Below are 72,089 nucleotides of genomic sequence, written 5' to 3' on the forward strand. Positions count from 1 at the left end.
TTGCAATAACTATAGTTTGTTAACAAGAAATTTGTGGAGAGGTTGAAAAATGAGTTTTATATCGACATAACCTAAGTGTATGTAAACTTCCGACTTCAACTGTATATATGTGTATATATATGCACACACACACACACCACAACAAGAGAGACAACACAACACTACATAAAGAGAGACCTAAGACAACAATATAGGCTACTGGTAAATTTACCAGGGTCACGTTCAGTTGAAAAACGTTCTTGAACGTTGCAGATAGAAATTCTATGAATATTACCACCGTTATTCCTTTTTTAGACAGTCAGATAGGCATGTTTATTCTTGATCCTGCTGAACGCACCCCTAGGTAGTTAACTATAGCTAGCTAATGAGGTAACATGACTGATCAAGGTGTAGCCTAAACAAATGGTTAACGGTCCGGTCCACAAGTAGCCTAGTTTTAGAACGGCCCGCGATATGCTTTATGAATGTAAAATGCGGCCTGCCAAATCATGATAAAAATAAAAAACCGTAGCATCGGTGTTATGGGTCATGTCTTTTGAACAGTAGAACCAAGCCATTTTCTCTGAGGAAAAGAGGGAGACTTGGCTACAGAAACTGTATATGAAATGCAGTGGTAAAAGTGGGAGGTTTGAGTGAGACTACAAATTCAAAGACTACCTACTTTTCTATAGTTTACGGGACAGATCTAAATTTACAGGTTGGGAGGGGGGGTCCAAAATAGGGCAGGGTTGTAAATGTTTTTTGGCTTTGGGGAGGGTTGTATGGTATTTTATTGGGCACAGGGGAGGGAAGTGCATTTTTTCCCTGGTTTACATTCACTCTTCTGCTTGTATTTTCCCTATAAACAATGGCTTGATTTACTTGAGATATTACCTTAATAAAGTTAATGAAGGTTTGGTTTGGTATGTTGTGGCTATTATTAAGCTTTAGCTACTGCGTAATATACTGTATATTAAGATATATTATCGTAAAATATATATTAAGAAATATTATCTTAAATTGCATATTAAGATATATTATCTTAAATTGTATATTAAGATATATTATCTTAAATTATATATTAAGGGTGATTGTTATAACAGCTTCTTACCAGGTGTTGTGGAGTTTGGTTCTGGGCCTCCTTCAGAGACTCCTGGTAGCGTTGATGTGTTCTCTGGAGAAACTGCATGATGTCTGGTGGACCCTGGACTGTTCTGATCAGCACCTGGCTCATACACACATTTACACACACAGAGCAACTTATCTTCAGATAGCTAGGGATGACAACCACGTATCACAGTCATAGTAAGTAAAACGTTACGGTATTTGTTTTATTTAATGTATTTTCTTTTCACCTGCAGCATGGTGATGACTCTGTCCAGGTATAGCATCTCCTGGTGGCAGAAGTCAGCATAGCAGTGGGCAGGCAGACGTCTGGAATACATCCCTCTGAGGAAGGCTGAGTAGAGGGTCTCATCTGCTACTCTCTCACTGGTCTCCCACAGGACGTCATAAATACTCACCTCTTCAACCAGCTCTGGGGGAGGGAGGAGAGAGAGAGAAAGATATATATATATATATATATATTTTTTTTCATTGCTTTGGTGCAGTTTTCATAAGTATGTGGTACATTTTAGCAACGCTTTGTACGAAACTCAAAACAGTTAATCAAAAAGACAGTTGGGATAAGATCCTCAACAGGTTAAAAACTCTGAGAATATTTTTTATTTCAGTATTACAACACATACAATCATACAGTCACTTATTCACCAAACCTAATCAGTGTTTCATCTAGAAATACATGTTTCACATTGCTAGTTATATGGCAGTTAATTCAACAGTGGGAAGTTAGCTACATTAAACTAGTTATATAGCAGTTAATTCAACAGTGGGAAGTTAGCTACATTAAACTAGTTATATAGCAGTTAATTCAACAGTGGGAAGTTAGCTACATTAAACTAGTTGATGCAGTTACATAAACAGCTGTATAGTTTGATTGGTAGAAGTTATTTATGTTGTAATTTTAGATTTGAATAGCAGAGTAGACTAATAATATGCTAAACCTTTTTGTCGAAGCTACTGGGAAAGAAGGTCAAAATAAACGTATTGTCTAGCCTAGGCAATGGGCCAAGACAATCCTACCTCTCTCGTGTGCTTCCTTCTGACTTGGCAATGCTGCTAAACTAGATCTAAAAGAAAAAATACATGAATGTAATTTAGTGTTAATATGGTCTCTGTAAGAACATGTCCAGATACAAGACAGTGTTATCCTGCTACCTTGTCTCCATAGAACACACATAGAACCTCAGCTCTCCACAGGACACGTCATTCCAGCCCTGCCCACCTGTTGTCAAGGCAACATCAAATCCCACTTCAGTTATTTCAATGTGCTCTGAGTGAGTGAGTGAGTGAGTGAGTGAGTGAGTGTGTGTACCTCCAGTGTGTAGCTCCATACAGTTCTCCCCCTGTCCAGAGTTACTGGGCTCATCCTCCTCCCAGTAAACATCGTCAACAGCAGAGCCGTCACTCCACAGCCACATCCCCTCCTTATCACAGAAAAACATTGATTGGTTGATTGATTAATAGATTGAAACCACTTATTTTTGTTTTTAAACGAAAAGTACATTGAGCTTTTGCCTGTGTAACCTGTAGACATTTGACAGATTGATTGACAGACTGACTGACTGATGAATTATTGACCCAGTTTACCTGAGCTGCGTCGTAGCCTCCTATCCAGACCGGCTGGTATGTGTGTCTCCTGACCAGATCCTGGACAAACATCTGTTGACCAGGGCTGTGAACCGACACCAGGTTCCCTCTGTGCTGGGAGCAGTACAACTAGAGGGACAGCCAGAGAACACTGTGTTAGCCCGCTGAGCTAAAGCCCAGGCAGTACCTCAGGGAGCAAAGATCAATGCAGGCTAGAAATGGACATTTCCTGAAGTAAATGTGTGCTTGCTAGTCTTGAAGTATCAATGGTTGTGAAATAGTAGTAGTAATTAGTAATTGTCTCTCCCTGTTACAAGTGTTACCTCTGCAGTGGCCCAGGTGGCCCAGACGGGGTAGAAGGAGAAGCAGCGATGCTCATTCTGATGCCACCCGGCTGGGCATGGTGACTGGGAGTCCACCCCTTCCACCTCCTCCTCTGTAGTGTTCACCACCCCCGAGGCAGCATCCACCCCTGGAAGAACAACAACACACACCAACAGTATGTACTGTTCAAGAGCTGTGGTTGACTTAGTTTACCTGGTACATTGAAGCAATTAATGGAATAATCCCAAAAGTGCAAACTAAGCTAGCCTCTACGGGCCACGGTGGCAGTATTGAGAATTTTGAAAAAAATATGTGCCCATTTTTAACTGCCTCCTACACCAACTCAGAAGCTAGGATATGCATATTATTAACACATTCGGATAGAAAACACTCTGAATTTTCTAAAACAGTTTGAATGGTGTCTGTAAGTATAACAAAACTCATATTGCAGGCAAAAACCTGAGAAAAATAGATTAAAAAATTTAGTGGCTGTACTATTTAGTGTCATTGTTTATTAGATACCATAGTGAGAAAGGATTCAGTTCGCAACTCCTACGGCTTCCACTAGATGTCAGCGATCTTTATAAAGTTGTTTGAAGCTTCTATGATTAACAGGGAGCAAATTAGAATTCATTGAAGTTGACGTCCGTGGGATGTCGTCACTTCCATTATGGCCTGCACCTGCGCAATCATGAGACACGAGACATTTTAAAAAAACGTTTTTCTAGACACAGGTGAAGTCGGGTTGAAACATTACTGATGTTTCACGTTAAAAATGGCTCTAAAGATTGATGCTAAACAACGTTTGACATGTTTGAACAAACGTAAATAGATTATTTTTGTAACTTTTTTAACTTTTTGCCGTGACTTCACACACCCCCCCCGCGCTACTTTTTAGTAGCCACCGAAGCGCTAACAACATGGAACAACTTGGAGTTATTTGGACATCAATTATGAACTTTGTCAAAAGAAACCACATTTGTTGTGGACCTGGAATTCCTGGAACTGCCAATGGATGAAGATAATCAAAGGTAATGGATTATTGACAATAGTATTATTGATATTACATGGTTACAAGATGATGCTAAGCTAATTAGGCTAGCTTATTGTTCTTAGCACAGCACCCGGTTTATTGCAACTTGTGATTTCCCAGTAAATTTATTTTGAAATCTGGCAAGACAGTATCATTTACGAAATGTTAAACTATAATTATTTGAATGACAATATTATAATTTACCAATGTTTTCGAATAGTAATTTTGAAAATTGTAACGTTGTTCACCGGAAGCATTTCAGAGAAGAAAAAAATCTGAATTTCACCGCTACTGTAAAATGCGGTTTTTGGATATAAATATGAACTTGATGGAGCAAAAAATGCATGTATTGTATAACATAATGTCCTAGGAGTGTCATCTGATGGAGATTGTCAAAGGTTGGTGCATAATTTTAGCTGGTTTCTGCTTTTGGTGACGCCTGTCTTTGAATTGAAAATGGATGTTTGTACTTTTGTGGCTATGTACTGTCCTAACATAATCTAACTTTATGCTTTTGCCGTAAAGCCTCTTTGAAAATCGAACAATGTGGTTAGATTAAGGAGATGTTTATCTTTTAAATGGTGTAAAATAGTTGATTGTTTGAGAAATTGAAATTATTAGATTTTTGATGTTTTGAATTTCCAGCCTTGCTAGCAATCCCGTCTCAGGGTTCATTGCTAACCCGTGGCCTCAACAGGCTAGACCAAGTAGCACCTCAAATACTTTATAGAATTTAGAGTTGTGTTTGACCAGATACCATGCAATTTTACAGTTAACAAATTGACAACAGACTTTCAGCATGCTTATAGAGATAGACATTCAACATGTACGGCGCTTACAAAAATGGTTGATGATTGGCTGAGTGAAATTGATGACAAAAAGATTGTGGGAGCTGTTTTGTTAGACTTCAGTGTGGCCTTTGACGTTATCAATCAAAGTCTGATGCTGGAAAAACGTACGTTTTATGGCTTTATACCTCCTGCTATATTGTGGATAAAGAGTTACCTGACCTTCCTACTTAAATAAAGGTTACATGGTTTTTTAATTACAGAACACAGAAGGTGTTCTTTATCATTGAATTAAACTATTTACACACACACTGTTTAATTTCAAGTTTCAACTTTTATATTTACCTGTTGCGAGGTGCAGAGCCATCACTGCCCAACAAAGCAGCAGAGACATTCTACCAACCGATCTACAGAGGAAACAATGATATTATATTACATAACATAACTTAACTTTACATTTAATAGCCTTTAGTGTTAAAGGGATCATGAATACCATGATAATGTATCTGTGTGCATTATGAAGGAAGGTAATGGTTGTTTCACGAGCAAATGCTATCTAGCATTAGCACAATGACTGGAAGTCTCCAGGTACGGTAGCATTGCTAATGTACCTGTACACTTCCAGTCATTGCGCTAGAATCGTACGTTATGCCTTTAACACAACTTAATTTAAAATGACATTGCGTAACATAACATGACAAAACATAACACAACTTTTAAGTGACATAAGTTAACATGACATAACAGAGCAGCTCCATCTGTAACGTAGTACATTACCTGTACATAGATCAGAGAATGTTGAAAGTACCTGAGCTAGCTAGTAACACAGTGACAGTAGTAGTAGTAGTAGCTTGGTCCTGGTAGGATAGCTCAGAACATCTGCTCTTTTCTACCTGCTTCTGGCTTGGATTAGTCACTGTTGAGGAGGAGGAGGAGTGAAATGAGATGATGTGAGGAGAAGAGATGAGGAAATGATAAGCTACTGCAGAACAGCAACCAGCCCGTACCGTCCTCTCTACACTAGTGGGTGTGTCCTAAAAGCCTCAGCCCTGCCCACTCTCATTATCAGTCAGACTAGAATCACATCAACATCCTGCTAGTTCTAACAACACATCTCCTGTTCTGACAGACTAGAATCACATCAACATCCTGCTAGTTCTAACAACACATCTCCTGTTCTGACAGACTAGAATCACATCAACATCCTGCTAGTTCTAACAACACATCTCCTGTTCTGACAGACTAGAATCACATCAACATCCTGCTAGTTCTAACAACACATCTCCTGCTCTGACAGACTAGAATCACATCAACATCCTGCTAGTTCTAACAACACATCTCCTGTTCTGACAGACTAGAATCACATCAACATCCTGCTAGTTCTAACAACACATCTCCTGTTCTGACAGATGAGAATCACAGCAACAACCTGCTAGTTCTAACAACACATCTCCTGTTCTGACTGACTAGAATCACATCAACATCCTGCTAGTTCTAACACCACATCTCCTGTTCTGACAGACTAGAATCACATCAACAACATGCTAGTTCTAACAACACATCTACTGTTCCGACAGACTAGAATCACATCAACATCCTGCTAGTTTTAACAACACATCTCCTGTTCTGACAGACTAGAATCACATCAACATCCTGCTAGTTTTAACACCACATCTCCTGTTCTGACAGACTAGAATCACATCAACATCCTGCTAGTTCTAACAACACATCTCCTGTTCTGACAGACTAGAATCACATCAACATCCTGCTAGTTTTAACAACACATCTCCTGTTCTGACAGACTAGAATCACATCAACATCCTGCTAGTTTTAACAACACATCTCCTGTTCTGACAGACTAGAATCACATCAACAGCCTGCTAGTTCTAACAACACATCTCCTGCTCTAACAGACTATAATAAGTAAGGTCACACACACTCGCTCCCTCTCTGTATTACACTTAAACATTTTAGTGCATGTAAATGAACAAAGAAACTTGTTGCTTCAATATATCCATATAATTTTCTTGCCTCATGATGCCATCTATTTTGTGAAGTGCACCACTCCCACCTGCAGCAATGCACCCCCACAACATCATGCTGCCACCCCCGTGCTTCACGGTTAGGATGGTGTTCTTTGGCTTGCAAGCCTCCCTCTTTTTCCTCCGAACATAACGATGGTCATTATGGCCAAACAGTTCTATTTTTGTTTCATCAGACCAGAGGACATTTCTCCAAAAAGTACAATCTTTGTCCCCATGTGCAGTTGCAAACCATAGTCTGGCTTTTTTATGGTGGTTTTGGAGCAGGGGCTTCTTCCTTGCTGAGCGGCCTTTCAGGTTATGTCGATATAGGACTCGTTTTACTGTGGATATAGATACTTTTGTACCTGTTTCCTCCAGCATCTTCACAAGGTCCTTTGCTGTTGTTCTGGGATTGATTTGCACTTTTTGCACCAAAGTACATTCATCTCTAGGAGACAGAACACGTCTCCTTCCTGAGCGGTATGACGGCTTTGTGGTCCCATGGTGTTTATACTTGTGGACTATTGTTTGTACAGATGAACATGGTACCTTCAGCCATTTGGAAATTGTTCCCAAGGATGAACCAGACTTGTGGAGGTCTACAAATGCTTTTTCAGATGTCTTGGCTGATTTCTTTTGATTTTCCCATGATGTCAAGCAAAGAAGCACTGAGTTTGAAGGTAGGCCTTGAAATACATCCACAGGTACACCTCCAATTGACTGAAATTATGTCAATTAGCCTATCAGAAGCTTCTAAAGCCATTACATCATTTTCTGGAATTTTACAAGCTGTTTAACCTGTTGGGGATAGGGGGCAGTATTTGCACGGCCGGATAAAAAACGTACCCGATTTAATCTGGTTACTACTCCTGCCCAGTAACTAGAATATGCATATAGTTGATTGATTTGGATAGAAACACCCTAAAGTTTCTAAAACTGTTTGAATGGTGTCTGTGAGTATAACAGAACTCATTTGGCAGTCCAAAACCTGAGAAGATTCCAAACAGGAAGCGCTCTCTCTGACCATTTCATGTCCTTGTTGATCATCTCTAACCAAAACAGGTGATCTCTGGCATAACATGACATTTTCTAACGCTCCCATAGGCTCTCAGAAGGCGCCAGAACGATGAATGGTGGCTTTGCAGGCCATGGCTGAAAAACATTAGCGCATTTGGATAGTGGTCGATCTGAGGACAATGAGACTGGAGGTGCGTGCATGAGCTGACACCATGTTTACTTTCTCTCTCTTTGAACGAAAACAACGACTCCCGGTCAGAATATTATCGCTTTTTTTACGAGAAAAATCGCATAAAAATTGATTTTAAACAGCGTTTGACATGCTTCGAAGTACGGTAATGGAATATTTAGACATTTTTTGTCACGAAACGCGTCGGGCGCGTCACCCTCTTTACCCTTCGGATAGTGTCTTGAACGCACGAACAAAACGCCTCTATTTGGATATAACTATGGATTATTTTGAACCAAACCAACATTTGTTATTGAAGTAGAAGTCCTGGGAGTGCATTCTGACGAAGAACAGCAAAGATAATCCAATTTTTCTTATAGTAAATCTTAGTTTGGTGAGTGACACACTTGGTGGGTGTCAAAATAGCTAGCCTGTGATGCCGGGCTATCTACTCAGAATATTGCAAAATGTGCTTTCACCGAAAAGCTATTTTAAAATCGGACATGGCGATTGCATAAAGGAGTTCTTTATCTATAATTCTTAAAATAATTGTTATGTTTTTTGTGAACGTTTATCGTGAGTAATTTAGTAAATTCTAATGTAAAAAGCTGGTTTTTGATATAAATATGAACTTGATTGAACAAAACATGCATGTATTGTGTAACATAATTTCCTAGGTGTGTCATCTGATGAAGATCATCAAAGGTTAGTGCTGCATTTAGCTGTGGTTTTGGTTTTTGTGACATTATATGCTAGCTTGAAAAATGGGTGTCTGATTATTTCTGGCTGGGTACTCTGCTGACATAATCTAAATGTTTTGCTTTCGTTGTAAAGCCTTTTTGAAATCGTACAGTGTGGTTAGATTAATGAGAGTCTTGTCTTTAAAATGGTGTAAAATAGTCATATGTTTGAGAAATTGAAGTAATAGCATTTCTAAGGTATTTGAAAATCACGCCACGGGATTCCACTGGCTGTTGAGTAGCCCATAGAGGTTAAAGGTGGTCAATTTAGTGTCTGTAAACTTCTGACCCACTGGAATTGTGATACAGTGAATAATATGTGAAATAATCTGAAACTGTTATGAGAAATAAGTTATCAATATTCTTAAACCGAACTTCAATTTAAACTACTCAGCTTGTATACCAGAAGGTGTAAGGTTCCAGTTGAAATAAACAGACTGAGGCCCAGCTAACAATGGTCAGAACGTTTATTTATGAGAGCTCTGATATTCTTACAATGTACAAAGCCTTTTATATTAACACACACACAAACTTACATCAGTAGAGAACTCCACCCCGCTTTAGGCAGCTGTATTTTTTCCACAGTACACATACATTCCTTATCATCCTTGCCACCTGTCTTCTAATCTCCTGCCAACTAGCCGTTCCCAGGCCGTTGTTTCTCCCCCTAACTTAGGGAGGCATCTTCTCCTGTTCCTTTCCCAAGGTCGTCTTATCAACTCTGCCCTGCTCATTTTGAAGTGGTAACAGTGTCTTACTCACACACAGTATTGGAATGTAGTTTTTAACCCATTATTATAGCCTTATTTCCAATACATTTCAACAGGTTATAGGGTTTCTGAGTGAAATCATTTAGTCAAACCTTTAATCATATAATTTCCATTACAATCCACCCAATTGGCTAAATATTTCACATACACTATAACACATCTATTTTTATTGGATTCAGAAATTTCACACAAAATCAAACTAATTCAGAAATGTCACACAAAATCAAACTAATTCGGTAATGTTACACAAACTCAAACTAATTCAGGACATCAAAGAAAACAAATGCATATACTGTCAACACATACTTATCGATTACTTATCGAAGCCTTATCTCCAATCATAACACTTCGGATCAGGATTTTTTGTTATGACCTTTACTTAAAGAAACAGTCTTCCTAAACTCTAAAGATGGTCTCATCTACCATGGGCTCCTCATAATTGAATGAATCCTCCACCAGGCTCGGCGGTAGATATTTGTCATCCCACTGGTCTGAACTTGGAATTGGTCCATATCTCACCATCTGCTCCGTTATCGATCTCTCCAGAACCCTGGAAATGAGACCTCTCGCACACGGGACCAAACAACAACCACACAACACAAACACACTCATACAGGTGAAAGCAGCCCACCATACCGTACTTACAACACTTTTCCATTTCTCGAACATGTTATCAAACCATCCTGTCAGGAAAGTATCCACCCTCGAATTCTCTGCTAAGTCATTAGCTAATGTGGTTAACCTCTTGAGCGTCTCATCCCGTTAGCGGGATCATTTTCCAGCAAAAACTCCTAGCGACATTAGCATAACAAAATTCAATATTTATTTTTTTTCAAATATAGGACTGTCTCATTTCGTTTTATAGATACACCTCTCTTGAATCGACCCTCGTCGTCCGATTTCAAAAAGGTTTTACAGGAAAAGCACAATATTAGATTATGTTAGAGGAGTACATGGTAAAAGTAGCATCATATGAATTTTCCGACCAAGCACATGCATCACATATAACCAAAAAACAGCTAAATGCAGCACTAACCTTTTACAAACTTCATCAGATGACACACCTAGGACATCATGTTACACACAGCATGCAATCTTTTGTTCAATAAAAGGTCATATTTCTATATAAAAACAGCATTTTACATCGGCACCTGACGTTGACTAACTATTTTCCCATAAAATGCATCCCGGGAAACAGTGCTACAATTTCATAAATTACTATTCGAAAAGATTTTTTTATATTATATTGTCAATCTAAGATTTATAGATGAATATCTCTTGAAAACACCCGTCATAACAGATTTTAAATTAACTTTACAGGGTAATCACACTTTGAGATAAAAGGGGATGCGATACTCAGAAAATAAGCTAGAAAACCTAGCTCGGCGCCATTTTGGATCAATCGCAATTCACATCTAATCTTGTATAATATTGTCAGTAATCCCTCACCTTTAGTTGTCTTCATCAGAAAGCACTTCCCAGGTCCACGACAAATGTATTTTCGGTCGAAAAAGTCCATCCTTTATGTTCCATTAGCTTACTGTTAGCGCGTCCGAAGGCTGTAACCAAATGTTGATACGGCTTGGCTAACGAAAAATGACTTTTTTCCCTCCTTTAGGTTCGTTCAAACATGTCAAACGTTGTATAACATTAATCTTCAGGGCCTGTTTCAACAAGAGAGCCAATAAGATTCGAGTGGGACGATTTCATTGTGTTTCAAAACGTTTCCAAAGGTGGGGGCAGACACGGCCGCCGACGTCACAATGCTGATGGCCCTCCTACTGTGACCAATTGCCACATCGTCTCCTTCACTGAGTTTCGACAGCAGAAGCCTCAAAACACTTTGTAAAGACTGAGGACATCTAGTGGAAGCACTGGAAAGTGCTCAATTATCATTTTTTCACGTTGTGAATTACAGGGAAGGCTGTGAAGTCGAGTCCACAATTCAGAATCCCACTTCCTGGTTCAATCGGTCTCGGGGTTTTGACTGCCATACGAGTTCTGTTATACTCACAGACACCATTCAAACAGTTTTAGAAACTTTAGGGTGTTTTCTATCCATATAAAAGTATAAAAGTATATGCATGTCCTAGCTTCTGAGTTTGATTAGTAGGCCGTTGAAAATGGGAACAAATTTTTTCCAAAATGCGCTGTGGCGCCCCCAGTGGTAGGGTGGCGCCCCCAGTGGTAGGATATACGCAAGAGGTTAAACCTGCCAGGGCCTTAGTCACTGATCCAGCTGAAGCTGTGTTATCAGGAATGTACGTGCAGCAATGAAACCCCATCATTCTACCTACACCGCCCTTTTCTGCCAATAACATATCGAGAGTCAGTCTATTTTACCAGGTCATGAGGGAGGTGGCGGATAATTGGTCAGAGAACCCCTTTACTGCATCCCCGGTTTCATTCCTGAATCTCTGTTGCATTAACCTCTTATGGCTAGGGGGCAGTATTTTCACGGCTGGATAAAAAACGTACCCGATTTAATCTGATTATTAGTCCTGCCCAGAAACTAGAATATGCATATAATTATTAGCTTTAGAGAGAAAACACTCCAAAGTTTCTAAAACTGTTTGAATGGTGTCTGTGAGTATAACAGAACTCCTATGGCAGGCAAAAACCTGAGAAGGTTCTGTTCAGGAAGTACCCTGTCTGACCATGTATTTGCTTTCTTTGACATCTCTTCCAAAAACTAAGGATCTCTGCTGTTACGTGACAATACCCACGTCTCCAATGGGCTCTCAGAGCCCGGGAAAAACAGGAATGACGTAATTCAAAGCCCTGGCTGAAACAAAGGAGAGCAAAAGCTAAGTGGTCAATCAGTGGAGTAAGCCTTACGCTCGCGACCTGCCCCGCCCCCGGCTTTCGGTTTTTCCCTCAGTTTACAGACAGGCAGATTCCCGGTCGGAATATTATCGCTTTTCTACGAGATAAATTGCATAAAAATTGGTTTTAAACAGCGGTTGACACGCTTCGAAGTACGGTAATGGAATATTTAGAAATGTTTTGTCACTTTCTGCGCCATGCTCGTGACCGTGATTTACCATAGGGATAGTGTCTAGAACGCACAAACAAAACGTCGTTGATGGAACATAACGATGGATTATTTGGGACCAAACCAACATTTGTTATTGAAGTAGAAGTCCTGGGAGTGCATTCTGACGAAGAACAGGAAAGGTAATAACATTTTTCTTATAGGAAATGTGATTTTGGTGAAGGCTAAACTCTTTGGGTATCTAAATAGCTAGCCCTGTGATGCCGGGCTATGTACTTAGAATATTGCAAAATGTGTTTCATCCGAAAAGCTATTTTAAAAATCGGACATATCGAGTGCATAGAGGAGTTCTGTATCTATAATTCTTAAAATAATTGTTATGCTTTTTGTGAACGTTTATCGTGAGTAATTTAGTAAATTCACCGGAAGTGTTCGGTGGGAATGCTAATTCTGAACGTCACATGCTAATGTAAAAAGCTGGTTTTTGATATAAATATGAACTTGATTGAACAGACATGCATGTATTGTATAACATAATGTCCTAGGTGTGTCATCTGATGAAGATCATAAAAGGTTAGTGCTGCATTTAGCTGTGGTTTTGTTTTTTGTGACATTATATGCTAGCTTGAAAAATGGGTGTCTGATTATTTCTGGCTGGGTACTCTGCTGACATAATCTATTGTTTTGCTTTCGCTGTAAAGCCTTTTTGAAATCGGACAGTGTGGTTAGATTAACGAGAGTCTTGTCTTTAAATAGCTGTAAAATAGTCATATGTTTGAAAAGTGGAAGTTTTCGGATTTTAGAGGAGTTTGTATTTCGCGCCCCGCCCATCATTGGATATTGGAGCAGACGTTCTGCTAGCGGAACATCTAGATGTAAGAGGTTAACCCAATGATGTCATTAACTTCTTGGGGCTATGTGGGACGTTAGCGTGCCCCCCGTGGCGCACCCTATCAACAGCAGGTGCATTTCAAGAGCGGCAAATTTGAAACCAAATAAATGTAAAAATTCAAATTTCTCAAACATACAACTAACTTACAGCCTTTGAAAGATAAACATCTTCTTAACCACGTTTTCCGATTTCAAAAAGGTTTTACGGGGAAAGCATAAAGTTAGGTTATGTTAGGTTATGTTAGGAGAGTACATTGACAATAGCTGTGTGTAGTGTATTGTCGATTCAAAGACAGGCGTCACCAAAACCATAAAATCAGCTAAAATTATGCACTAACCTTTTACAATCTCCATCAGATGACACTCCTAGGACATTATGTTAGACAATGCATGCATTTTTAGTTCTATCAAGTTCATATTTATATCTAAAAACAGCGTTTTACTATGGCGTTGATGTTCAGGAAATCGTTTCCCTCCAATACCGGCAGTCAAGTCATGACAACAAAATAATTAATTAATATTAGAAAACATTGGTAAAATATTATATTGTCATTCAAAGAATTATAGATTTACATCTCTTGAACGCAATGGACTTGCCAGATTTAAAATTAACCTTACTGGGAAATCACACTTTGCAATAATCTGAGCACTGCGCCAGAAAAATACGCATTGCGATACAGACTAACCGCCATGTTGGAGAGATCTAAAATCAAAAATACTATGTAAATAATCCATTACCTTTGATTCTCTTCATCAGATGTCACTTCCAAAGAATCCCAGGTCCATAACGAATGTAGTTTTGTTCAAAAAAGCTCATCATTTATGTCCAAAAACCTCCGTGTTGTAGCACATGATCTAAGCCAGCCGGACTTCACTTCACTTCAAGAACGGAAAAAATATATTTTCGTTCGTTCAAACATGTCAAACGTTGTATCGCATAAATCATTAGGGCCTTTTTTAACCAGAACATGAATAAAATTCAAGGCGGACCATTGGGTTCTCTTTTAAAACGTTTCGGAATGAGAGTACCCACCATCAAATCGCACGCCAGGTGTCTAATGGGCCATCACGTTCCATGGCTCTTCTTCAGTCAGATCTCACTGTAGGACACTCAAAACACTTTGTAAAGGCTGGGGACATCTTGTGGAAGCAATAGTTGTTTTTCAATGGTATAGGCTTAAAGTCAATTCAACACATCAGGTATCACGGGCTAGCTATTTAGACACCCACCCAGTTCAGCCTTCACCAAAATCACATTTCCTATAAGAAAAATGTTCTTACCTTTCCTGTTCTTCGTCAGAATACACTGCCAGGACTTCTACTTCAATAACAAATGTAGGTTTGCTCCCAAATAATCCATCGTTATATCCAAACAGCGACGTTTTGTTCGTGAGTTCTAGACACTATCAGAATGCTACATCACGGTCACGAGCATGGCGCATGGCGTGACAAAAAATGTCTAAATATTCCATTACCGTACTTCGAAGCATGTCAACCGCTGTTTAAAATCTATTTTTATGCCATTTATCTCGTAGAAAAGCGATAATATTCCGACCGGGAATCTGCAATGAGCCTAAACAGCCGAATGAAATTTCTCCACGGGGGCGAATCGTGCACACGCCTAATTCTATTGTCCACTGATGGGACACTTGGAAAAGGGGATTCTGTGTTTCAGCCTGAGGCTGCCTCGTCATCGTTCAGGTTTTTCCCGGGTTCTGAGAGCCTATTGGAGCCCTAGGAATTGTCACGTTACAGCTAAGATCCTGACTCTTCAATAAACAGAAGCAAGAACAACAACACTTTGTCAGACAGGGTACTTCCTGCATGAAACCTTCTCAGGTTTTTGCCTGTCATAGGAGTTCTGTTATACTCAGACACCATTCAAACAGTTTTAGAAACTTTAGGGTGTTTTCTATCCAAACCTGAACAATAATATGCATATTCTAGCTTCGGAGTTGGTGTAGGAGGCAGTTAAAAATGGCCACATATTTTTTCCAAAATTCTCAATGCTGCCCCCTAGCCCGTAGAGGTTAACAGAACCTGGTATGGGCCTTCCCAATGGGGCTGCTTCCAGTCTTTTCTCCTCAGGGAATGGATCCAAAACCAGTCTCCTGGTTGGATTGAGTGAATCACCTTCTCCTGTAATTCACCTGTTGGACACAAAATCTTGGACATACGGGTTTGGTTAACAAACAGTCTTCTCATGTGCTCTGCTAGTATTTCTTCAACTTCTATGTCTACCTGTTCTAGTATCTCTAACTCTGGCATTCTATTTGTTCAACCCGATTAGCTAAAATGTCATCCATCATTTAAAGAGATAGATCCTAGTAAACCAAATCTAGGGATAATATCTTGATCTCATATTTTAGTTACCATAATCATGTCCACCAAGTAAGTTGGGAACGCTTCTATCCATTTGCTATACTTATTTATTATTGTTAAACACCCCTTCTTCCCTCTCTTCGGAGTAGTTCAATAATGTCCATTTCCAAATGTTGGAGTGGATATTCTACCAAAAATGTTGATCTTTTTAAGTAATTATCCTCTATGCCATTAAGTAGTTATCCTCTAGGCCACCACTCTTTCCTAAACTGCAGTGTTTCCTAACCTGTTCTATCACCTGCTCTACCATCCTTCCCCCCTATTGATACATGGCTCAGCCCATGTATCAATATTGCTGCACATCTAAACAATGTCTTTGGTAAGATTAGTAAATTATCCTTATGTCAGACCTTATATTGTAGGATTGCCCCTTTCATTTTGCACATGTCCAATTCTTCCTGGGGTATTCGTTCTTGGCTATCCTGTAACAATTCTCTGTCAAGTGACTTATCTTCTTGAAGATTTATCTTTGATGCTTTGTATGGTTTTAACCTCTTACATCTAGATGTTCCGCAAGCAGAACGCCTCACCAATATCCAATGATAGAGCGTGGCACGAATTACAAACACCTCAAAAATGCAAAAACTTCAATTTTTCAAACATATGACTATTTTACACCATTTTAAAGACAAGACTCTCCTTTATCTAACCACATTGTCCGATTTCAAAAAGGCTTTACAGTGAAAGCAAAACATTAGATTATGTCAGGAGGGTACCCTGCCAAAAATAATCACACAGCCATTTTCAAAGCAAGCATATATGTCACAAAAAACAAAACCACAGCTAAATGCAGCACTAACCTTTGATGATCTTCATCAGATGACACTCCTAGGACATTGTTATACAATACATGCATGTTTTGTTCTATCAAGTTCATATTTATAGCAAAAAACTGCTTTTTACATTAGCATGTGATGTTCAGAACTAGCACACCCAATGCAAACTTCCGGTGAATTTACTAAATTACTCATGATTAACGTTCACAAAATACAAAACAATTATTTTAAGAATTATAGATACAGAACTCCTTTATGCAATCGCGGTGTCAGATTTTAAAATAGCTTTTTGGCGAAAGCACATTTTGCAATATTCTGAGTACATAGCCCGGCCATCACGGCTAGCTAATTTGACACCCACCAAGTTTGGCCCTCACCAAACTCAGATTTACTATTAGAAAATTTGGATTACCTTTGCTGTTCTTCATCAGAATGCACTCCCAGGCCTTCAACAACAAATGTTGTTTTGGTTCCAAATAATCCATAGTTATATCGAAATAGCTACGTTTTGTTCGTGCGTTCAAGTCACTATCCGAAGGGTGACTTGCGAGCGCATTTCGTGACATAAAATTTCTAAATATTCCATTACCGTACTTCGAAGCCTGTCAAACGCTTTTTAAAATAAATTTTATGCTACTTTTCTAGTAAAATAGCGATAATATTCCAACCGGGCGACGTTGTATTCATTCAAAGGCTGAAAGAAAAAAATGAGCGCGCATCTCCAGTGTCACTGTTCCCAGCCTGACCACTAACAAATACTCCTGCTGTTCTTCGCCCAGAGACAGGAGACACGTCATTCCACTTTCTGGCGCCTTCTGAGAGCCAATGGAAGCCTTAGAAAATGTCACGTTACAGCAGAGATGCTGTATTTTTGACAGAGATGCAACAGAAGGAGAACAAATTGTCAGACAGGGCACTTCCTGTATGGAATCTTCTCAGTTTTTGGCCTGCCATATGAGTTCTGTTATACTCACAGACACCATTCAAACAGTTTTAGAAATTGTTGAGTGTTTTCTATCCAAATCTACTAATTATATGCATATTCTTGTTTCTGGGCAAGAGTAGTAACCAGTTTAAATCGGGTACGTTTTTTATCCGGCCATGCAAATACTGCCCCCTAGCCGCAACAGGTTTTAAGAGAGGTGTGTTTTCTGTTTCCCTTTCCTGTAGCTTGATTTGATTGCCGTGTGTGTTTGTCTCCTGAGTGAGTTTCTAGCCCTATAGTTTGTTGTTTTCCCAGTGTTACTGTGATCCTTCTGTTACCGTTTCTCAGTAAAGTATTTTAGTTTATCCTTAACCACTGATTCCTCATCTGGTCTCTTCTCTGCTTCTGGGTCCAACCTCATATCGTCACAGGTAGGGTTGGTATACAGAAGATAGCCCTTCTTGGTAAAAGACCAAGTCCATATTATGGCAAGAACAGCTCAAAGAGAAACAACAGTCCATCATTACTTTAAGACATGAATGTCAGTCAATACGGAACATTTCAAGAACTTTGAAAGTTTCTTCAAATGCAGTCGCAAAAACACTATGATGAAACTGGCTCTCATGAGGACGCCACAGGAAAGGAAGACCCAGTGTTACCTCTGCTGCAGAAGGTAAGTTCATTAGAGTTACCAGCCTCAGATATTGCAGCCCAAATAAATGCTTCACAGATTTCAAGTAACAGACACATCTCAACATCAAGTGTCCAGAGGAGACTGCATGAATCAGGCCTTCATGATTGAATTGCTACAAAGCAACCATTAGACCGGTGGAAACCTGTCCTTTGTTCTGATGAGTCCAAATTTCTGATTTTTGGTTCCAACTGCTGTGTCTTTGTGTGACGCAGAGTAGGTGAATGAATGATATCCGCATGTGTGGTTCGCACAGTGAAGCATGGAATGGAGAAAGAGCTGTGGTGGTGCTTTGCTGTGACACTGTCAGTGATTTATTTACGATTTAAGATACACTTGACCAGCATGGCTACCACAGCATTCTGCAGCAATACACCATCCCATCTGGTTTGCTCTTAGTGGGACTATGATTTGTTTTCAACAGGACAATGACCCAGCACACATCCAGGCTGTGTAAGGACTATTTGACCAAGAATGAGAGTAATGGAGTGCTGCATCAGATGACCTGGCCTCCACAATCACCCAGCCTCAACCCAATTGAGATGGTTTGGGATGAGTTAGACCGCAGAGTGAAGGAAAAGCAGCCAACAAGAGCTCAGCATATGTGGGAACCCAAGACTGTTGGAAAAGCATTCCAGGTGAAGCTGGTTGAGAGATTCTGAAGAGTGTGTAAAGATGTCAGCAAGACAAAGGGTGGCTACTTTGAAGAATCCAAAATCACAAATATATTTTGATTTGTTTAACACTTTTTTTACTACACTATTATTCTACAATGTAGAAAACAGTAAAAAATTATGAAAAAGCCTTGAATGAGAAGGTGTGTCCAAACTTTTGACTTGTACTGTACATATTTACAAAAACATAGATGGGGTTTATGGGTGAGGAGAACGGAAACCATGTTTGAATAACAAGAACTGGCACACACTGCTCAGACTGCCAGTGGAAATGGTTACGCCATTTGCTACAGTTAAAAGTGCTTGCTTCTCGCCCATCCTGGTCAAAAGATCTTCCCCATATTGCAGGAGCAACATATTTATCTTACAAAAGTGAACTGCCAGGACCGCATTTTACATTCATAAACCACGCCAATGGCTGTTTTAAAACTACTCGCGCGTCGAGGTTGTTGACCGTTTGTTTACATTTTGTTCAGTCACGTTACCTAATTGGCTAGCTGCAGTATCATTCATAACAATCTTCATAACACATTTAGTCAACATCATTCATAATGAGTTTTCAAAATAGAAGACCCCTTAAAAAGATCTAAGTTTAGCATTTTCACTGCCACAGTAGTCTGAGACACTACTTACATAAAAGGCATTCACATTCACAGAGATAGCAGTTAGTGACTATGTGCGTTGAGTTTTGTATGTTCCCTTTTCTGACAACAGTCCTTAGAATTATCATTAATAATCATATTGAATTAAACGTTTTATTTGCTAGTATCCAAGAAAAGGCGAATCAGACAGAATACCTGTCCTAGAGTGAGTTCTGGTCTAGAGCATCAATCTTAAATGCCATGTTAGGCCTACAGTGTGTTCTCTGCCAAGATACTGAGAAACCAACAAAATTAGAAACCAAAACAACATGTGTTCTTAGGCTACTCTGGAACCAGTTAAAGTAGTTGGGAAAGGCTGATCTCCATACGCAATGACTAAAGTAAAGCTCCCTCTACTTTAACTTCATTTTTATACAAGAGGTGGGGAAACGCATAGGTAAAATTATGGAAGGTGGATAAATGGCTTTTAAGTGCATTTACCCTCCACTTCATTACTGTCTGGAACCAAATAAGTTGGATTACACCATTGTTTGAATAACATGACAACCATGTTTAAATTCCACAAACTGGAACACCCTGCTTAGAGAGACAATGGAAAACAGGCTAAACAGTAACTCAGCAACAACCCAGAACAATCTGATCATAATCTTTCAGGGAACTGAACTGGCTTCCATTTGATCTCTGGTTGGTGCAGATCAAACTGTTAATGGTTTTTAAAGTAGTACATGACATTCAGTTACCTGTCTGGTTATTGTAATTTCATTACAGACTCTCATAGCCATCAAACCAGAGCCAGTGTTGCCAATATATTTCCTTAACACTGGTGCAGAGGAATGGAGTTGTGTACCAAAACAGATCAAAATCACCTGCTGGATCATCTGAGACCAGCCATCTGAGACCAGCCAGCTGATGAAACTGTGGGTTTGCACAACCAAAGAATTTGTGCTCTACCTGTCAGAAACCGTCTCAGGGGAGCTCATCTGCGTGCTCGTTAACCTCGCCAGTATCTTGATCTGATTGCAGTTCGGCGTTGTAACGACTGTCGTAGAGAGGGGACCAAGATGCAGCGTTTTTATTTGAATCAAACAAACACTCGAACAAAAATAACACAGGGAAAACAAAAGCGCACAGTTATGTCAGGTACAGAAAACTAAACAGAAAACAACTACAGGTGGGAAAAGGCTGCCTAAGTATGATTCCTAATCAGAGACAACGATAGACAGCTGCCTCTGATTAGGAACCATACTCGGCCCAAAACAAAGAATTACAAATCATAGAATGCCCAAACCACACCCTGACCTAACAAAATAGAGAAATAAACTGTCTCTCTCAGGTCAGGGCGTGACAAGCTGTACATGTCTCAATTCTTCCATGGCCTGCACACTCACCAGATATGTCAATCAGTGAGCATGTTTTGGGACGCTCTGCATCAACAGAATTCCACCTGCCACAATCAACAGCCTGATCAACTCTAGGCGAAGGAGATGTGCGAGGCACATGATGGTTACACCAGATACTGACTAGCTGTCTGATCCACACCCATACCTTTTTTTAAGTTATCTTTGACCAACCGATGCATATCTGTATTTGCAGTCATGTTGAATCCATAGATAAGGGCCTAATGAATGAATTTACATTGACTGGTTTCCTTATAAGAACTGTAACTCAGTAAAATCTTTTAAATTGTTGCATGTTGAGTTGATATGTTTTGTTCAGTGTAGTATAACTATTTGTTTTCATATTATAATTTTGTGTATATATTTTGTTATTATGTATTTTCAATTTTAACTTGTCATCTTCAATCATTTTAAATGGATTGTATACATCTGTAGTTGTATTGTGTTTTTACATTGTCAAATCTAATCCTCTAGCGGGTCACTGAACACACCTTCCACGTCGTTCATTACTTTCCATTGAACCCATAGCCCCTCGTTGATTATCCCTCACATAACATTGATTAGATGGTATGACTTGAATTGAAGGATTTTCCCTTTTGCCTTGACATTGGCAGGATGTTTTTACACAAGGAAGGGAATCCTCCATATTACCTTTTTAAAAGGGTATTTTTCTTTGTTTTCTTACAGTTTAGAGTATATGTATTGTGGTTAGGGGTTGTTTCTGGACTGGAATGCCAGGTCCACTTTGACATTATGCTGACGTTTTTCTAAATGGAAATTCAGTCCACCACTGTGTCTTGTCTGATGTACACATCTATGGATGGAATCCTTGCAACATTCCCTATTTCTCCACTAAACCACTGGTTTGTTCCTCATACACAGTATATCGTTGTAACAGGGGAGATGTTGTTTTTAGTTAGGCTATAGAAAATATAACAAGTAGTGAAATAACACAAACATTCTGAAAGCGGTTAAATATTTATTTCAAGAAAAATACACAGCCAAGCTGTCTTCCTCAGGGTATAAAGCAAAGTGTATGTATTTCACCAAGAGAAAATGAATGGCACCAGACATCTGTATACCCAATGTGACATTTTATGCCTTTCCCTAACCTTAACCCAAACCTCAGTGAAGCAATACCTGAAATTAACCTAACATTAAGCATAATCAATAAAGTTTTTTTCGGCCGGTTGAATATCCAATTCCTAGTCCTATACATTGGGACGAATTTCAGCATAGTTTTTAATGACAGAAGAGAAGCGAATGACTTTGACCTCTTTGGTTTTGGTCTTCTTGTCATCCCACTGGTACTCTGGAGACAACAGCTTGCTGGGCTTGTTGTAAAGCAGGTACCTGTTGAGGTGACTCTCCTCCTGCCAGGCAGCCTCGATGGAATTCCTCGCGTCCTCTTCAAGCTGGTTCCGACATACCTTTGTTAGTGTGTACACATCCTCCACGGACCCTCCGAACACAGCCCCGGCGTAGTAGTAGTCTCCCTCATCCATGGGGATGTAGGCTGTCGAGGCTGGGCGCCGTTCATATGTGAAGCGGTCACGGGTTGCCTGGTAAAACCATGGGTGAATCACAGCAACCAGCCTGCCCAGAGACTCGGCCCCCCAGCGAGCGTGGAACTTGCTGTCCACGTCCAGACAGAAGATGTAGTCAGCCTCCCTGCTGATCTGACGTTCGATGGCTGTCTGAATGATCTCCATCCTCCGGGCTGATATCTCCTGCCAGCGGTTTGAACCTGGGACCTGGATCACACTCAAATGTCTCCCCTGGGACAGGTTCACTGATGGAACATCGTCGGGACGATCAGTGAACACATAGTAGCGCACGTTGAAGTCGACCATGAAATGCTTCTCTGCTGTCTCCAGGAAATCTTGGAGAAAGCGGACGTATCTGTCAGAATTTAAAGACACACAGGTAACTGACAAAATATAGGAAACATCAACATAAAGGGTACTTAATAGAGAGTTGGGCCACCACGAGCCACCTTGGGCCACCACCAGCCACCTTGGGCCACCACGAGCCACCTTGGGCCACCACGAGGCACCTTGGGCCACCACGAGCCACCTTGGGCCACCACCAGCCACCATGGGCCACCACGAGCCACCTTGGGCCACCACGAGCCACCTTGGGCCACCACCAGCCACCTTGGGCCACCACGAGCCACCTTGGGCCACCACGAGCCACATTGGGCCACCACCAGCCACCAGAACAGCTCTAATGCACCTTGGCAAAGATTCTACAAGTGTCTGAAACTCTATCGGAGGGATAATTTGGTGTTTTGTTGATGGTGGTGGAAACACTATCTCAGGCTCATTTGGATTGAGATCTGGTGACTGGCATATGGTTTACATCGTTTTCATGCTCATCAAACCATTAGGTGACCACTTGTGCCCTGTAAATGGGGGCATTGTTGATCTGGGGGCATAGCCATGGTAGCAAAAAGAATGACTGAAATAATGGTCAGCCCAGCCTTTTTATACATGACCGTTAGCATAATGGGATGTTCATTGCTTAATTAACTCAGAAACCACACCTGTGTGGAAGCACCTACATTCAATATACTTTGTATCCCTCATTTACTAGTTTTCCACTATTTTGTCAGTTACCTGTACATTCTGATGCCAGAAACCCTCTGTAACTGTATGGTCATTCTCATAGGACTGTATAGGACATACTCAACCGTTTCTGAACAGAAATTACAGTCTACCAGGAAATAAACAAAGTAGTAGAGTTATTCAAATCTTAGCCAAGCCATGAATCATGACATCATGATATTGTATTACCTGCCATGTGACATTAGCTGGTTATGTCCTCATACACTGAGTGTTTTTTTGTTGTCTTGTCCATTCACCATCGGAATGGCACACATACACAATCCATGTCTCAAATGTGTCGAGGCTTAACAATCCTTATTTAACCTGTCTCCTCCCCTTCGTCTACACTGATTGAAGTGGATTTAACAAGTGACATCAATAAGGGATCATAGCTTTCACCTGGATTCACCTGGTCAGTCTGTTATGGAGAAAGCACGTGTTCATAATGTTTGTACACGCAGTGTAGTTTCAATGTTGTAAAAATATTGATAGTTTAACTTCCCTTTTGAATATTTGGGAAAAGTTGTACGCTACTCACTTTCCAACGGCAAACACTGTGGTTGCTATGGTGAGGTTCATGGACTTGTAGATTATGTCGACGAGGTCAGGGTCAAAGGTTCCTTCCCAGACAATGGGTGCCAACCATGGGGTGACTGCCACCACATCAGTACGACTAAAGAAACAGAACAAGATCAAGCCTGACTGTATTGTACTGATTATGATCTCAATGTTTACAGATATACAGATCAAGCCTGACTGTGTTGTACTGATTATGATCTCAATGTTTACAGATATACAGATCAAACCTGACTGTGTTGTACTGATTATGATCTCAATGTTTACAGATATACAGATCAAACCTGACTGTGTTGTACTGATTATGATCTCAATGTTTACAGATATACAGATCAAGCCTGACTGTGTTGTACTGATTATGATCTCAATGTTTACAGATATACAGATCAAGCTGGAATGTGTTGTACTGATTATGATCTCAATGTTTACAGATATACAGATCAAGCCTGACTGTGTTGTACTGATTATTATCTCAATGTTTACAGATATACAGATCAAGCTGGAATGTGTTGTACTGATTATGATCTCAATATTTACAGATATACAGATCAAGCCTGACTGTGTTGTACTGATTATTATCTCAATGTTTACAGATATACAGATCAAGCTGGAATGTGTTGTACTGATTATGATCTCAATATTTACAGATATACAGATCAAGCCTGACTGTGTTGTACTGATTATGATCTCAATGTTTACAGATATACAGATCAAACCTGACTGTGTTGTACTGATTATGATCTCAATGTTTACAGATTTACAGATCAAACCTGACTGTGTTGTACTGATTATGATCTCAATGTTTACAGATATACAGATCAAGCCTGACTGTGTTGTACTGATTATGATCTCAATGTTTACAGATATACAGATCAAACCTGACTGTGTTGTACTGATTATGATCTCAATGTTTACAGATATACAGATCAAACCTGACTGTGTTGTACTGATTATGATCTCAATGTTTACAGATTTACAGATCAAACCTGACTGTGTTGTACTGATTATGATCTCAATGTTTACAGATATACAGATCAAGCTGGAATGTGTTGTACTGATTATGATCTCAATGTTTACAGATATACAGATCAAGCCTGACTGTGTTGTACTGATTATGATCTCAATGTTTACAGATATACAGATCAAGCTGCAATGTGTTGTACTGATTATGATCTCAATGTTTACAGATATACAGATCAAGCCTGACTGTGTTGTACTGATTATGATCTCAATGTTTACAGATATACAGATCAAGCTGGAATGTGTTGTACTGATTATGATCTCAATAGTTTTGCAATTAAAGGCCCATGGTATATATATACGTGTGGTATACCAGGCTACACGCTGATGTGGAAGATAACAATGATATGTAACTAACACAAGGTAACACTACTCACCCCACCAAGACACTGGGCTGCTTGTACAATAGCCTGGGAGAACAAAACGTAATTCATTAGTTAATGAAGATATGGGCTGATGTTATTGCTCTCTCAAAAAAAGGTGCTAGTACCAAAAAGGAGTTTTAACTTCACTGTAAGGGAAACCTTTTTTGGGCTGTGGAGAACCTTTTGATATATTTTCTTTGGATAATAATTCATAAAAAAATGCAATAATAGGATAGTAGTTAATTTTTTTATTTTATTTTGTTTCACCTTTATTTAACCAGGTAGGCAAGTTGAGAACAAGTTCTCATTTACAATTGCGACCTGGCCAAGATAAAGCAAAGCAGTTTGACAACATACAACAACACAGAGTTAGACATGGAGTAAAACAAATATAAAGTCAATAATACAGTAGAAAAATAAGTCTATGTACAATGTGAGCAAATGAGGTGAGATAAGGGAGGTAAAGGCACAGAAAGACCATGGTGGCAAAGTAAATACAATATAGCAAGTAAAACACTGGATTGGTAGATTTGTAGTAGAAGAAAGTGCAAAGTAGAAATAGAAATAATGGTGTGCAAAGGAGCAAAATAAATAAATAAATACAGTAGGGGAAGAGGTAGTTGTTTGGGCTAAATTATAGATGGGCTATGTACAGGTGCAGTAATCTGTGAGCTGCTCTGACAGCTGGTGCTTAAAGCCAGTGAGGGAGATAAGTGTTTCCAGTTTCAGAGATTTTTGTAGTTCGTTCCAGGCAACCCAGTCTAATCTAGGTTGCTTTTAAAAAACAATGTATAAGGGTGGTTGCGATAATAACATTTGTGTAATTTCCATGTAGTTTTTTAATCCACGTGGTTTCACCCTTGGATGTAAACATGAAGTTTGTGGAGAACTGATTTGGGGGGTGGGTAATTAGGTAGTGGTGTGTTCTCCAGAGGCTGTGAGATTTAGTTACGTTAAGACTCTTTAAGTTAGAGTGATTGAGGTTTGTATATTGTTTTGTGTTTTCAGTGTTCTATATTAAAAGTTAACATGAGCACTCAACCCGCTGCGCCTTGGTCCCTTTCATACGACGACTGTTACAGAACTTCCCACCACCAGCGGACCAAGCAGCGGGGCCCAGGAAGAGGAAGGATCCTGGGCCAGGGAGAGAAGGGAGTGGAGGACATTTTGGACATGGGAGGAGGTAATGGCAGGGGACAAGACCCTGCCATGAAAACAGGTGGAAACAGCGAGGGAGGAACGGCGAAAGTGGAGCGAAGAGCGGGCCCAACGGAGGATGCATGAGAGGCAGCCCCAATCATTTTGGTGCGTGTATCCAGTCTGGCACATCCAAAGCCAGCACCACGCACCAGGCCTCCAGTGCATCAGCCCAGTCCAATTCGTCCTGTTCCTGCTCCCTGCACTAGCCTTGGGGTGCGTGTATCCAGTCTGGCATCTCCAGTACCAGCCCCATGCACCAGGCCTCCAGTGCGTCAGCCCAGTCCAACTCGTCCTGTTCCTGCTCCCCGCACTAGCCTTGGGGTGCGTGTCTCCAGTCTGGTACCTCCACTACCAGCCCCACGCATCAGGCTTTCAGTGCGCAGTCCCCGTCCAGAGCTTCCGACGACAGTACCCCGTCCAGAGTGTCCGACGACAGTGCCCCGTCCAGAGCTTCCAACGACAATACCCCGTCCAGAGCTTCCGACGACAGTACCCCGTCCAGAGCTTCCGACGACAGTACCCCGTCCAGAGCTTCCGACGACAGTACCCTGTCCAGAGCTTCCGACGACAGTACCCCGTCCAGAGCTTCCGACGACAGTACCCCGTCCAGAGCTTCCGACGACAGTACCCCGTCCAGAGCTTCCGACGACAGTGCCCCGTCCAGAGTGTCCGACGACAGTACCCCGTCCAGAGCTTCCGACGACAGTACCCCGTCCAGAGCTTCCGACGACAGTGCCCCGTCCAGAGTGTCCAAAGACAGTACCCCGTCCAGAGCTTCCGACGACAGTACCCCGTCCAGAGCTTCCAACGACAGTACCCCATCCAGAGCTTCCGACGACAGTGCCCCGTCCAGAGTGTCCGACGACAGTACCCCATCCAGAGCTTCCAACGACAGTACCCCATCCAGAGCTTCCGACGACAGTGCCCCGTCCAGAGTGTCCGACGACAGTACCCCGTCCAGAGCTTCCGACGACAGTGCCCTGTCCAGAGTGTCCGACGTGTCCGACGTGTCCGACGTCTCCAGTCTGGTGCGTGGGGCTGGTTTTCAGTGTTCTATATTAAAAGTTAACATGAGCACTCAACCCGCTGCACCTTGGTCCCTTTCATACGACGACCGTTAAACCTGCATCGAAATCGCTAAGCAGTTTATTTTGAAGCAGTGTGCCGATGCTTGTATCGCTTTATCGTAAACATGTGTTCAATGACGTCCAAAGCTTCGAAAACAACCACCTGATTGGTTTGGTATTGGTTTTGGTGAAAGACCAAAAGTCTGCACTACGGCGTGTGCCATGTCATTTATAATCATTTGACGATTAAACGATGAAACGTTTGTGGAGGACTGATTTGGGGTTGGTAACTTTTGACTAGTAATTCATTTGATTAATATTACGGTGTTTTCTATTCCATGAAATCCTGGAATGAGTAGGTGTGCCCAAACTGGTACTCTATGTAACTCAACATTTTTATTATGTATCTCGACAGAATAGACAGATCATAGCAAATGGCTGTCACACTATCTAATGTCACGTAAGACAATTTTTTAATATTTTTTATTTAACCTTTATTTAACTGGGCAAGTCAGTTAAGAACAAATTCTTATTTACAATAACAGCCTAGGAACAGCCTAGGAACTGCCTTGTTCAGGGGCAGAATGACTAAACTTTACATTGTCAGCTCAGGGATTAGATCTAGCAAAGTTTTCGGTTACTGGCCCAACGCTCTAACCACTAGGCTACCTGCCGCCACGAAATGTACGTATCTTTCCAAGATTGACGAAGTGTAACATGAAAAAGGAATTTGAAGTAAATGGCAACCAAAGTCAAATCTAAGAATCATTGTGGAAAAAGAGGATCTTAATAACAGTGACCCTCAGGCTCTTCCACATCAGGAAACACAAATACTGGTATCAGAATCACTTTATTTGACAAGTACATTTGCACATAGGCCTACCTGTAATGTAACTTAATGAATAGCTGCTGCCAGCAATAGACAATGTACAAACAGAATACAGACAAAAAGTCAACACATAAAACTCTGGAGTAAAGCTGATTGACAGTGAGGACATTTACAGACGGGAAATATCTGCAGAATCAAGCTCAACTGGTAGAACTGGTAAACTGGTGAACAGCAAACTTTAAAGCTGACAAAGTGCTATGTGAAACAGTCTAGTTACCTCGTTGCAGAAGAAGCTGTGGCCAGGCAAATGTAAATGTTAAGATTCTCACATTGATTTCTGATGTATAGATTCATTCTTTTGATAATATTACATTTATTTGGTGTTTTTTTTACATTTTCATGACATTATCAATCATTTCAGACAGCTGTATGTATTCATGTGTTAAAGCTACATTCAAATCTTTTAATTTGACAAGTTAATTAATTTAACTCGTACATTTCTTCCCAGTATGTCTTTAGTCTTTTGGCCCGTTGTCATCCCATCCCTCCTGACAGTCCCACTGCATGCTTCCAGAGGGAGGAGAGAGAGGATTGGACTGAACTTCAAAGATAAGAGAATAATGAATCTCAGCAGCGTGCCACCAAATCTGCCTTTACTCTTTTGGACAGTAATGTCATTTTGTTATAGTTGTGGTCTGCTTTTTTGTATTTTGGACTGTATGTATAGTTTACATACTAGTATAGGCCTATGTAACTGTGTCCTGTTGGTGCAATATTTTAAATTAGTTTTCAACTGGGAAGCCATTCCTCTTGTGACTCCTTTGTCTCTGTGCCCAATTGTTTGCATTGTGTGTGTGTGTGTGTGTGTGTGTGTGTGTGTGTGTGTGTGTGTGTGTGTGTGTGTGTGTGTGTGTGTGTGTGTGTGTGTGTGTGTGTGTGTGTGTGTGTCCAGACATTGTCCAAATAATTGTATTCATTATGGTGGAAAACTGCTCCTATCTCCTAATCTGAGATGCTTTGTGGACAGAGTTGATCTTGCTGCTGCTCTCTCCCACCTGGCCAGTTGTGAAGGGCCAGTTTACAATGCCCTTGACCTGCTACGTCCAGTATGGGAAGGGAGCTCACTGAAGGAGTTACGACATTTACAGAGTTTGTCTCTGAGAGAGGGCTGTGAGATGATGTGCTTAATGTCACCAGCAGGGAATTTGTAACAAAGTGTTATTTTTTGGTGTATTTATTTTGCATTACAGTAATGTAGATTTGTAAAATGTAATGATCTTACAGCAATATTTATCCCTTTATATTCATTTATGTTATTCCCCACAGAGAAGATGAGGATTCCCCCCCACTGCTGTCTCTAATGCTGCCTCTACTGAATGTTCAACCTCCATCACTCCACAAAGGCCCCACTCCTCTTCCACTACCCCCACCGCGGGCACTGGCACCACTCCCCTCTCAACCAGTTCATCTTGATCCTCAGTTTCCTGTAATCCACGATCAGCTCCTTTGTCTTGCTGATGTTGAGGGAGAGGTTTTTGTCCTGGCACCAAACTGCCAGGTTTCTCTAAGCTGTCTCGTCGTCGTCAGTGATCACCGCCGTGTCATTGACAAACTTAATGATGGTGTTGGAGTCATGTGCGGCCACGCAGTCCTGGGTGAACAGGGAGAACAGGAGAAGGCTAAGCACACACCCCTGAGGGGCCCCCGTGTTGAGGCTCAGCATGGCGGATTTGTTTTTGCCAAACCTCACAACCTGGGTACGGCCCTTCAGGAAGTCCAGTGTTCGATTGCAGAGGGAGGTGTTTATTCCCAGGGTCCTTAGATTAGTGAGGAGCTTGGAGGGCACTATGGTGTTAAACACTGAGCTGTAGTCATTGAACAGCATTCTCACATAGGTGTTCCTTTTGTCCAGGTGGGAAAGGGCTGTGTGGTGTGCAATAGAGATTGCATCATATATGGATCTGTTGGGGCAGTATGCGAATTTCAGTGGGTCCAGCGTGTCTGGGATGATGGTTTTGATATGAGCCATGATCAGCCTTTCAAACGATTTCATGGACACAAATGTGAGTGCTACGGTGCAATAGTCATTTAGAAGGAAAAGGGGATTCTTAGTCGGTTGTACAACTGAATGCATTCAACTGAAATGTGTCTTCCGCATGTAACCCAACCCCTCTGAATCCCAGAGGTGCGGGGGGCTGCCTTACTCAACATCCACATCATCGGCACCCGGGGAACAGTGAGTTAACTGCCTTGCTCAGGGACAGCTTAACTTGGCGTTCTTGAGAACAGGGATTATGGTGGTCTGCTTGAAACTTCTGGACATTACAGACTGGGCCATGGAGAGGTTGAAAATGTCAGTGAAGATACTTGCCAGCTGGTCAGCGCATGCTCTGAGTACACGTCGTGGTAATCCATCCCGGTCCTGCAGCCTTGTGAATGTTAACCTGTTTAAAGGTCTTACTCACATTGGCTACGGAGAGTGTAATCACACAGTTGTCCATAACAGCTGGTGCTCTCATTCATGGTTCAGTGTTGCTTGCCTCGAAGTGAGCATAGAAGGCATTTAGCTTGGTTGTTAGGCTCGCGTCACTGATGCAGCTTGCGTCTGGGTTTCCCTTTGTAATCCGTAATAGTTTCCAAGCCCTGCCACATCTGACGAGCAACAGAGCCGGTGTAGTAGGATTCAATCGTAATCCTGTATTGATGCTTTGCCTGTTTGATGGTTCGTCTGAGGACTTTGTGAGATTTCCGGATTAGTGTCCCACTCTTTGAAAGCGGTAGCTCTAGCCTTTAGCTTAGTGCAGATGTTGCCTTTAATCCATGACTGTTGTTTAGGATGTGTACGTACGGTCACTGTGGGGACGACGTTGTCGATGCATAATCCAATCGGTGCAAAACAGTCCTGAAACTTACTGTCAGCTATGGACAACTTCCGTATCGCTGGTACATCCTATTTGAGTTTTTGCTTGTAAACAGAAATTAAGAGGATGGTGTTATGGCCAGATTTGCCAAATGCAAGGTGAGGAAGAGCTTTGTATGTGTCTATGTGTGTAGAATAGCGGTGATCTAGAGGATTGTTTTGCATGTTGTCTGTTGATAAATGGATTTTGTCTGCTTGAGATTGGAGTCTGCGGTTTGATGGCTGGTCTGGTGGAATATTTAACTGTTTGTCTGTGTCCTTGTGTTCGGGGAGGGGAAGGGGTTGGGTCTGGGTTGGCAGTTAAATGTGCAAGAGATTTTCATCCATGTGGATAAAAAACGACATTAAAATTCCACTAATTGTTTTGTTCTAGAAATTGTTGCTGATGTACTCAGAGCCAGATTCATTGCGTTGAAGAAACTAACATCCATGGGCGTGGCGTAGAGTTTGGCCAGGAGCATGGAGTTTGGGTAGCCAGCCAAATGGTTAATGGATGGTACAGTAAAATACTGATACGCACCTTTCTGGAGAGACGATGTTCTGTACTCTGCTCCTCAATATGGGCTTACTCAGCCTGTATGAATAGAAATACATAGTACAATGATTAATGACAGCTATGGCTGTGCAGTATGCATAATACACATACAGTATCTGTGTAGCTCTTAGTGATGGGCACCGATATGGAAACTCTATATCGATGTCTGTTGCATTTTTTTCAAACTGATATCAATATCATATCTATTTTTATGAATAACTAATTTATACATCATATTGGTTTTATGAATAACTAATTTATACATCATATTGGCTTTATGAATAACTAATTTATACATCATATTGGTTTTATGAATAACCTGAGAGTGTGCTAGCGAATCCGATGCCTCTTCCATAGAGCTAAAACACCATTGATGTTACAGATGCTGTGAGACATGCAAGCTGAGACCAGATCAAAGACTGTTGTGTTGTGGACAAACAATTTCCTCTATGTTTTTTTATTTAAATTCCAAGTAGAATAGCAGCCTTTATGTGAATTATAATAGTTATAACATTGTATCTAAAAATTATTAAAAAACTAAATCCATCCTGAACACTTAACTAACTCTCCCAACTTCACACACACACACACACACACACACACACACACACACACACACACACACACACACACACACACACACACACACACACACACACACACACACACACACACACACAGGAGGGGGAAGCGGCAGCAGAGGGAGAAAAATATTATAAACTAGACAATCCCACACACGTGCAGAAGGCTAATTTGTTTTGCCACCAGGAAGAAGAGTCCGATGTTTTCGGCAACTCAGCCAATCCATTGGGAATAACATTGCAACTGTGTCAATGTTTCATTGTCTGTTCACTTCCATGGCTTTGTGAAGTCCAGACAACTGCATGCTGATTTCCCATCAGGACAACTGGGAATCTTCTGTCGGCATAACTTTATTTCAACAAACATAGTTGTTAATGGATAGTTCATGGATAGCCTACTCACAGACACAATGAGACAACCAATACATGATGCTTTAACCTTAATACACATTGGAAACTGTTGAGCAGGAAAAACTCAGCAACGTTGCAATTCTTGACACAAACCGGTGAGCCTCTCACCTACTACCAAACCCCGTTCAAAGACACTTAAATCTTTTGTTTTTTCCATTCGCCCTTTGAATGGCAAACATGTGCAATCCATGTCTCAATTCTCTCGAGTTTTATAAATCCTTCTTTAACCTGTCTCCTACCTTTCATCTACACTGATTGAAGTGGATTTAGTAATTGACATCAGTAAGGGATCATAGCTTCCAGCTGGATTCACCTGTCAGTTTATGTCATGGAAAGACACAGTGTCCTTAATGTTTTGTACACTCAGTGTGTAAACGCAACATGTGATGTGTCGGTCCCATGTTTCATGAGCTGAAATAAAACATCTCTGAAATGTTATTTCTCTCAAATGTTGTGCACAAATGTGTTTACATCCTTGTTAGTGAGCATTTCTCCTTTGCCAAGATATCCATCCACCTGACAGGTGTGTCATATCAAGAAGCTGATTAAAGAGAATGATCATTACACAGGTGCACCTTTTGCTGTGGACAATAAAAGGCCACTCTAAAATGTGTAGTTTTGTCACACAACACAATGCTACAGATGTCTCATGTTTTGAGGGAGTGTGCAATTGGCATGCTGACTGTCCACCAGAGCTACTGCCAGAGGATTGAATGTTCATTTCTCTACCATAAGCCGCCTCCAACGTTGTTTTAAAGAATTTGGTAGTACGTCCAACAGGCTCCAAGTGTGAGCCAAATCAGGAAGAACTGGTACTCACTAAGCAAGTAGTGTGATGTCCGATACACACACATGGTTTTGATTAAGTATTGTAGTTTGTTAAACCATTTTTTGACAATGTGAAAACAACCAAAACAAATGGAAAAAATACTATGGAACAAATAATCAAAACTTGATTAAACTATAGTAAACAAACTGTAAGAAAATGCCCCATATATATGCATGCCATTGTGATAACATCAGACTGATCCAAATTGCTAGTTGGGTCATGGGGTTGGGATTTACCGATGGGTCTGGGTTTGTTGGAGCCAAAGCTAATGGTTGTTAGTTTGCTCTTAGTGGAACTATAATTTGTTAGTTTTATCCAGTTGAACCTCTGAACCAGTTTGAAAGCAATGGGAAGCTTGTTGATGGCCCATCAGCAGGCCGTTAAGTATGCTACGTTGAAGGACTATGAGATGGTTTTGTGCCTCCAGGAACAGTCATGTATGCTATTTTTCATAATAGTGAAGGGTAACAGCAACGATGAACCAATATCACAATGTGACTTGTTCACATCCTTATTGGTGCTCACCATTAGTAACTGTGTACAGTACATCTCTGTTATGTCATCTCTGTAAATGATATAATGGGTAACATTAAGGAAATAGAAAAGAGTGTTTATTAAAAGTACCAAGTATCATGACTTGTTGCGAGAATTTCTCAGTTTATATCAACTAACCTGGTGTTCCTCTGGTCCTCATCAACTGGGATATCTCTTTTGGAAGCGTCAAACCAAACCCTGTGAATAAGAATCAATCAGAAAATCCATATCACATTATAGCATCATTAGGGTGTAATAAATTAACAGAAACTTGAGCTTACATGTTTTGCCTTTCATTGAAGTGGTTGAAGACCACATACCTTTGGGGAGAGAGGAGAGAATCAGTTCAAGTCTGTCATGAAAACATTTCAGCCCACTAAGCTATGAAACCACACGCTATTACAGAGACTGACATTATCCAAGGATTTAGGAACATCATAGTTTTCCCTAAATATTGCAAATCTTTGGAAGATACTATCTTTATTAAGACCAGAATTATGCTATTTACACTTTGTAGTCAACTTTGGCCCTTGAATCAATGTTTGACTAATATTGATGCCACAGGATGATTTCAACCAGTGAAGTTGTTTTTCTGGTTCAGATCCTCTATAAGGTGGGTATTGCAAGTATACTTTAAGGTGGGACAAATTAGCACGCAAAGTACACTTAGTTGACATGAAATAGTACAAAAACACTACTTGAATTCTACTTTAAATGTAGGTGTCCCAAAGTAACACCATTTAAGTAACATTAAATACATGCATAGTATATAAAAATACAATCATGAAAAGTATACTGACATAGTACACCAAAGCTAGATAAAGTGCACCTTTAGTTTACATGGGATATGCTAGCGACATTACTATTTGCAATTATCTTTCAGAGCCACTACAAATTCACCGAATGTATATAGAGAACACTCAAATAAAATCTTTCAAGTACAGTTTAAGGTGGGTAGATAAGGTGGGTATTACAAACACTTTTAGGTGGGTCAGTATACTTTACGCTATTACAGAGACTGATATTACCTGCCGCAATTGATATGGTGAAAACAATGTGTAGAAAGGAACAGAAACTCACATCAATACCTTTGTCAGATAACACTGTGAAACTAAGAATTCATTCTGTAGCTAGCAACCAAGAGGAAACTCTGACTGAACGACTCAAAAACTCCCCACCTTATGTTCTTCAAATGAATGTCAGCTGTGAGAAATGAGATGCCCACGTGTTGACTTTTGTTTACTACATGTCGGGGGGATGCTATTCAGGAGGAGATACTGTTCTGTCTCACGATTCCTGAGCATGAAACTGCACAGAGGATGTTCAGTGTGCTGTGTGGCTATATTGATGAAAAACTGATTCCATGGGAACGAATGGTGGGTTTTTGCAGAGATGGGGCTCCATCTATCATGGGACGGCAGGCAGGCCTCTAAACTCTAGTTACGAATGTGTCTGCCTCTGCCATATGGATGCATTGTATGATACATACATGGTTATAACATCTACAGAAAAGACAGAAATGGGGGCAGTGTTGCAGACTATATTCAGAACCACATTCCTGTAAAGATTAGAGAGGATCTCATGTTAAATACTGTTGAATAATATGGCTACAGGTTAATCTGCCTCACAAAAAGCCCATTCTTGTGGGAAGCTGTTGTAGACCACCAAGTGCTAACAGTCAGTATCTGGATAGCATCTGTGAAATGCTTGATAATGTATGTGATATCAATGGAGAGGTATATTTTCTGGGTGATTTCAATATTGACTGGCTTTCATCAAGCTGCCCACTCAAGAAAATGCTTCAAACTTGAAAATCAGTCAACCTACCAGGGTATTTACTAATACTGCAGAATGTGTTTTAATGCAGTATCCAAATCCATAGGATGTAGTGATCACAGTATAACAGCCATATCTAGGAAAACCAAAGCTCCAAAGACTGGGCCTAATATAGTGTATAAGAGGTCATACAAGACATTTTGTAGTGATTGTTATGTTGATGATGTACAGAATATTTGCTGGTCTGTGGTGTGTAATGAGGAGCAACCAGACACCACACTTGACACAATTACGACATTGCTTTTTCCAGTTGCTAATAAGCATGCACCCTTCAAGACAATTACTGTAAAAACTGTTAATCTACTTAGATTGATAAGGAATTGACAAATGGTATGGCAAATAAGTCTGGAAATTGAGAAATTATGTGACTAAACTAAATAAAAAGAAGAAACTATACAAACATAAATTATATAAAGAATGACAGTAAAAAATCTTTGGAGCATCTTAAATTACATTTTGGGCAAAAAGGCAAACTCAGCTCCATCATTCATTGAATCAGATGGCTCATTCATCACAAAACCCACAGATATTGCTAATTAATTTAATGATTTTTTTATTGCCAAGATTCGCAAATGTAGGCATGACATGCCAGCAGTGGTGGAAAAAGTAACCAATTGCCATACCTGTGTAAAAGTAAAGATACCTTAATAGAAAATGTTTATCGTAAAAAGTGAAAGTCACCTAGTAAAATAGTAGCTGAGTAAAAGTGTAAAGGTTTTTGCTTTAAAATGTACTTAAGTATCAAAAGTAAATGGAATTGCACAAATATACTTGTCCACAATTATCCCCAGTAATATTCCATCCAGGTTGTCAGACCCTGGTGGCTTGTCATTGTAGATAGACAACAATAATTTGTTCATCTGTTCATCAGTATTTTTCCAAGATGGCGTAGCAGTGGGTTGTCTGTTTTGATTGTCTTGTCCCGTCCCTTGTATATATTGCTTTTCTTCGTATATATTTGTATTATTTTTAATCTCATTTTCCATCTATGGACTGAACATACTCTCCTGCAACCCGCCTCACCGAATGTGGTATGGATCTGCTATTTTTTCACTTTTGAACCGGAAGCCCCTTCAGAGGCTAGCCAGCTAACTAGCTACTAGCTAGTAGTCAGTTAGCCACTGCTAACAGTCATCACCGTTAACTCGGACTGCCAACCTCAGCCCGGGCAACTCCTGCCAGCCTGCACAGTGCGATATATTCCCAGAGCATATCGGACTGCTTATCTCTACCACATCTCCGGATTCCTACCGCAAGCTCTGAACCTTTACTCTGGATCATCGCAGCTAACTAGCTGCTATCCGAGTGGCTACTCCTGTCTAACATCTCTGTCCCGAAGCAAGCACCAGTTAGCCTGGAGCTAGCCTCGAACTAGGCCCATCTCCCGGCTAGCCGAATGAGATCCATCAAGCAATCCCTGGGCTTCAATTACCTCTTTGCCAATTGGCCTGGACCCTTTGCTGCTGACACGGAGCCCCACCGATCCATCACGTCTGGTCTACCGACATAACCGTCCAAGGGGGTTTCTGTCCCGAAGCAAGCACCAGTTAACCTGGAGCTATCCTCGAGCTAGGCCCTTCAGCCGGCTAGCCGAAGAAATCCATCAGATTATTCTATGGCTTCAATACCTCTTCTGTCAATTGGCCTGGACCCTTGCTGCCAACACGGAGCCCCGCCGATCCATCACGACTGGTCTGCCAACGTAACCGTCCAGGAGGTTTCTACAGGCTCTCCCGTTGCAACGTCTCCCTGAGGCCCATCTGCTAGCCTGCTGCTAGCTGTCTGATTCGCCGTGCCTCCAGCTTGCCTAGCATCTCACTGGACCCTATGATCACTCGGCTACACATGCCTCTCCCTAATGTCAATTTGACTTGTCTATTGCTGTTTTGGTTAGTTATTTTTGTCTTATTTCACTATAGAGGCTCCAGCCCTGCTCAAAATGCCTAAGTTAGCCCTTATGTTCCACCCCCCACTCATGCGATGACCGCACCTGACTTAAATGGACCCTCTAGAGACAAAACCTCCCTCATCGTCACTCAATGCCTAGGCTTACCTCTGCTGTACTCACATCCTACCATACCCTTGTCTGTACATTATGCTCTTTTATGCTCTTTTTACTCTCTGTTCCAAATGCACTAGACGACCAGTTCTTTTAGTCTCTTGCCGTACTCTTGTCCTACTCCTTCTTTGTTCCTCTGGTGATGTAGAGGTTAACCCATGCTCTGCATCCCCCAGCTTCACTCCCATTCCCCAGGCAATCTCATTTGTTGACTTCTGTAACCGTAAAAGCATTGGTTTCATGCATGTTAACATTAGAAGCTTCCACCCTAAGTTTGTTTAATTCACTGCTTAGCACACTCTGCCAACCCGGATGTCCTAGCCATGTCTGAATCCTGGCTTAGTAAGGCCACCAAAAATCCTGAAATTTCCATTCCTAACTATAACATTTTCTGACAAGATAGAACTGCCAAAGGGGGCAGAGTTGCAATCTACTGCAGAGATAGCCTTCAGAGTTATGTCATACTATCCGGGTCTGTGCCCAAACAATTAGAGCTTCTACTTCTATAAATGCACCTTTCCAGAAACAAGTCTCTCACAGTTGCCGCTTGTTATAGACCCCCCTCGGCCCCCAGTTGTGCCCTGGACACCATATGTGAATTGATCGCCACCCATCTATCTTCAGAGTTCGTACTGTTAGGTGAGATCCTGGTTGAACCGTTGCCGGAAGTTCTGGACTGTGAACCGTCGCCGGAAGCTCTGGACTGTGAACTGTCGCCAGAAGCTCTGGACTGTGAACCGTCGCCGGAAGACTGTGAATGCGCACTGGAGGCCTAGTGAGTGGAGCCGTCACTACCTAAATATGATCCCCAATCAGAGGCAACGATAAACAGCTGCCTCTAATTAGGAAGCATATTAGCACCAGCATAGAATATGAATATACTAGATCACCCCCTATTCACGCCCTGACCTACTACACCATAGAGAACCAAGGTCGCTCTATGGTCAGGGCGTGACAAAGGCTAGCTTTTTCAAACAGAAATTTGCTTCCTGTAGCACTAATTCCAAAAAGTTTTGGGACAGTGTGAAGTCCATGGAAAATAAGAGCACCTCCTCCCAGCTGCCGACTGCACTGAGGATAGGAAATACTGTCACCACCGATAAATCTACAATAATCGATCATTTCAATAAGCATTTTACCACGGCTGGCCATGCTTTCCACCTGGCTACTCCTACCCCGGCCAACATCTCAGCAACCCCCCCCCGCTTCTCCTTCACCCAAATCCAGACAGCTGATGTTCTGAAAGAACTGCAAGATCTGGATCCCTACAAATCAGCTGGGCTAGACAATCTGGACCCTTTCTTTCTAAAATTATCCACCGAAATTGTTGCAAACCCTATTATTAGCCTATTCAACCTCTCTTTTCTATCGTCTGACATCCCCAAAGATTGGAAAGCTGCTGCGGTTATTTCCCTCTTCAAAGGGGAGACACTCTAGACCCAAACTGTTATAGACCTATATCCATCCTGCCCTGCCTTTCTAAAGCCAAGTTAATAAACAGATCACCGAACATTTCGAATCCCACCGTACCTTCTCCACTATGCAATCTGGTTTCAGAGCTGGTCATGGGTGCACCTCAGCAACACTCAAGGTCCTAAATGATATCATAACCGCCATCGATAAAAGACAGTACTGTGCAGTCGTCTTCATCGACCTGGCCAAGGCTTTCGACTCTGTCAATCACCGCATTCTTATCGGCAGACACAATAGCCTTATAGACGCAATTGGCTTCTAAAATGACTGCCTTGCCTGGTTCACCAACTTCTTCTCAGATAGAGTTCAGTATGTCAAATCGGAGGCCCTGTTGTCCGGACCTCTGGCAGTCTCTATGGGGGTGCCATAGGGTTAAGATCTCGGGCCGACTCTTTTCTCTGTGTATATCATTGGCTGGCCCTCACTACATATCCGTCGCCAAACCCACTGGCTCCAGGTCATCTATAAGTCTTTGCTAGGTAAAGCCCCGCCTTATCTCAGCTCACTGGTCACCATAGCAACACCCACCTGTAGCATGCGCTCCAGCAGGTATATTGCACTGGTCATCCCCAAAGCCAACACTTCCTTTGGTCGCCTTTCATTCCAGTTCTCTGCTGCCAATGACTGGAACGAATTACAAAAATCTCTGAAGCTGGAGTCTTATATCTCCCTCTCTAACTTTAAGCATCAGCTGTCAGAGCAGCTTACCGATCACTGTACCTGTACACAGCCAATCAGTAAATAGCACACCCATCCCCATATTATTACTTACCCTCTTGCTCTTTTGCACCCCATTATCTCTACTTGCACATGATCCTCTGCACATCTATCAATTCAGTATTAATGCTAAATTGTAATTATCTTCGCCTCTGGGGCCTATTTATTGCCTTACCTCCCTACTCTTCTACATTTGCACACACTGTACATAGATCTTTCTATTTTTCTTTTCTTTTGTGTTATTGACTGTACGTTTGTAAATGAGAACTTGTTCTCAACTGGCCTACCTGGTTAAATAAAGTTGAAATAAAATAACAAATAAAATCTCTTCCACACTAACTTTATGGAAGTCAAAAGTACAATAATTATTTATTTATCTGACCAAATTATGAAAAACAATCATTGTATTTTTGAATTCTATAAAGTTAGTGTGGAAGAGATGAAAAAATAATTGAAATGCTTGATCTGAAAAGGCATGGATTTTTTAGGGGGTGTTGTGGCCACACAAGGTCGATGCCACCGGAGAAATTGAGGCTTGTCAAATTGTGAATGAGAGACTGATGAAGTGTGTGCAGCCTGCTGAGCACAGCTCATGCCTTTCATGTGACTGTATTCAAATCATCATTCAAGCGGCATCATGCAGCCTTAGAATGTATTACAAATCAAAACATATAGCCCAACGTTTGTATCACAACTAAAGATGCATAAATAACTCTAAATGAAGCATATAAAAAATAATAACTTTCACATAACATTAACCACGACATTTTGTATGTACAGTTGTCTCATCAAATCAAAGTTTATTTGTCACGTGCGCCGAATACAACAGGTGTGGACCTTACAGTGAAATGCTTACTTACAGGCTCTAACCAATAGTGCAAAAAAGGTATTAGGTGAACAATAGGTAAGTAAATAAATAAAACAACAGTAAACAGACAGGCTATATACAGTAGCGAGGCTATAACAGTAGCGAGGCTACATACAGACAATGGTTAGTCAGGCTGATTGAGGTAGTATGTACATGTAGACATGGTTAAAGTGACTATGCATATATGATGAACAGAGAGTAGCAGTAGCGTAAAAGAGGGGTTGGTGGGTGGCGGGACACAATGCAGATAGCCTGGTTAGCAGATAGCCCGGTTAGCAGATAGCCCGGTTAGCAGATAGCCCGGTTAGCAGATAGCCCGGTTAGCAGATAGCCCGGTTAGCAGATAGCCCGGTTAGCAGATAGCCCGGTTAGCAGATAGCCCGGTTAGCCACTGTTCGGGAGCACTGGTTGGTCGGGCCAATTGAGGTAGTATGTACATGAATGTATAGTTAAAGTGACTATGCATATATGATAAACAGAGAGTAGCAGCAGCATAAAAAGAGGGGTTGTGGGGGGGAGTAAAAACATAAAAGTACATAAAATGTGTCTACCACACCTTAATCATCTAATATGGACTATGTTCTATATATGTCCAAGGTCTTGGCTAAATGACTCTATCATGGCATTGTCTCTAATGTCATGTCTAGGGTGATCCTACTTGCAGGTGGGTAGTTAAGGCACTTGGAAAAAAATTGGCCTCTGAAGGCCAAAGCTTACATTGGGGACATTACGGGGCTGACCTAGCGAGTTCGGGAGAGGAGGCTGGGAATGGGCCCCCTGAGGGGGTTTCAGGATCCATTGCCAAACTTTCCAAAAATCGGGATCGCTTCCGTCCCACGGGTGATCCTAGTATAAGACCTCATTAGGTCTTCCATTGCACGTGTGCGCCTGTGCACGTAGTAGGTACACACACCAAGGGAAATGAGACCAAGGATCATGGTAACAGTCAGGATACTGTCCGGCGCCCTTAAGAGCGGCAGTTCGGGACGAGGTTATGGTTAAAATAAGAATAGCTGACAAATGCACCCAAATGTTTTTTTCTCTCGTGTACTTTCTCTTTTTCTCTCTCTTTTAAATCCCCATTTTGGGTAACATCAGAGTGTGTTGGCCCGTTATGCTAAGTTCTAATCAATAGCCTAGACTGTGTTTTGTGTATGTGTATTTTTTATTATCATTTTAGCTTTCTAGTAAATAAATAATCAGCTAAAATTGGTGTGGTACGAACTCATTGGTGGGACACGGGTCCGTGCAGATTCTCGGATTATGCGACGTTCAGAATGAGACTGTAGAGGAAATTGATTAATTAGTGACTGTTGTAAAATCGCTATTCTGATATTATTTGAGTTAATTTGGGAAATAGAAATTCAATAAAATGACTTTTTCCATGGTGCCCCCAGGTAACCAAACAGAGAAAAACATCTCTCTCATGTCAGGGCGTGACAGAGAATAGTTAGAAGCCCGATGGTTTCTCCCATAAAATTTGCACGGTAAGAAAAAATAAGCAGAAAATCAATGAGTCTAGAGTGAATACAGCAGCTGATGTCAGGATTCCATACCAGGTCTGTGTCTGTGAGTGTGTCAATGTTGGTAGAACATGAGCCCCGAATTCGCTCCAATTATTAATTATTGGTAGCGCAACCACTACCTCCAAACATGTGTGCGTGTGAGTGGCTATACCAGTGACTTCTTACCTGCTCCTGTATTACTGAGTGGTAGATGGACAGTCCTCTCTGTTTCCCTATCTCTTTCTCTCCCTCCAAGACTGGTGATAGTAGGATTTAATATTTTTTCATAAAAACATGTTAATGAGTTAATAATTGCCTGATTCATTTAATCACATAGTTATAAACCGTTAATCATTCGATGAGCAGCAGTCGTCACATGATCCGTTACAACTTCACGACACATGTAACTTATCCAGAACGCTGTAGCACGCCTGGTTTTCAACCTTCCCAAGTTCTCTCATGTTTCCCCGCTCCTCCACACACTCCACTGGCTTCCAGTAGAAGCTCTGCTACAAGACCATGGTGTTTACCTACGGAACAGCAGGAGGAAATGCCCCTCCCTACCTTCAGGCTATAATCAAAACCTACACCCAGACCTGAGCACTCCGTTCTGCCACCTCTGGTCTCTTGCCCCTCCCTACCTTCAGGCTATGATCAAAACCTACACCCTGACCTGAGCACTCCGTTCTGCCACCTCTGGTCTCTTGCCCCTCCCTACCTTCAGGCTATGATCAAAACCTACATCCTGACCTGAGCACTCCGTTCTGCCACCTCTGGTCTCTTGCCCCTCCCTACCTTCAGGCTATGATCAAAACCTACACCCTGACCTGAGCACTCCGCTCTGCCACCTCTGGTCTCTTGCCCCTCCCTACCTTCAGGCTATGATCAAAACCTACATCCTGACCTGAGCACTCCGCACTGCCACCTCTGGTCTCTTGCCCCTCCCTACCTTCAGGCTATGATCAAAACCTACATCCTGACCTGAGCACTCCGCTCTGCCACCTCTGGTCTCTTGCCCCTCCCTACCTTCAGGCTATGATCAAAACCTTCACCCAGACCTGAGCACTCCGTTCTGCCACCTCTGGTCTCTTGCCCCTCCCTACCTTCAGGCTATGATCAAACCCTACACCCCGATCTGAGCACTCTGTTCTGCCACCTCTGGTCTCTTGGTCCTCCCTCTCAGCCCAGTCTAAGCTCTTCTCTGTCCTGGCACCCCAATGGCGGAACCAGCTTCCCCCTGAAGCTAGGACAGCAGAGTCCCTGCCCATCTTCTGAAAACATCTCAAACCCTACCTCATCAAACAGCTAAGTTATTGAGGAAAATTTTTTCTTTCTATGCCTATGATATGTGCATGTCCCACCTAGCTTTCTGGAGATGAATGCACTAACTGTAAGTCTCTCTAGATAAGAGTATCTGCTAAATGAGTGACATTTGCAATTGTCTTTCAGTGTCACTACAAGTACACTGAATGTGTACAGAGAACACTCAAATAAAATCTTACAGGTAGAGTTTAAAACCTCTTTGGGCTAGGGGGCAGTATTTTGACGTCTGGATGACAAGCGTGCCCAAAGTAAACTGCCTGTTACTCAGGCCCAGAAGCTAAGATATGCAGATTTGGTAGATTTGGATAGAAGATTTGGATAGAAAACACTCTGAAGTTTCTAAAACTGTTAAAATAATGTCTGTGATTTTTTTTGATGTGAGTGGGTTTTCCAATGAATGCCTATTGACTACGTAATTGGTTAGGGCACAGATTGCAGTTCCTATAGCTTCCACTAGATGTCAACAGTCTTTAGTCATGTTGTCAGGCTTGTTTTCTGAAAAATGAAGAAGAATGAGACCTTTTGGTTAGGGGACTGGAGAAGCATGCAGTACTGGATTGCGAGCGTGACTGTGTGTGTGCCCTTCATTCTTTTTCCTTTCTATTGAATACGCTATTGTTCGGTTCAAATATTATCGATTATTTAGACAATTGACAACCTGAGGATTAATTATAAACATCGTTTGACATGTTTCAATGAACTTTACCGGTACTATTAGGATGTATTTGTCTGCATGTTTTGATCGCCTTTGAGCCAGTGGATTACTGAACAAAACGCGCCAACAAAACTGAGTTTTGGGGATATAAAGAGGAACTTTATCGAACAAAACAACCATTTATTGTGTTCCGGGACCCTTGTGATTGCAATCAGATGAAGATCTTCAAAGATAAGTGATTCATTTTATCGCTATTTCTGACTTTCGTGACTCCTCTGCTTGGTTGGAAAATGTTTGTATGCGTTTTGTGTGCAGGGTGCTATCCTCAGATAATTGCATGTTATGCTTTCGCCGTGAAGCCTTTTTGAAATCTGACAAAATGGCTGGATTAACAAGAAGTTTATCTTTTAACCGATGTATAACACTTGTATTTTCATAAATGTTCATTATTGCTATTGCTGTCATTTGAATTTGGCGTTCTGCAATTTCACCGGATGTTGGCCAGATGGGACGCTAGCGTCCTACCTTTTCCAGAGAGGTGGGTAGATAAGGTTGGTATTACTGCGATATTCGTGTATGTAGGTGGCAGGGAAGTCAGGCACAGGAGAAACCAAGTTGGTTAATATGGAGTATTTAATGAAAAACAAACTCCAAAACCAAAGTACAAAATAAAATGGGTAAAGGATACCCGTCGCACACCGATACAGAAACCCACGTAACAATCACCGACAAGGACATGAGGGGAAACAGGGTTAAATACACAACATGTAATTAATGGGATTGGAACCAGGTGTGATGGAAGACAAGACAAAACCAATGGAAAATGAAAAACTGATCAATGATGGCTAGAAGACCGGTGACGTCGACCACCGAGCACCACCCGAACAAGGAGGGGCATCGACTTCGGCAGAAGTCGTGACAATTACAAACACTTTTAGGTGGGTCAGTATACTTAGTTGACATGAAATAGTACTTAGTACACTTAGTTGACATGAAATATAACATCCCTTTAATTCAACCTCAATATTCTATGTACAGATTTAGTTGTTCCAAAATAACACAATTTACATACACACAAAGTACATGCACAGTAATTACATAAAATATAGAATAATACATACCCCAGAAGCAAGAAGATTCCAACAATGAGAACGAGAACAAACTGCTTTACATTTGAACTGAAATGCATTGTTTCTCCAATAGTGACAGCAAATATTTAGTTTATCCTACACTAGAAGCAATATCCAATCAAATGAAGATCTCTCCAGTGAAACAAGTGGATCTCTTCAGCACGCCTAGTCAAATGAGGAGGAGCCTCAGCCTTTTGAACTGTACCTCCATGGACATATACACACACATCACCACGGTAACCCACACCCAAACCAGAAATAACCTGAAAAGACAGTTCTTTACCAACCAACCCTAACCAGTTGTACATGTAGTGTCCATCCAAATAAGAAAGTAGAGTCAAATATGACCAAATAAGGTCAAATAAGGCCTCATATTTAGCATTAATTAGCATTCCTAATTAGCTACTCTTCTTGGGGACCAAACAGGAAACAACACAACAAATACATAACCTACATAATATACATAGAACAACAATTACAGTACAATGTAGTCATTTAGCAGACGCTCCCATTGATTGGTCACAAGAAAAATATTAAATAACTCTTTCAACAGTAAGTAAATCCTTGGCGAGAACTTAGGACCTAGTAAAAGTTATTTGTTGTAAGTTAAAAAGTCAGATATCAAATGTACATTCTGTCCTTTGTTTGCAAATACAGGTTTCTCTATCTGGTGATCTCTCCCTTAACCCAGTCTCAGGGGCTCTTAAAGGGACAGACACACATTTAACATGAACATCACATCCCTCCTAACTTCTCAAAGACAAAACCATTTGGACATTTGTTCAACAGCAGTAATAATAATAATTTAATGGTGCACACACCAGTCAGAGTGATACAGAGTGAGCTGGCTACACTGATGAACTCTCATTTTGCTCCTGAGTTCAGTACTACAGATGCATTAGGTAAATTAAGTGCTATATGCATGTGTCATTTATTTATTTATTTAGCTAGGAAAGTCAGTTAAGAACAAATTCTTATTTACAATGACAGCCTAGGAACAGTGGGTTAACTGCCTTGTTCAGGGGCAGAACGACAGATTTTTACCTTGTCAGCTCGGGGATTCAATCTAGCAACCTTTCGGTTACTAGTCCAACACTCTAACCACTAGGCTACCTGCCACCCCTAAATGTCATGGGATGTGATGTAATTTGCTCCATTTTTTAAATGTGTGGCCCAGAGGTTATTGACCAATAAACATCCTTATCACATGCTCTACAAACCACGTTGGCTTGCCAACTTCAACTGTGATTTCCAATCTGATCCCACAGCATTTCCTACAGGGCTGCATTCTATTGTATGTTTGAAACAGAGACTTAGATAGACATTGCATCATTTTACTGGCCCCATTATGGTGTCTGTGAGAGTACGGGCAGCGCCATTGAGGACGTCTCCATTTTGTTCTTCTTTTACTTCTATGAGATGGTAAACAAACTGAAAAGGTGCACATTGCCCCCTGAGGGTGTTGTTTGAACAGGTATAAAGACAAGGATGGTGATTTACTGCTACCTGGAGGGTGTTGTCTGAACAAGTATAAAGACAAGGATGGTGATTTACTGCCCCCTGGAGGGTGTTGTCTGAACAGGTATAAAGACAAGGATGGTGATTTACTGCCCCCTGGAGGGAGTTGTCTGAACAGGTATAAAAACAAGGATGGTGATTTACTGTATTTCCTCTCCAGGGGCAAAAATCTGATATCAACTTTGGAGGGGACAATGAAATGAAATTTTCTCAAGAGCAATTCCTGAGGGGGACACCAAAAGTAGTGCTGTAACACATAGCCTACATTGTAATATGGTAAATGTATATTGAGGAACCAAAGAAATAAGGTGTTTGCCGTACTCCTAACTACCGGTACCCAAAACTACACAACTAATCACAACAGCAATACCATTGCCTTTAACAAATCTTAGTTCAGTCACCAGTTTAAGTTGAGAGTGGGGGTATCCATGGCATTTTCCAATTATGTTCCTATTTTACAAGTTAAAAAAATTGAGAACCTTTCATAATGTTGCCAAACAAAGACTCAACAAACTTACCTGAGACTCCCTGTCTCTGCCAGTCTGTCCCTGCATATCTGTCCCCAACTCTGCTGTCTGTGTGCCATCTGTTGCCTGCTCTGCCTAATGACATCATTGTGAAACATTTCCATTAGAATTTCATTTCTTTCTTATGAACATTTTATCAACTAGTCTTTGAGATATTAGGCTACTAGGGTTCTTACTTTGCGTTTTGGTGTACTGAAAAATACTCTGATGTCCGTCTTTTATTTTTCTGCCATTTTTCTACCTGGCTGGCTGGCTGGCTACTATCTTTTATCATTCTATTTGGGCTTCGATCTAAAAGGTAGCTAGCAAATGTGAAACGGATTAAAATGACAAGAGTTGACAGCTGTATGAGTTCACCATTTACACATCATATGCTGCAACCTTTTGTAATTTTAATAGTTTGTTTCATATTGGCTGGCTTCCAACAATAGCTGAATTTGCAAAGCTAGCGAGCACCAATTCCGTTTCAGTGGTGTTTGCTATAATCTTTGCTACCCGGGTTAAATAAAGGTGAAATAAAATAAATAAATAAAAGTTCCCTTGCAACAATTTAGCTTTTGTACCGAGACCATTAAATATATTTAAGACAATGGTAGAAGAGAGTGCAGTTCTGTTCAGTTTGGACTTCAGTTTATCGCTAACCTTATCACAGGGACTTTGAAGCACTAATTTACATCATCAGCATGCTGATCTTGGAATAAATTGACGATAGCAAAGATTCCATCTTTGACGAGGCCACATAAATGGAATATGTACTAGCTTGCTTAATAGTTAATATTTGCGTGCTAGCTCTGCATATTCAGCTAGTGTTTGTGCGTGATTGACTGGATTAACCTCACGTCAGTTACGTTCATTGAGTGCCTTTCAGACAGTAGACACGACCCCTCTGTTACCTTGCCAACTAAGGAACTGGCAGTGGATCAAACCATTGTGAGGCAAAGGGTGGGGGGGTTGCAATCTTTTGAAACTTAAAAATGCGCTATTAAGTGTCTATAATCAGCACAATTGCTTTCATTGCGTATTATTAATATTATTTAAATTACATAGTTATGTTTCAGTGATATATTGGGGGGGACAAATCATATTTTTCCCAGGATGGGGGGGTCGTGTCCCCCCCGTCCCCCCCGGGATTTCCACCCCTGTTCCTCTCTATCCAACTCCTGGGTTAACCAACTCCATCCCTCTCTCTATCTCCTGGGTTAACCAGCTCCATTCCTCTCTCCATCTCCTGGGTTAACCAGCTCCATCCCTCTCTCTATCTCCTGGGTTAACCAGCTCCATTCCTCTCTCCATCTCCTGGGTTAACCAGCTCCATTCCTCTCTCCATCTCCTGGGTTAACCAACTCCATCCCTCTCTCTATCTCCTGGGTTAACCAGCTCCATTCCTCTCTCCATCTCCTGGGTTAACCAGCTCCATCCCTCTCTCTATCTCCTGGGTTAACCAGCTCCATTCCTCTCTCCATCTCCTGGGTTAACCAGCTCCATTCCTCTCTCCATCTCCTGGGTTAACCAACTCCATTCCTCTCTCCATCTCCTGGGTTAACCAACTCCATCCCTCTCTCTATCTCCTGGGTTAACCAGCTCCATTCCTCTCTCCATCTCCTGGGTTAACCAGCTCCATTCCTCTCTATCCAACTCCTGGGTTAACCAGCTCCATTCCTCTCTCCATCTCCTGGGTTAACCAGCTCCATTCCTCTCTCCATCTCCTGGGTTAACCAGCTCCATTCCTCTCTCCATCTCCTGGGTTAACCAGCTCCATTCCTCTCTCCATCTACTGGGTTAACCAGCTCCATCCCTCTCTCCATATCCTGGGTTAACCAACTCCATCCCTCTCTCTATCTCCTGGGTTAACCAGCTCCATCCTTCTCTCCATCTCCTGGGTTAACCAGCTCCATCCCTCTCTCCATCTCCTGGGTTAACCAACTCCATCCCTCTCTCCATCTCCTGGGTTAACCAGCTCCATCCTTCTCTCCATCTCCTGGGTTAACCAGCTCCATCCCTCTCTCCATCTCCTGGGTTAACCAACTCCATCCCTCTCTCTATCTCCTGGGTTAACCAGCTCCATTCCTCTCTCCATCTCCTGGGTTAACCAGCTCCATCCCTCTCTCCATCTCCTGGGTTAACCAACTCCATTCCTCTCTCCATCTCCTGGGTTAACCAGCTCCATTCCTCTCTCCATCTCCTGGGTTAACCAGCTCCATTCCTCTCTCCATCTCCTGGGTTAACCAGCTCCATTCCTCTCTCCATCTCCTGGGTTAACCAGCTCCATCCCTCTCTCCATATCCTGGGTTAACCAACTCCATCCCTCTCTCCATCTCCTGGGTTAACCAGCTCCATCCTTCTCTCCATCTCCTGGGTTAACCAGCTCCATTCCTCTCTCCATCTCCTGGGTTAACCAGCTCCATTCCTCTCTATCCAACTCCTGGGTTAACCAGCTCCATTCCTCTCTCCATCTCCTGGGTTAACGTGCTCCATTCCTCTCTCCATCTCCTGGGTTAACCAGCTCCATTCCTCTCTCCATCTCCTGGGTTATCCAGCTCCATTCCTCTCTCCATCTCCTGGGTTATCCAGCTCCATTCCTCTCACCATCTCCTGGGTTAACCAGCTCCATTCCTCTCTCTATCTCCTGGGTTAACCAGCTCCATCCTTCTCTCCATCTCCTGGGTTAACCAGCTCCATCCCTCTCTCCATCTCCTGGGTTAACCAACTCCATCCCTCTCTCTATCTCCTGGGTTAACCAGCTCCATTCCTCTCTCCATCTCCTGGGTTAACCAGCTCCATCCCTCTCTCCATCTCCTGGGTTAACCAACTCCATCTCTCTCTCCATCTCCTGGGTTAACCAGCTCCATTCCTCTCACCATCTCCTGGGTTAACCAGCTCCATCCCTCTCTCCATCTCCTGGGTTATCCAGCTCCATCCCTCTCTCCATCTCCTGGGTTATCCAGCTCCATTCCTCTCTCCATCTCCTGGGTTAACGTGCTCCATGCTGTTTGCTTGTGTTAACGTTGCTAGATTTTCCATGAACCATGCTAGCTTTGTTAGTTATAGTTTGTCAACATTCTTACCTCCTACTCAAGCTATTGATTAACCACAGTTACAGAATCCCGCAGACACATTTGTTATTTTGTGGAAGTTTACAGCCAAAGTATTTGCATAAACAAACACATACACTTCCTGGTTCACCTCCACTGTGCATATTAGCCAGACGGCCGGCAGTTAGATGCAGTGATTATAGGGAACATGACTTCGTCAAGTTCTGTGTAAAACGTCAATGTACACAGGAATATTTGAATTGTTTTGGTGTTAGTTAAAACCTGTTGAGGATCTTATCCCGATCTTATCCCGGTATTGGGATTCATTGTCATGTGACCATGGCGGGGAATTCAAAACTGCAAGAGTAATCATTTCAAAAAATCAAATAATCAACTATTTTCCTCCATTTGAAAGATATATCTCCTAAATCTAACCACGCTGTCCGATTTTCAGAGGCATTACGGAGAATGCATAAAGTTAGGTTATGTGAGGAGAGTACATTGACAATAGCTGTGTGTAAAGTTTAGCCAATTCAAAGAAGGGCATCAACAGACAGAAAACTAGCTAGAATTATGCACTTACCTTTGACAATCTGCATCAGATGACACTCATAGGACATTATGTTATACAATACATGCATTTTTAGTTCCATCAAGTTCATATTTATATCCAAAAACAGCATTTACAGTCGCGGTGAAATTCAGAATTTTTTTCGGCTCGAATGCACCCAGTGAATCCAGCATTACAAATCACGGAATTACTATTCGAAAACATTGGTAAATTATAATATTGTCATTCAAAGAATAATATATTATCATCTCGTAATTGCTACCGAAGGGCCAGATCTCAAAATAACTTTACTGGGAAATCACATTTTGTATAAACTGGGTACTATGCTAACAACAATAAGCTATATGCTAAGCTAAGCTAAGCTATACCGTTAGCATTAGCATCATCTAATATCGATAATAACATTCTAAATATCCCCTTACCTTTGATTATCTCCATCAGAAGGCGCTGCCAGAGATCCCAGGTCCAGAACAAATGTGGTTTCTTTTGACAAAGTTCATAATTTATGTCCAAATAGTTAGCGTTCAGTAGGCTCCCACAAAATGAGGTGGGCAGTGTAAAGTCACGTCGAAAAACTAAAGAAAACCTAGTAAATAATCTATTTACGTTTGTTTAAACATGTCAAACGTTGTTTAGCACTAATCTTTTGTTCCATTTTTAACGTGAAACATCAGTAAACATCAGTAATATTTTCACACAACCTATCAAGTGTCTAGAATAAACGATAATGACAAAGGCACTCTTCTCAGATTCATGCGCAGGCGCAAAAAATGAAGTGATGACGTGTCAACTTGTAAGCTTTCTAATTCGGTGTGTATTTATCACAGATGCTTCAAACAACTTTCTAAAGATCGTTGACATCTAGTGGAAGCAGTAGGAGTTGCGAACTGAATCCTTTCTCACTGTGGTATCTTTAAAACAATGACACTAAATAGTACAGCCACAAAATTCTCATTTTTTTTAATCTATTTTTCTCAGGTTTCTGCCTGCAATATGAGTTTTGTTATACTTACAGACACCATTCAAACTGTTTTAGAAAATTCAGAGTGTTTTCTATCCGAATGTGTTAATAATATGCATATCCTAGCTTCTGAGTTGGTGTAGGAGGCAGTTAAAAATGGGCACATATTTTTTTCAAAATTCTCAATACTGCCCCCGTGGCCCGTAGAGGTTAAGGAAACTAAATGGTTTTGCATAGTTATTGCAGTTCGATAATGTTGGATATACTCACAGTACCTGAGTGTTGGTTATTCATGTCGTGTATTAATAGTGTGTAATTTAGTTACCTGGTAAAGTGAAGTCCTCCCCTGTTTTTATACGACTTGGTTTAGTCCTAAGGGCGGCAAGGCGGGCTACTCTGTTAACGTTTTAGAACACCTACTCATTCAAAGGGTTTTCTTTATTTTCAGACCTTCAGGAGGTCAGGAGGGGCACAAATGCTGTAGGAGACAACATCTACAATGTTCAAGCTTTCGTGAGCTAATCTTTAAATGCCCACACCAGTAGAAATCCACTTTTTATGAGCAGAAAGATAATGGCCAGAACTTACCCATGATGTTGCACCACGATTTATGTTAATAAGTCATCTTTTTTTGTGACATGTATGGACTTGCAGTGACAAATTCTAACTGCCTATTCCGTGCAAATCCATGTGAATGCTGTGTCATTTCCTATGATATGACATACAAATTATTGTCATCCTACGTTTGGTTTCAAGGCTGGGTTTTATTTTAATGTTACCACCCACCAGCATGTCATTGTTTATCAGTCAGAAATATCTGTAAAGTTATTCATCTTTGCAAATGAGATGTGCCAAACAGCCTTGTGTGCACTTGGCCGTCTGAGTCATGGAACAAATAAAAAATGGGGAGAGGCAAAATTATTATCATAATTTGTCAATTATCAATTATTTTTTTAGCTAGACTGTATTAAATAAATATACTAATAATATATACATACACTACCGGCCAAAAGTTTTTGTACACCTACTCATTCAAGGGTTTTTCTTTATTTGTACTATTTTCTACATTGTAGAATAATAGTGAAGACATCAATACTATGAAATAACACATATGGAATCATGTAGTAACCAAAAAAAATGTTAAACAAATGAAAATATATTTTATATTTGAGATTCTTCAAAGTAGCCACCCTTTGCCTTGATGACAGCTTTGCACACTCTTGGCATTCTCTCAACCAGATTCACCTGTAATGCTTTTCCAACAGTCTTGAAGGAGTTCCCACATATGCTGAGCACTTCTTGGCTGCTTTTCCTTCACTCTGCGGTCCAACTCATCCCAAACCATCTCAATTAGGTTGAGGTCAGGTGATTGTGGAGGCCAGGTCATCTGATGCAGCACTCTATCACTCTCCTTCTTAGTCAAATAGTCCTTACACAGCCTGGAGGTGTGTTGGGTCATTGTCCTGTTGAAAAGCAAATGATAGTCTCACTAAGTGCAAATCAGATGGGATGGCGTATCGCTGTAGAATGCTGTGGTAGCTATGCTGGTTAAGTGTGCCTTGAATTCTAAATAAATCACAGAGAGTGTCACCAGCAAAGCACCCCCACAACATCTTATCTCCTCCTCCATGCTTCACAGTGGGAACCACACATGCGGTGAACATCCATTCACCTACTCTGCATCTCACAAAGACACAACGGTTGGATCCAAAAATCTCACATTTGGACTCATCAGACCAAAGGATAGATTTCCAAAGGTCTAATGTCCATTGCTCATGTTTCTTGGCCCATCAAGTCTCTTCTTCTTATTGATGTCCTTTAGTAGTGGTTTCTTTAAAAGTAATTCGACCACGAAGGCCTGATTCACGCAGTCTCCTCTGAACAGTTGACGCTGAGATGTGTCTGTTACTTGAACTCTGAAGCATTTACTTGGGCTGCAATTTCTGAGGCTGGTAACTCTAATGAACTTATCCTCTGCAGCAGAGGTACTCTGGGTCTTCCTTTCCTGTGGCGGTCCTCATGAGAGACAGTTTAATCATAGCACTTGATGCTTTTTGCGACTGCACTTGAAGAAACTTTCAAAGTTGACATTTTCCAGATTGACTGACCTTCATGTCTTAAAGTAATGATGGACTGTCGATTCTCTTTGCTTATTTGAGTTGTTCTTTCTACAATATGGACTTGGTATTTTACCAAATAGGGATATATGCTGTATAACACCCCCACCTTGTAACAAATCAACTGATTGGCTCAAACGCATTAAGAAGGAAATAAATTCCACAAATTAACTTTAAAGAAAGCACACCTGTTAATTGAAATCCAATCCAGGTGACTACCTCATGAAGCTGGTTGAGAGAATGCCAAGAGTGTGCAAAGCTGTCATCAAGGCAAAGTGTGGCTACTTTGAGGAATCTCAAATATAAAATATGTCTTCATTATTATTCTACAATGTAGAAAAAAATTGTACAAAATAAAGAAAAACTCTTGAAGGAGTAGGTGTGTCCAAACTTTTTGACATCTACAGGGTGGTGGTCAGCTGATAGGCAGGAAGCTGATAGAGTCAGCTGGAGCAGGGTGGTTGGTTGTCAGCTGATAGACAGGAAGCTGATGGAGTCAGCTGTAGCAGGGTGGAGGTCAGCTGATAGACAGGAAGCTGATAGAGTCAGCTGTAGCAGGGTGGAGGTCAGCTGATAGACAGGAAGCTGATAGAGTCAGCTGTAGCAGGGTGGAGGTCAGCTGATAGGCAGGAAGCTGATAGAGTCAGCTGTAGCAGGGTGGAGGTCAGCTGATAGGCAGGAAGCTGATAGAGTCAGCTGTAGCAGGGTGGAGGTCAGCTGATAGACAGGAAGCTGATAGAGTCAGCTGTAGCAGGGTGGAGGTCAGCTGATAGACAGGAAGCTGATAGAGTCAGCTGTAGCAGGGTGGAGGTCAGCTGGTAGACAGGAAGCTGATAGAGTCAGCTGTAGCAGGGTGGTGGGTCAGCTGATAGACAGGAAGCTGATAGAGTCAGCTGTAGCAGGGTGGAGGTCAGCTGATAGACAGGAAGCTGATAGAGTCAGCTGTAGCAGGGTGGAGGTCAGCTGATAGACAGGAAGCTGATAGAGTCAGCTGTAGCAGGACTGCCTCCAAAATGGCACTCTATCCCCTATACAGAGGCCTACTTTTGACCGGGACCCCGGAGCCATTTAGGACACAGCCTAGCATTAGTAGTACAGTCATGTCCCCTCTTCTCCAGGTGAGGATGTATCCATTAAAGACAATGCCAGGGATAAAGAATGAGACAAGGTAACACATAAGCCAATAGCTAGCCACAAATGGGCTATATTGTATGAAGTGAACAAGTGGAGATAGTTGACAGGAAGTGTGTAATGGGGGAGCAGCTAACAAGCTCACAACAAGCAGAGCCAGAAGGTGACCCATATGGCAGCATGTTCCCTGTTTGTTTAACCTTTATTTAACTAGGCAAGTCAGTTAAGAACAAATTCTTATTTACAATGACGGCCTACCACGGCCAAACCCATACGACACGCCCTATGGGACTCCCAATCACGGCTGGATGTGATACAGCCTGGAATCGAACCAGGGACTGTAGTGCCCCTAGACCGCTGCGCCACTCAGGAGCCCAATATATAGTAACATTAAAATTCAACTGCAAAACTGTCACTCAGGATCTCGGATGGGAAATTACTATTGTCATAGTCAAAGCAGAGGGAAATTACTATTGTCATAGTCAATGCAGAGGATAACTATTGTCATAGTCAAAGCAGAGGGACATTACTATTGTCATAGTCAAAGCAGAGGGACATTAGAGTATGATATGGTCCCTGTTATCTTGTCCCTCCAGACCAGTCAGTATGGTGTCTGTTATCTTGTCCCTCCAGACCAGTCAGTATGGTGCCTGTTATCTTGTCCCTCCAGACCAGTCAGTATGGTGCCTGTTATCTTGTCCCTCCAGACCAGTCAGTATGGTGCCTGTTATCTTGTCCCTCCAGACCAGTCAGTATGGTGCCTGTTATGTTGTCCCTCCAGACCAGTCAGTATGGTGCCTGTTATGTTGTCCCTCCAGACCAGTCAGTATGGTGCCTGTTGTCTTGTCCCTCCAGACCAGTCAGTATGGTGCCTGTTATCTTGTCCCTCCAGACCAGACCAGTCAGTATTGTCCCTGTTATCTTGTCCCTCCAGACCAGTCAGTATGGTGCCTGTTATCTTGTCCCTCCAGACCAGTCAGTATGGTGCCTGTTATCTTGTCCCTCCAGACCAGTCAGTATGGTCCCTGTTATCTTGTCCCTCCAGACCAGTCAGTATGGTGCCTGTTATCTTGTCCCTCCAGACCAGTCAGTATGGTGCCTGTTATCTTGTCCCTCCAGACCAGTCAGTATGGTCCCTGTTATCTTGTCCCTCCAGACCAGTCAGTATGGTGCCTGTTATCTTGTCCCACCAGACCAGACCAGTCAGTATGGTGCCTGTTATCTTGTCCCACCAGACCAGACCAGTCAGTATGGTGCCTGTTATCTTGTCCCTCCAGACCAGTCAGTATGGTGTCTGTTATCTTGTCCCTCCAGACCAGTCAGTATGGTGCCTGTTATCTTGTCCCTCCAGACCAGTCAGTATGGTCCCTGTTATCTTGTCCCTCCAGACCAGTCAGTATGGTGCCTGTTATCTTGTCCCACCAGACCAGACCAGTCAGTATGGTCCCTGTTATCTTGTCCCTCCAGACCAGTCAGTATGGTGCCTGTTATCTTGTCCCTCCAGACCAGACCAGTCAGTATGGTGCCTGTTATCTTGTCCCTCCAGAACAGACCAGTCAGTATGGTGCCTGTTATCTTGTCCCTCCAGACCAGTCAGTATGGTGCCTGTTATCTTGTCCCTCCAGACCAGTCAGTATGGTGCCTGTTATCTTGTCCCTCCAGACCAGTCAGTATGGTGCCTGTTATCTTGTCCCTCCAGACCAGTCAGTATGGTGCCTGTTATGTTGTCCCTCCAGACCAGTCAGTATGGTGCCTGTTATGTTGTCCCTCCAGACCAGTCAGTATGGTGCCTGTTATCTTGTCCCTCCAGACCAGTCAGTATGGTGCCTGTTATCTTGTCCCTCCAGACCAGACCAGTCAGTATTGTCCCTGTTATCTTATCCCTCCAGACCAGTCAGTATGGTGCCTGTTATCTTGTCCCTCCAGACCAGTCAGTATGGTGCCTGTTATCTTGTCCCTCCAGACCAGTCAGTATGGTCCCTGTTATCTTGTCCCTCCAGACCAGTCAGTATGGTGCCTGTTATCTTGTCCCTCCAGACCAGTCAGTATGGTGCCTGTTATCTTGTCCCTCCAGACCAGTCAGTATGGTCCCTGTTATCTTGTCCCTCCAGACCAGTCAGTATGGTGCCTGTTATCTTGTCCCACCAGACCAGACCAGTCAGTATGGTGCCTGTTATCTTGTCCCTCCAGACCAGACCAGTCAGTATGGTGCCTGTTATCTTGTCCCTCCAGACCAGTTATTGAGATTGGTGGGGACACCCATGAGATATAATAACAGGTTTTAGTCCAGTGAAGAAATGGAGTGTAGTAATATAGTTTTCACTAAGCTTTAAAACGTTTACCACTGCATCAGTGCAGCCCGTTTTTATTGGCATATATATGTCGTAGCAAACTGTCAGTCACAGTGGATAGATGACTCTCCGTCCGTCATCTCCAATAGTGTGACAGGTGGGTTTCAGCCTCGTCATAAATTATTCAGCAGCGCCACCTGTCTTCTTCGTTGACAACTACGTAGTCGGGGATATCAAATGGTCCCCTGGTTCAATGACTCCTTTCATTTCTGACTGAAGACTGGGCAGGTGCTATGTTGGGTTGTAGACTTTGTTCTTATGAGGCTATTCCATCAAACAAAAGCACAGGCCATTTTCTATAGAGGGTGTAATATGTTTGGAAACCTAAATCCTCTCCTCTCCGCCTCACAAGTAGAGAGGGGGGGGGGGGGTGCTATTTCTTTAAGAAGGTGTTTTTGTTCATTAACAATGAATTTAGACACCGTGACGTCACCGCTGTAGACTCTGTCCACCCGAAAAGGAGTGTACACACTAGTCTAAATGCATTAGGAGCCTAGCTGTCAGAGGGGTATTAAACTCGACAGTAACGATAACGCATAGTGTTTTAGCCTACATATATATATATATCCCTCTGAGGAATTAATCCTCAGCGGCGACATCTGCCGCGTCAAATAACATCTTTACGCAACGCTTCCTGTCGCCTGTCAATGTCGCCTAGTGCAGCAGGGATCAGAGTCTCTCTGCAATTCATTTTTTTTTTGAAGGCGAAACTTTAGCCTATTCCGGTTACTGAACGTTTGAAGACATTTGGAACGTAGAGTTGAAATAATCCCATTGGAACATAAAGCTATAACCGAAGTCGCATCCTTCTGAGCGGTGAGTAGACGCGCGTCCAACCCCTCTAGTCACACACACTGATGTGATGCAGCTTTGAGCCTGATGGACATAGAGACGTATTCAACCGCATATCATTAATTGTCTTGTGTCATGGTCATTTGGATATTCATGTTGAATTACCTTTATGTACATATATTATGGTAATGAAGTAAAGTATTTCTTAAAATATCTATTTTGGGGGGGACGTTCCCTTTTTAACGACAGACAGCGTGCGGTTTTATTGACTAATTTAACAAGGAGTGATTATGTTACATTAAACGGTGCGGATGTGTGTCCTAGATTAGGTCATATCCCTTTGGAAAATGAAGATCATTTGGCAGCTCTACATTCATGTATCGCCAGCCCTTTAGTCCAGATGGGATGGCAGGGGTGGGGTGACTGCATGCCAAGGGATTTTGACTGACAACAAAACATGACCTTTTAATGTGCACATTGCACGACAAAACATCACTGAACACCCAGCAGCACAACGTTTAATTTGGGGGGAGATTACATTGTAGCGTGGCCTGTTACAAAATAGCCTACAAGAGCAATGACATGCTCTTGTAAACATCCTAGCTCATGCTAAAAGCGGGGTTACACAATTGTTCAGGTTAATAATATGACTTGTTCCTCTGGTTTTTGTAGGGTTTCGACTCGAACTGAAACGCTTTGAAAACTCTGTGTTCTGCGTGGACGTTTGTTCCTGTCTCGCCCCATTCCGCCTAATCGCAGCAGATGGAGGGTTTCTGAGAGCAGGGAATGAGATAAGCATCTTTTCAGTGGTCGAGGCAGCATCCGAACGAACAGCTGCAGCAGCTCGCTCCCTCTCTCCATCTCACTCTCTCCATCTCACTCTCTCCCGTACGCCGGAAACAACGGAACGGAACACTATTTTACCAACAAGGACCTTCTTTATTCGGTAGATTCAACGAATTTTATGATTTGCAACCTAGCCTTAAATTCTATTTGAGTGGTTGTAACCTCGATGATGGTCTTGCTATCGGCACCAAGGGGAGAGGTAAGCTGATTCGTTGGAGGTGGGTTGTAGCGGTAGCAGCGCTGTGCTGACTGACAAAGCGACAGACCGACAGAGCGAGGAGAGGAGAGGAGAGCAGAGGAGAAGAGAGGAGAGGAGAGCAGAGCAGAGGAGAAGAGAGGAGAGGAGAGGAGAGCAGAGGAGCTGTCCATAGGCTGGTGGTGCTGATGCGGCGGCTCTGAGAAAAGCAGAGAAACCGAGCATGGCTGCTGGGAAGTTACTGCTCTACGCCGGCCTGTCCCTCTCTCTGTGCGCCCTAGGAATGCTAGCGGTGGCAATCTGTTCCGACCACTGGTACGAGACTGACGCGCGGAGGTACCGGGAGCGCTGTCGGAGCTTCTCCAGCCGTAAGAACCCAGGATTTATCTACATCCCCAACAACAGCCTACCTCTGCGGGCTAGCCGCTCCAGACTGGACCGCTGGGAGGACAAGCTGCTCCTAGCCCGGAACAGAAGGCAGCTGTTCGCTATGTCCGCCGCGGACGAGTGTAGTAGGCAGTACAACTCCACCAACATGGGACTGTGGAGCAAATGCCACCGACTGGGCTTCGACCAGGACATAGAAGACCTCATTCGCAAAGGTAAGAGAGAGGAAACGTATAAAACAGTACAGAATTGGATACAATAAGACAGTAGGTCTGTACTGTTACATTATGGGAGACTAATCTGTGTGTAGTCTATGTGTTTACTTCACCAAACATCAAGACACTATGAATATTGCTCATATTGGGAAATTATAAAATAGTCTGTCTTGGTTGACCGTTGTTAGTTGTGCTCTTCACAAACCCCTGGCGAGACAATTAGTCTCCAGAAAAAAATCGTATTATTCACGTTCTTATGAATCTCTCTCTCTCTCTTAGAGAGAGCGTGGTCAGATAGAGAGACGTCACCGCCACCTCTGTAATGCTGGATTCAAATGGCCTTCAGCTGAGTCGTGTGTGTCATGTTGTAGGAGGAGAGTACAGGCTTTCATTTGAGGCTGATGCACCATGGCAACACACAGCTCTGATCCAGTAGATGCTAGGCCTGCTGCTTGCTGTAGCTACGGCTCCATTCTCACATCTACCTCTCTCTGTGTGTCTCTACCTCTCTCTCTGTGTCTCTACCTCTCTGTGTGTCTCTCCCTCTCTCTGTGTCTCTACCTCTCTCTCTGTGTCTCTACCTCTCTGTGTGTCTCTACCTCTCTCTGTGTCTCTACCTCTCTCTCTGTGTCTCTACCTCTCTGTGTGTCTCTACCTCTCTCTGTGTCTCTACCTCTCTCTGTGTCTCTACCTCTCTCTCTCTGTGTCTCTACCTCTCTCTGTGTCTCTATCTCTCTGTGTGTCTTTACCTCTCTCTCTGTGTCTCTCCCTCTCTCTGTGTCTCTCCCTCTCTCTGTGTCTCTACCTCTCTGTGTCTCTACCTCTCTCTGTGTCTCTACCTCTCTCTGTGTCTTTACCTCTCTCTGTGTCTCTCCCTCTCTCTGTGTCTCTACCTCTCTCTCTGTGTCTCTACCTCTCTCTGTGTCTCTACCTCTCTCTGTGTGTCTACCTCGCTCTGTGTCTTTACCTCTCTCTGTGTCTCAACCTCTCTCTCTGTGTCTCTACCTCTCTGTGTCTCTACCTCTCTCTCTGTGTGTCTACCTCTCTCTGTGTCTTTACATCTCTCTGTGTCTCTACCTCTCTCTCTGTGTCTCTACCTCTCTCTGTGTCTCTACCTCTGTGTCTCTAACTCTCTCTCTCTGTGTCTCTACCTCTCTCTGTGTCTCTACCTCTCTCTCTGTGTCTCTACCTCTCTCTCTGTGTCTCTACCTCTCTCTCTCTGTGTCTCTACATCACTCTGTGTCTCTACCTCTCTCTGTGTCTCTACCTCTCTCTGTCTCTACCTGTCTCGGTGTCTCTACCTCTCTCTCTCTCTGTGGCGCTACCTCTCTCTGTGTCTCTACCTCTATCTCTGTGTTTCTACCTCTCTCTCTGTGTTTCTACCTCTCTCTCTGTGTTTCTACCTCTCTCTCTGTGTTTCTACCTCTCTCTGTGTCTCTAGCTCTATCTCTGTGTTTCTACCTCTCTCTCTGTGTCTCTACCTCTCTCTTTCTCTCTCTCTCTCTGTCTCTACTGCTCTCTCTCTGTGTCTCTACCTCTCTCTCTGTGTCTCTACCTCTCTCTGTGTCTCTACCTCTCTCTCTGTGTCTCTACCTCTCTCTGTCTCTACCTCTCTCTCTGTCTCTACCTCTCTCTCTCTGTGTCTTTACCTCTGTGTGTGTGTGTGTGTGTGTTTCTTCCCCCTCCCCGTGCGATGCTGTGGGATGCCATATCCTCCTGACCCTCACACTGTAAATAATGATGATGTCACCACTTCCTGTCTTGTGGGCTAGGCCGGTCCTACCACACTATGAGGAGAGAGACTCAGACCTCTTAAAACACGACTCCCCTATCCACAATATATTAGGAAGCTGTGGTTCTCACATGTAGACCTGGGGTTGTATCACACCCTAGCCTGTAGGTCTACCTCATTATGAAGAGAGACTGTTACACCCTAGCCTGTAGGTCTACCTCACTATGAAGAGAGACTGTTACACCCTAGCCTGTAGGTCTACCTCACTATGAAGAGAGGCTGTTACACCCTAGCCTGTAGGTCTACCTCACTAGGAAGAGAGGAGACTGTTACACCCTAGCCTGTAGGTCTACCTCATTATGAAGAGAGACTGTTACACCCTAGCCTGTTGGTCTACCTCACTATGAAGAGAGACTGTTACACCCTAGCCTGTAGGTCTACCTCATTATGAAGAGAGACTGTTACACCCTAGCCTGTAGATCTACCTCATTATGAAGAGAGACTGTTACACCCTAGCCTGTAGGTCTACCTCATTATGAAGAGAGACTGTTACACCCTAGCCTGTAGGTCTACCTCACTATGAAGAGAGGAGACTGTTACACCCTAGCCTGTAGGTCTACCTCATTATGAAGAGAGGAGACTGTTACACCCTAGCCTGTAGGTCTACCTCATTATGAAGAGAGGAGACTGTTACACACTAGCCTGTAGATCTACCTCATTATGAAGAGAGGAGACTGTTACACCCTAGCCTGTAGGTCTACCTCATTATGAAGAGAGACTGTTACACCCTAGCCTGTAGGTCTACCTCACTATGAAGAGAGACTGTTACACCCTAGCCTGTAGGTCTACCTCATTATGAAGAGAGACTGTTACACCCTAGCCTGTAGGTCTACCTAATATGAAGAGAGGAGACTGTTACACCCTAGCCTGTAGGTCTACCTCATTATGAAGAGAGACTGTTACACCCTAGCCTGTAGATCTACCTCATTATGAAGAGAGACTGTTACACCCTAGCCTGTAGGTCTACCTCATTATGAAGAGAGACTGTTACACCCTAGCCTGTAGATCTACCTCATTATGAAGAGAGACTGTTACACCCTAGCCTGTAGGTCTACCTCATTATGAAGAGAGACTGTTACACCCTAGCCTGTAGGTCTACCTCATTATGAAGAGAGACTGTTACACCCTAGCCTGTAGGTCTACCTCATTATGAAGAGAGACTGTTACACCCTAGCCTGTAGGTCTACCTCATTATGAAGAGAGACTGTTACACCCTAGCCTGTAGGTCTACCTCATTATGAAGAGAGACTGTTAAACCCTAGCCTGTAGGTCTACCTCAATATGAAGAGAGACTGTTACACCCTAGCCTGTAGGTCTACCTCATTATGAAGAGAGGAGACTGTTACACCCTAGCCTGTAGGTCTACCTCATTATGAAGAGAGGAGACTGTTACACCCTAGCCTGTAGGTCTACCTCACTATGAAGAGAGACTGTTACACCCTAGCCTGTTGGTCTACCTCATTATGAAGAGAGACTGTTACACCCTAGCCTGTTGGTCTACCTCATTATGAAGAGAGACTGTTACACCCTAGCCTGTTGGTCTACCTCACTATGAAGAGAGGCTGTTACATCCTAGTCTGTAGGTTTACCTCATTATGAAGAGAGGAGACTGTTACACCTTAGCCTGTAGGTCTACCTCACTATGAAGAGAGACTGTTACACCCTAGCCTGTAGATCTACCTCATTATGAAGAGAGACTGTTACACCCTAGCCTGTAGGTCTACCTCACTATGAAGAGAGACTGTTACACCCTAGCCTGTAGGTCTACCTCACTATGAAGAGAGGAGACTGTTACACCCTAGCCTGTAGGTCTACCTCATTATGAAGAGAGACTGTTACACCCTAGCCTGTAGATCTACCTCACTATGAAGAGAGACTGTTACTCCCTAGCCTGTAGGTCTACCTCATTATGAAGAGAGACTGTTACACCCTAGCCTGTAGGTCTACCTCATTATGAAGAGAGGAGACTGTTACACCCTAGCCTGTAGGTCTACCTCATTATGAAGAGAGACTGTTACACCCTAGCCTGTAGGTCTACCTCATTATGAAGAGAGGAGGCTGTTACACCCTAGCCTGTAGGTCTACCTCATTATGAAGAGAGACTGTTACACCCTAGCCTGTTGGTCTACCTCACTATGAAGAGAGACTGTTACACCCTAGCCTGTAGATCTACCTCATTATGAAGAGAGACTGTTACACCCTAGCCTGTAGGTCTACCTCACTATGAAGAGAGACTGTTATTCCCTAGCCTGTAGGTCTACCTCATTATGAAGAGAGACTGTTACACCCTAGCCTGTAGGTCTACCTCATTATGAAGAGAGGCTGTTACACCCTAGCCTGTAGGTCTACCTCATTATGAAGAGAGACTGTTACACCCTAGCCTGTAGGTCTACCTCATTATGAAGAGAGACTGTTACACCCTAGCCTGTAGATCTACCTCATTATGAAGAGAGACTGTTACACCCTAGCCTGTAGGTCTACCTCACTATGAAGAGAGACTGTTACACCCTAGCCTGTAGGTCTACCTCATTATGAAGAGAGACTGTTACACCCTAGCCTGTTGGTCTACCTCATTATGAAGAGAGGCTGTTACACCCTAGCCTGTTGGTCTACCTCACTATGAAGAGAGGGACACTCACTCAGACCTCATCCTTCAACTTAGATAAAAGTCTCATCTGTAGACTCTTAGGTGTTTGTTCGGTGTGTCCTTATAGGGGAACCCTTTTTGGTGCTCATGTGTGTTTAACCCTTTGCAGAGGGTTTTTACCTAAAACCTTCTATTTAGGGTTCTTCAGAGATGATCAGCATCGTCAGTTATATTCAGAGCTGTGTTGCTGATGATCTAATAAATACTGTATTAAGGTATTTTGGATGTGAATTATATGCCAAGCTTGTGAACATTATTTTGTGTTGGGGGTTGTCATAATTACGTGGTTATTCAATTGTAGAATATTGAAAATACTTTTTCTTAAATGTTGTCCATTAAGTCATGGTTTTAAAACAATGATGATCATATTTAAAAAAAAAACTGTGGCACTTATATACCAATGCTTCTACCTATTCCCCTTTATGGAGGGTTCCACCAGCCTCTGTAGCCTTTAAAATGGTTTTATTTATGACAATAAATTACACACATATATATATATATATATATATATATATATTACACTGAGTGTACAAAACATGATCCATCTCATCTGTAGACTAGGATACATCTATAGAGACCTGGTCTAAAGTAGTGCACTAGAACGACAATAAGGTACCATGTCTCATCCGTAGACTAGGATACATCTATAGAGACCTGGTCTAAAGTAGTGCACTAGAACGACAATAAGGTGCCATGTCTCATCTGTAGACTAGGATACATCTATAGAGACCTGGTCTAAAGTAGTACACCAGAACGACAATAAGGTGCCATGTCTCATCTGTAGACTAGGATACATCTATAGAGACCTGGTCTAAAGTAGTGCACTAGAACGACAATAAGGTACCATGTCTCATCCGTAGACTAGGACACACATCAACATGTGTGCTATTCATACAGGCTCTATGCAGAGTCGACTGTTGTATATGACTATAACCATTCATTCCCAACGTCCAAAATGTTTATTCATGGTTCTGTTGATCAATCAGGAGTAAACCCTTCTCTGGAGAAGAAGCTGGTCTCTGTTCTACGGCGTGGATGGTGTGGTTGCTATCCAGTCACCTGGCATTGGCCCGGCTTTTGACCGAGGTTACTGTCCACCATTAGTGTGTGTGTGTGTGTGTGTGTGCGTGTGTATTTGTGCATCTCAGCCTCTGTGTGTCAGTGAGTGTGTGTGTCCCTGTCCAGGCTGCTAGAGGGACTGTGTTTGTGTGGAATGGGGAGGGAAGCTTTCAGATGTGTGTCCCTGTCCAGGCTGCTAGAGGGACTGTGTTTGTGTGGAATGGGGGGGGAAGCTTTCAGATGTGTGGCCCTTTCAGGCAGCTTCCATAGTCTTGATGACTTGTCATCTGCAGTAATGGGCACCTGGCCTCAGACCTTGCAAGCTAATGAATGGAGGACTCACACAGTACAGCCCTGATCCAACCAATTGTCCCAAACTGGAAACTGGAATCTCTAACCTGGGCAGTTTGACTGGAAACTGGAACCTCTAACCCTGGCAGTTTGACTGGAAACTGGAACCTCTAACCCGGGCAGTTTGACTGGAAACTGGAATCTCTAACCCTGGCAGTTTGACTGGAAACTGGAACCTCTAACCCGGGCAGTTTGACTGGAAACATATGGGTAGACTCACAATGGCTGCTAGCCAGTCCACCCATTATGCCACCATAGACCTGAATGGGGAGGCTCACTCTATTCTATGTGTACGGTCAGATCCCTGTGCTTTTGTAGATTATTTCACAGGCTTGGTAATGATGTCGGTATGTCAGAGGTGCTTTACAGTAGTTGCTGTCTATCAGGGAGCTCCAGCTGTTAATGATTCTGAAGCCTGACACTCTTCTTCCCTCCCCGGGGTATCAGGGATGCTACATCCTCCTCTCTCCATCCCCCCCCCAGCCTTCACCATCCTTCCATTCGTTCTCCTATCATCCATAACCATGGACTGTTTCATATTGTTGAGTCTCTGTCAAGCCATGTTGAGATGCTGTTGTAGAGCTGAGCTGAGCCAGACTCTATATGGTATTCTATCCTTTATCTACCAGTGCTGCTTTCCTTAGCACTGTCTACACAGCTAGTTACAGAGAGACAGAGCTGTCTACACAGCTAGTTACAGAGAGACAGAGCTGTCTACACAGCTAGTTACAGAGAGACAGAGCCGTCTACACAGCTAGTTACAGAGAGACAGAGCTGTCTACACAGCTAGTTACAGAGAGACAAAGCCGTCTACACAGCTAGTTACAGAGAGACAGAGCCGTCTACACAGCTAGTTACAGAGAGACAGAGCCGTCTACACAGCTAGTTACAGAGAGACAGAGCCGTCTACACAGCTAGTTACAGAGAGACAGAGCTGTCGACACAGCTAGTTACAGAGAGACAGAGCCGTCTACACAGCTAGTTACAGAGAGACAGAGCCGTCGACACAGCTAGTTACAGAGAGACAGAGCTGTCGACACAGCTAGTTACAGAGAGACAGAGCCGTCTACACAGCTAGTTACAGAGAGACAGAGCCGTCTACACAGCTAGTTACAGAGAGACAGAGCCGTCTACACAGCTAGTTACAGAGAGACAGAGCCGTCTACACAGCTAGTTACAGAGAGACAGAGCTGTCGACACAGCTAGTTACAGAGAGACAGAGCCGTCTACACAGCTAGTTACAGAGAGACAGAGCCGTCTACACAGCTAGTTACAGAGAGACAGAGCTGTCGACACAGCTAGTTACAGAGAGACAGAGCTGTCTACACAGCTAGTTACAGAGAGACAGAGCTGTCTACACAGCTAGTTACAGAGAGACAGAGCCGTCTACACAGCTAGTTACAGAGAGACAGAGCCGTCTACACAGCTAGTTACAGAGAGACAGAGCTGTCTACACAGCTAGTTACAGAGACAGAGCTGTCTACACAGCTAGTTACAGAGAGACAGAGCCGTCTACACAGCTAGATACAGAGAGACAGAGCCGTCTACACAGCTAGTTACACGGAGACAGAGCTGTCTACACAGCTATTTACAGGGAGACAGAGCTGTCTACACAGCTAGTTACAGAGAGACAGAGCCGTCTACACAGCTAGTTACAGAGAGACAGAGCCGTCTACACAGCTATTTACAGAGACAGAGCCGTCTACACAGCTAGTTACAGAGAGACAGAGCCGTCTACACAGCTAGTTACAGAGAGACAGAGCCGTCTACACAGCTAGTTACAGAGAGACAGAGCTGTCTACACAGCTAGTTACAGAGAGACAGAGCTGTCTACACAGCTAGTTACAGAGAGACAGAGCCGTCTACACAGCTAGTTACAGAGAGACAGAGCTGTCTACACAGCTAGTTACAGAGAGACAGAGCTGTCTACACAGCTAGTTATAGAGAGACAGAGCTGTCTACACAGCTAGTTACAGAGAGACAGAGCCGTCTACACAGCTAGTTACAGAGAGACAGAGCTGTCTACACAGCTAGTTACAGAGAGACAGAGCCGTCTACACAGCTAGTTACAGAGAGACAGAGCCGTCTACACAGCTAGTTACAGAGATACAGAGCTGTCTACACAGCTAGTTACAGAGAGTGCGTGTGTAATTTATTTGTTAGTGATAGGTCATCAGCTCTGTGTGTGTGTGTGTGTGTGTGTGTGTGTGTGTGTGTGTGTGTGTGTGTGTGTGTGTGTGTGTGTGTGTGTGTAGGGTTATTATCCGGAAAGCTGGCATATGTCTGCATGGAGATATTCTGCTGACGAGACTGGGCATGACATCTCTTCCTGGAGGACCCACACTCCTCTATTGCTCTGTAGTTCTGTCACTCTATTCTATTGTTCTATAGCTCCGTCACTCTATTCTATTGTTCTATAGCTCAGTCACTCTATTCTATTGTTCTATAGCTCCGTCACTCTATTCTATTGTTCTATAGCTCCGTCACTCTATTCTATTGTTCTATAGCTCCGTCACTCTATTCTATTGTTCTATAGCTCCGTCACTCTATTCTATTGTTCTATAGTTCTGTCACTCTATTCTATTGTTCTATAGCTCTGTCACTCTATTCTATTGTTCTATAGCTCCGTCACTCTATTCTATTGTTCTATCGTTCTGTCACTCTATTCTATCTTTCTATTGTTCTATAGCTGTCACTCTATTCTATTGTTCTATAGCTCTGTCACTCTATTCTATTGTTCTATAGTTCTGTCACTCTATTCTATTGTTCTATAGCTCCATCACTCTATTCTATTATTCTATAGCTCAGTCACTCTATTATATTATTCTATAGCTCTGTCACTCTATTCTATTGTTCTATAGCTCTGTCACTCTATTCTATTGTTCTATAGCTCCGTCACTCTATTCTATTGTTCTATCGTTCTGTCACTCTATTCTATCTTTCTATTGTTCTATAGCTGTCACTCTATTCTATTGTTCTATAGCTCTGTCACTCTATTCTATTGTTCTATAGTTCTGTCACTCTATTCTATTGTTCTATAGCTCTGTCACTCTATTCTATTGTTCTATAGCTCAGTTACTCTATTTTATTGTTCTTCATTCTGTCACTCACCAAGAAAGAGAGGGAATGAGAGAGAGGGAGAGAGAAAGAGAGAGTGAGGGAGAGAGAGAGGCAGAGAGAGGGAAAGAGAGAGAGAGGGGGAGAGAGGGAAAGAGAGTGAGGGATGGGTTGAAAGAAGGCTTGAGCATCAGTCTGCCCAGGTGTGGAAAGCAGAGAGCATTAGTCTACCCAGGTGTGGAAAGCAGAGAGCATCAGTCTGCCCAGGTGTGGAAAGCAGAGAGCATCAGTCTGCCCAGGTGTGGAAAGCAGAGACCAGTGAGCAGAGAGCATCAGTCTGCCCAGGTGTGGAAAGCAGAGAGCATCAGTCTGCCCAGGTGTGGAAAGCAGAGAGCATCAGTCTACCCAGGTGTGGAAAGCAGAGACCAGTGAGCAGAGAGCATCAGTCTGCCCAGGTGTGGAAAGCAGAGACCAGTGAGCAGAGAGCATCAGTCTACCCAGGAGCCTCCCATCTGAGGCCTAAGGCGAAGCCTGGGATTGGATTACCATGCTCCCTTGGGGACCCATGTCTCCACTGGTGGAGTTAAATTGGACACCCTGTGAGGGAGAGCCAACCCTCCGCTGCTACTGAGACTCCAGTGCTTGAGGTGATCTAGTAGACACCCACTAGTGGGGATTAGGGTTAATCCTTAATGGATTTATTGCTAGTAATTTCATTCTAATTTGTTATGATCGTGATTGGCAGTGCATTGTGGGCTTTGGGTGATTCCTCCCTTCCCCTTCCCCTCACCCTACCATACTCCTTGTTGTAGTTACATACACTGAATGTTGCCTGTGTTTCAGATGGATTTGTGACTATGTGTTGTTCTTACTGGAGATGTAGTGTGGAGCCTAGTGGACATAGCAAGGTTCCCTTCACTAGAACTGGAGCTGGACACTGAATTATTTATCTCATTACTGGCCCTGTTGTACCTTGTTCCTGGCCCTGTCTGGCATACCTTATTCCTGGCCCTGTTGTACCTTGTTCCTGGCCCTGTTGTACCTTGTTCCTGGCCCTGTCTGGCATACCTTATTCCTGGCCCTGTTGTACCTTGTTCCTGGCCCTGTCTGGCATACCTTATTCCTGGCCCATGTTGTTACCTTGTTCCTGGCCCTGTTGTACCTTGTTCCTTGCCCTGTTGTACCTTGTTCCTGGCCCTGTTGTACCTTGTTCCTGGCCCTGTCTGGCATACCTTATTCCTTGGCCCTGGTTGTACCTTGTTCCTGGCCCTGTTGTACCTTGTTCCTTGCCCTGTTGTACCTTGTTCCTGGCCCTGTTGTACCTTGTTCCTGGCCCTGTCTGGCATACCTTATTCCTGGCCCTGTTGTACCTTGTTCCTGGCCCTGTCTGGCATACCTTATTCCTGGCCCTGTTGTACCTTGTTCCTGGCCCTGTCTGGCATACCTTATTCCTGGCCCTGTTGTACCTTGTTCCTGGCCCTGATGTACCTTGTTCCTGGCCCTGTCTGGCATACCTTATTCCTGGCCCTGTTGTACCTTGTTCCTGGCCCTGTCTGGCATACCTTATTCCTGGCCCTGTTGTACCTTGTTCCTGGCCCTGTCTGGCATACCTTATTCCTGGCCCTGTTGTACCTTGTTCCTGGCCCTGTTGCACCTTATTCCTGGCCCTGTTGTACCTTGTTCCTGGCCCTGTTGTACCTTGTTCCTGGCCCTGTTGTACCTTGTTCCTTGCCCTGTTGTACCTTATTCCTGGCCCTGTTGTACCTTATTCCTGGCCCTGTTGTACCTTGTTCCTGGCCCTGTTGTACCTTGTTCCTGGCCCTGTTGTACCTTATTCCTGGCCCTGTTGTACCTTGTTCCTGGCCCTGTTGTACCTTATTCCTGGCCCTGTTGTACCTTGTTCCTGGCCCTGTTGTACCTTATTCCTGGCCCTGTTGTACCTTGTTCCTGGCCCTGTTGTACCTTGTTCCTGGCCCTGTCTGGCATACCTTATTCCTGGCCCTGTTGTACCTTATTCCTGGCCCTGTTGTACCTTATTCCTGGCCCTGTTGTACCTTATTCCTGGCCCTGTTGTACCTTATTCCTGGCCCTGTTGTACCTTGTTCCTGGCCCTGTCTGTTGCACCCAGCAACCTAAACCAAGACAGCTATGGCCACAGCCAATGATATAAACATGAATACTGGTGTCTATGGCCACAGCCAATGATATAAACATGAATACTGGTGTCTATGGCCACAGCCAATGATATAAACATGAATACTGGTGTCTATGGCCACAGCCAATGATATAAACATGAATACTGGTGTCTATGGCCACAGCCAATGATATAAACATGAATACTGGTGTCTATGGCCACAGCCAATGATATAAACATGAATACTGGTGTCTATGGCCACAGCCAATGATATAAACATGAATACTGGTGTCTATGGCCACAGCCCTGCCACCCGGCCTTCTCTTTCTGTTTTTCTCTTTTCTCGACCTCATCACCTGCCCAACATCAACACATAACCCCCCCCCCCCCTCCCCAGATACACACAGCATGAGAGAGATCAAAGGGCATTTTCAATCAAAGACAGCCATGTTTTGTCCTGAGTATTACGAGTGAGTTCTG

The 72,089-nt window shown here is 42.7% G+C and overlaps 3 protein-coding genes across 5 annotated transcripts in view; 1 reads left to right on the forward strand and 2 right to left on the reverse strand.

Annotated features, from left to right (window-relative positions):
• Positions 1-5,802, reverse strand: part of LOC115183722 (uncharacterized) — a 13,116-nt gene extending 7,314 nt beyond the window's left edge. The window contains exons 1-9 of one of the 2 annotated variants that reach the window (XM_029744794.1): positions 5,642-5,802; positions 5,179-5,240; positions 3,012-3,160; positions 2,689-2,817; positions 2,414-2,525; positions 2,257-2,323; positions 2,122-2,168; positions 1,335-1,516; positions 1,091-1,204 (exon numbers count right to left, since the gene is read on the reverse strand). In XM_029744794.1, coding sequence (XP_029600654.1) covers positions 1,091-1,204; positions 1,335-1,516; positions 2,122-2,168; positions 2,257-2,323; positions 2,414-2,525; positions 2,689-2,817; positions 3,012-3,160; positions 5,179-5,227 — 849 coding nt within the window. In that variant the 5' untranslated portion in view covers positions 5,228-5,240; positions 5,642-5,802. Of the gene's footprint in view, positions 1-1,090; positions 1,205-1,334; positions 1,517-2,121; positions 2,169-2,256; positions 2,324-2,413; positions 2,526-2,688; positions 2,818-3,011; positions 3,161-5,178; positions 5,241-5,610 lie in introns of both variants that reach the window. The other variant, XM_029744793.1, reaches the window with a different exon arrangement.
• A 16,043-nt stretch (positions 5,803-21,845) lies between these two features.
• On the reverse strand, positions 21,846-46,103 carry LOC115183714 (globoside alpha-1,3-N-acetylgalactosaminyltransferase 1). 2 transcript variants are annotated; one of them, XM_029744785.1, is made up of 7 exons: positions 45,917-46,102; positions 34,641-34,679; positions 34,498-34,557; positions 31,990-32,043; positions 25,466-25,498; positions 24,031-24,165; positions 21,846-22,788 (listed from the first exon to the last, which is right to left on the reverse strand). In XM_029744785.1, the coding sequence occupies exons 1-7, from the start codon at positions 45,982-45,984 to the stop codon at positions 22,098-22,100; spliced, it is 1,080 nt and encodes a 359-aa protein (XP_029600645.1). In that variant the 5' UTR covers positions 45,985-46,102; the 3' UTR covers positions 21,846-22,097. The 2 variants fall into 2 exon arrangements, with proteins under 2 accessions (XP_029600645.1, XP_029600647.1); XM_029744787.1 differs by lacking the exon at positions 34,498-34,557 and having other exon boundaries at positions 45,917-46,103.
• Positions 46,104-58,776: 12,673 nt separating this feature from the next.
• LOC115183725 (transmembrane protein 178B-like) lies at positions 58,777-60,569 on the forward strand (the record flags this gene model as incomplete). The annotated part of the gene is made up of 2 exons (XM_029744797.1): positions 58,777-58,949; positions 59,598-60,569. A coding segment is annotated over exon 2 (379 nt), but the record flags the coding sequence as incomplete, so codon positions are not given.
• Positions 60,570-72,089: the final 11,520 nt, after the last annotated feature.

Source organism: Salmo trutta, unplaced genomic scaffold, assembly GCF_901001165.1.
Source record: "Salmo trutta unplaced genomic scaffold, fSalTru1.1, whole genome shotgun sequence".
Taxonomy (NCBI): Eukaryota; Metazoa; Chordata; class Actinopteri; order Salmoniformes; family Salmonidae; genus Salmo; species Salmo trutta.

What these genes read in the sequence shown, in the direction of transcription:
- LOC115183714 (XM_029744785.1), bottom strand. Translation starts at nt 45,984, where the DNA reads ATGCATTTCAGTTCAAATGTAAAGCAGTTTGTTCTCGTTCTCATTGTT. An exon ending in AACATCGTCTCTCCAGAAAG is followed by an intron (nt 25,499 to 31,989) that starts GTGCGTATCAGT and finishes TTGTTCTCCCAG; the next exon opens with GCTATTGTACAAGCAGCCCA. An exon ending in CAGCCCAGTGTCTTGGTGGG is followed by an intron (nt 24,166 to 25,465) that starts GTGAGTAGTGTT and finishes CTGTTTCTTTAG; the next exon opens with TCGTACTGATGTGGTGGCAG.